This window comes from Eupeodes corollae, chromosome 1, assembly GCF_945859685.1.
Source record: "Eupeodes corollae chromosome 1, idEupCoro1.1, whole genome shotgun sequence".
Lineage (NCBI taxonomy): Eukaryota > Metazoa > Arthropoda > Insecta > Diptera > Syrphidae > Eupeodes > Eupeodes corollae.
In genome coordinates, this window is record NC_079147.1 from 179180597 (window position 1) to 179252685 (window position 72089).

The 72089-nt window shown below is 33.1% G+C and overlaps 1 protein-coding gene across 5 annotated transcripts; it reads left to right on the plus strand.

Moving 5' to 3' along the window:
• Positions 1–11305: 11305 nt before the first annotated feature.
• Positions 11306–52304, plus strand: LOC129942595 (ELAV-like protein 4). 5 transcript variants are annotated; one of them, XM_056051606.1, is made up of 9 exons: positions 11306–12823; positions 35698–35914; positions 35989–36522; positions 41655–41758; positions 41828–41981; positions 42292–42312; positions 42983–43250; positions 43311–43488; positions 49595–52304. In XM_056051606.1, exons 3-9 carry the CDS (start codon positions 36327–36329, stop codon positions 49754–49756), a joined length of 1083 nt encoding a protein of 360 aa, XP_055907581.1. In that variant the 5' UTR covers positions 11306–12823; positions 35698–35914; positions 35989–36326; the 3' UTR covers positions 49757–52304. The 5 variants fall into 5 exon arrangements, with proteins under 5 accessions (XP_055907581.1, XP_055907583.1, XP_055907582.1 ...); XM_056051608.1 differs by lacking the exon at positions 11306–12823 and adding an exon at positions 24690–25298 and having other exon boundaries at positions 49613–52304; XM_056051607.1 differs by lacking the exon at positions 11306–12823 and adding an exon at positions 24690–25298 and having other exon boundaries at positions 42995–43250.
• The last annotated feature ends 19785 nt before the right edge of the window (positions 52305–72089 follow it).

The following is a 72089-nucleotide window of genomic DNA, read 5'->3' on the forward strand; positions in this document are numbered from 1 at the left end:
AAAAAAAAAAACGAATAAAATTTGCAAAATCTCATCGATTCTTTATTTGAAACGTTAGATTGGTCCATGACATTTACTTTTTGAAGATAATTTCATTTAAATTTTGAACGCGGCTGCGTCTTAGGTGGTCCATTCGGAAAGTTCAATTTTGGGTAACTTTTTCGAGAATTTCGGCCGGAGAGGCCCGAATTTCTTCGGAAATGTTGTCTTCCAAAGCTGGAATAGTTGCTGGCTTATTTGTGTAGACTTTAGACTTGACGTAGCCCCACAAAAAATAGTCTAAAGGCGTCAAATCGCATGATCTTGGTGGCCAACTTACCGGTCCATTCCTTGAGATGAATTGTTTTCCGAAGTTTTCCCTCAAAATGGCCATAGAATCGCGAGCTGTGTGGCATGTAGCGCCATCTTGTTGAAACCACATGTCAACCAAGTTCAGTTCTTCCATTTTTGGCAACAAAAAGTTTGTTAGCATTGAACGATAGCGATCGCCATTCACCGTAACGTTGCGTCCAACAGCATCTTTGAAAAAATACGGTCCAATGATTCCACCAGCGTACAAACCACACCAAACAGTGCATTTTTCGGGATGCATGGCCAGTTCTTGAACGGCTTCTGGTTGCTCTTCACTCCAAATGCGGCAATTTTGCTTATTTACGTAGCCATTCAACCAGAAATGAGCCTCATCGCTGAACAAAATTTGTCGATAAAAAAGCGGATTTTCTGCCAACTTTTCTAGGGCCCATTCACTGAAAATTCGACTATGTGGCAGATCGTTCGGCTTCAGTTCTTGCACGAGCTGTATTTTATACGGTTTTACACCAAGATCTTTGCGTAAAATCTTCCATGTGGTCGAATAACACAAACCCAATTGCTGCGAACGGCGACGAATCGACATTTCACGGTCTTCAGCAACACTCTCAGAAACAGACGCAATATTCTCTTCTGTACGCACTGTACGCATTCGTGTGGTTGGTTTAATGTCCAATAAAGTAAACTAAGTGCGAAACTTGGTCACAATCGCATTAATTGTTTGCTCACTTGGTCGATTATGTAGACCATAAATCGGACGTAAAGCGCGAAACACATTTCGAACCGAACACTGATTTTGGTAATAAAATTTAATGATTTGCAAGCGTTGCTCGTTAGTAAGTCTATTCATGATGAAATGTCAAAGCATAATGAGCATCTTTCTCTTTGACACCATGTCTGAAATCCCGCGTGATCTGTCAAATACTAATGCATGAAAATCCTAACCTCAAAAAAATCACCCTTTATATATAAATTATATACCCACAAAACCTTTACGTTCTGGAAAAGGAAGAAAAAAAAAAACGTCGTATATAAAAGTGTATTGCAGTAACATATCTTCTTCTTAAAATGTATTAACCTAACCTATGACAATCACTCACAGCTCAGGTTTTGTTATACTATTATTTAAAAAAAATACTATCTAAATATATAAGAATGTTTAAAACAATGGACGTTTTATATTTAAAAATATGTATTTCATTATTTAATTTAAGAGATTTGCGGCTTGTTCGCGTTTTTTCAAAAGTTTGTCTCAATTTCGACGCCCGAAACTTTAAGTTAGTTAATGTTCGGATACCAAACCTTCTGTGTTGACATATATTTCAAGACATTACCTGGACATAATTGATAACATACACATTGGTTTAATATAATCGTATTTGTCAGTTATGCCATCATTTTTAGGAGTGAAACCTTTTTTAACTTACAATCATAAAAAAAAATTAGATATTTACAATAAAATTGATAAAATACTTTTAAGCATTCTCAATTTTTATCGGTATTTGGTTAAAGCTCATACTAGTTGAACTTTCATTTTTTGGGATTACAGATCTTTAAATGAATGTAAAATAGGTTGTCGTTAAAAATCATATCAAAACTAATAAGACTCGTAAATTTAATCGCGTTCAACAGTTAAGCACCACTTTAACTTCTAATTCAGAATTGGTTTCCTTCAAAATCCAATTAAAAATTAAATTAAAAAATTCACGATTTTTATCACACTGCCCAGTTGTTCAGTGGGCAAAACACTTTTTTTTAATTAATGTCATCTGACGATTCGTTTAAAAAAAACGTGATTTTATTCTCGTCTCTAGGAAGAATACATGACATATTTGAAGTCAGAAATTCGAGGGCTTAGGGATGCGACCAATCTTAGGTGGTTTCCAAGAAAATGCGGCCACCTAGAAGTCTGCTATGTACATATTTGCCATCTAGGAGTCGAAAGGCTTCCAGGTAAGTGGTTTCCCAAAAGTCTAGGTTAGGTTAGGTTAAAGTGGCTGTTGGTTGGGAAGTCCAACACACTTAGACCAAAGTATGGACCGTTGTGATACTACATGGATCAGTTGATTAGCTTAACTCGTCGAACCAATTGGAGCTCCGAATGAAGCGTAGGAGACAAATAATGTCCGAATTTTTTAGATCGCTGGTATCGTTGAAGTAGTAGTCTCCAAGGTGGATTCTACGTCTTTGTGATAAGGCAGGGCATGTGCACAGAAGATGAGGGATTGTCTCCTTCTCCCCCTCGTCCATGCAACTCCTACAAAAATCATTAGCAGGGGCTCCTAGTCGAATAGCATGCCTTCCTATTAAGCTGTGCCCATTTAGGACACCTATAACGTAGCTAATGTGCAATCTACTCCGAGAGATTAATTGTTTTGAGCGCCTGGCGCTAAGATTAGGCCGAATTAGTTTTGTCGCTAAACAGGTGGTGGTGTTATTCCACCTGAAGTTTGTTTTCTCAAAGGTATCTTGCTTTATCATGAGTTCATATGTATCTAAGGGGATACCTATGCTAGCATTGTGAGCCAGCAGAGGTAAAGTTGTTCAAATTTTTGCAAGTTTGTCTTTGCAATTTCCTGGAATATCTCTATGAACCGGCACCTAGAAAAGGTGAATGTTGAACTGTGTAGTCATCTCCGTAAGAGATAATCGACAATTTATGATCAGTGGAGACAGAGACTAGGTATTTTAACGCAGCTTGGCTATCCGAGAAGATGTGTATATCATTTGTTGATATAACGTTTTCTCTAAGCCAGGATAGGACTTCTTTTATAGCAATGATCGGGTAGACAAAAGGAGAGACTTAAGTTTAGTCTATCTGAGTATACGCCTCCACCAACCCTATCCTCCGTTTTTGATCCGTCTGTATAAAAGTTTATAGGATCATCGTTCAAAACTTATGTATTCTCATAAGAAGACCTGGGAGGTATAGTCACTTTGAAGCTGTAGTTATTAAACTGAGGATGGGGTATGGTGTAGTCAATATTACTGTTTATAGTTCTGAACGAGTTCAAAATAGTGTTGTGGCAAATTCCATTATTGATTCACAGAGAGGAGGCTTGAAGCCGTATGGCTGTATTAGCGGCCGTTTGCTTGCTGAAAATGTCCAGCGGTATTAAATGGAACAGAACATCAAGTGAGGCGGAGGGGGTAGAGCGAAGTGCTCCTCCCATACACAGGCAGCCTGTTCGTTGTAATTTGCTGAGTTTATCGCGATTTGTCGCTATATCTAGCGCCGTCCACCATACCGCTACTCCATAAGTAAGAATCAACCTTATGACCGAGATATATAGCGAGTGTGTAATGCGGGGCTGTAGTCCCCCCATTTATTACCAATGGCCTTTTTAGAGGAGAACAGGGCTACTGTGGCCTTGTTTATTCTCTCTTGAATATTAGGTCTCCAACTTCTTATCCAAAAGGAGACCCAAGTATTTTGCTTGTTCAGAGAATTTAAGTGGTACACCATTTATGAGGGTAGGGTCAATGAGGGGGACTTTGTATTTCCTTGTGAAGAGGACAAGGTTGGTTTTTTGTGGGTTAACGCCTAGTCCACACCGATTTGCCCATCTGGTGAGCTTATTTAAAGCGTTTTGTAAGAGTTCTTTTAGTATATTGGGATGTTAACCCGTTACTGCAATAGCAACAGCAGCGTCCGCATAAGCAAACACTCTGTATCCCTCTTCTTCTAGAGTAATTAGTAATTCATTTATTTCTAAGTTCCAGAGGAGAGGGGATAGGACACCACCTTGTGGCGTACCTCTGCTGACACCCCTTTGTGCAGTAAAATCACTTTTGAATGCTTATCAGCATCTGATTAATCAATTCGCTGATCGACTTATCTAGCTTTAGCGATGTCAATACACGTGCAATTGCAGATGTGTCGACATTGTTAAATGCACCTTCTATATCTAAGAAGGCAACTAAGGTGTACTCTTTATGATGGAGGGAATATTCGATTGTACGTACTATACTGTGTAGAGCCGTTTCAACTGATTTCCCTTTGTTGTAGGCGTGTTGAGCCTTTGAAAGGAGGGACTTATCAATACTTACCCTTAAGTGGATATCGATCAAACGTTTAAAAGTATTGAGAAGGAATGATGATAAGCCTTTAACTTATCTCCAAGACCTCGTGATGTATGCCAATTTGAGGCATCCCTTGAAGATTTTTTCTAGAATACTGCAGTTCAGCTGAAATAATCCATCCGGACCTGCTGTTAATAGCCTATTTGAGTTTTTCCCTAGTGACTAGACCTTGTGGGGGATATAATATTAGAGCTACCAGGAAAGTGGACGTATAGTAGCAAGTTAAGCGATTCTTCGCTTGAATTGGTCCAGAGGCCAGGGGCGTTTTTCAAGCAGCTTGGCATGATTGGATTTTTGGAGACGATTTTGCGCAACCTGGATGCTTCAGAGCAATCTTCCACGTTGCTACAGAAGTTTCTCCAGGACGATCAATGGTTTTCCTCAGTTCTTTTTTTTATATATCTTCAGTGATTCTTTATTTGAATCCCAGTCAGACATGTCTCTAGAAGCTTTCGCTTTTTTTGCATTCTGCATTGGTTTCCCCCCTATATTCCATTTTTCTGGAAATGTCACGACTTGCGACGTGCTGAATGACGAACTTTTCTGTTATCACCATTACTAAAACTAAATGCAACTTTAGTATCAACTAGTTGAGGAAATTATGCTTGAAGGTTATTTGAATGAATGAATTAGGTGGCGCAACAGTCTGTATAGAACCAGGGCCTAGTGACTTACAACTCTCAACCATTCCTGTGTGCGAATGATGTTGTCAGAGATAGAAGGGACCTACAGTTTATATGCCGAATCCGAACGGCTAAAGTACTTTTCATGACAAGAATTACTCTTGGAGGATTTGTCAATTCTTTAAGTTAGATGGCACATGCAGTGATTAAACCCACCATAAAAAGCGGTTCTAATGTGACATCTCTATATCTTCTTCTGAGAAGCTGGCGTTGGTCTCTCCTCTTTTGCTCGTAGAGCACGCGAGCATCTCTGATCCTTTTGTGCATCGCCGTTTTGTATGCCTGTTGTTTAGTTGCGTGCGGGATCAACCTGAATCGGTTATCGGGGATGGTGTCTTTCAGGCTATATCTCCCGATTGTGCCACCAAAGATGAATTGTCTCTCTAGCTTAGCGTTAAAATCTACTAAGACAGTTTTAATGTCATACCCATGTATTAAGACAAGTGCGCATATGAGACTTATATTTGCAAATTTAGACTTGATGCTCATTGTCGCGATGCGCTCGCTCACACTGTTAAAACTCAAGACTCTTTGTCTAAGTCTAGTTTCAACAACACCCAAATGCGCTATGTTATGTTAACAGTAACTTTCTGCAAAATAACACACAAATTACTAAAGTTGGTAAGGAGTTGGCACAATATTTTGTACGAAACTGAAAACATGCATTTACAAAAAATTAATTGAAAAACAAAATTTTGGGAAAATATCAAAGTTCATCTTGAGATTTAAAATTATAGATTTTAGATTTTTGATTTTAGATTAACAAATGTTTTATTTTTCTTTAAGTCTTATGCAGATTATATATATATATAATAATAAACTAACATTTTTAGAGCATGGCCTAAGCCGTCTGCCAGTTGACAATATAAACTTTAAAGTAGATTTTAAGTAATTTTTTTTTGTATTTAAAAAAGTTCATCTGTAATTTTTTTTCTGTATGAAAGAGCAAGCTTGACAAATTGAAACAGGACTTTCCAATCAGCTCCATTGAGAATGGTTATCATTTCATCTTCACTCAGTAAACTCTTCCCAAAAACACTCCTCCGAGATTCCATTAAGATCGGGCATCTGCAAATTAAGTGGTAGATGTTTTCCCTTTCTCCTTGGTTGCACAAATTGCAGATTTCCGAGCGTTCTTCTCTATGCGGCATAAAGTTGAGTGGCAGCAACTCTCCTCTTGTTTTTAAAACCAGTGACATGAGGTCTAATGAGTACTCTTCCTTGAAATAACTTCTGGTTGCAAGATTGTAATCGAGCATTGCGTAAATACGTCTGCTTGTCGACTCTCTAGCTTTTGTAATGAATTCCTCTCTTTTCTTCACATCAACTGCACTAATGAGATCATAAAGTTCAGCTTTTCATTGATCTGGCCTATTTTCGTTTAGAGTTAGCTGACGGTCACAAAGAGTAGCTAAGCTACTCCAGCTCTCGAACCAAGATGACTTCCTTCTTAAAATGACCATAGTTATTTTTTTGGGCAGCCTGTTCTCGTTCATGGTTAACGTCTTTATTATGTAGTCTACTTGCATTTTAAGTGTCGAAATGAATAGAGGAGGAAGACCCGTCTCGAGCATGAGAATGTGATTTGGAGTACTGTTTGGAAGCCTCAAAGTTCTCTTTAGAAAATATCTCAAAAGATATTCCACCTCACTGAATTCTTTGTGACCCCATACTTGTGCGGCGTAGCACATAACTGCCTTCGCCGTTGTTTCAAAAACTCGGAACTTTGAATTGAAATGAACGTCTTTGTTGTGCATAATGGACTTCCACGTTGCATTTAGTGCATTTTTTGATTTGGCTAGTTTCTCTACAATGTGGTTTCTCAGATTCAGATTTCTTGATATCTTTACTCCTAGGTAGTTGTAGTCACTTACTACTTCGATTTCCTTGCTATCAAATCTCCACTTTTCGTTGCGACAGTTTGGGCCTCCACCGTTACGAAAGATCATAACCTTGGATTTGCTAAGGTTTACCTGAAGCCTCCATTTGTAGCAGTATGCAGCTATTCTGTTTATCATCAACTGGAGACTTTCAGGCGTTTCAGCAAATATAACAATGTCATCGGCGAATTTTAAGGATTTCACTAGAAGATTTGATGTAACTTTTGCTCCACCCTGTAGATCGTCCTCCATGTCGTCTATGAAGAGTGCAAACAAAAGAGGGCTTAAGTTGCAACCTTGTCTTACTCCTACTTCCACTTCGTATGATTCCGCTATATCGTTGTTGAAAGAGATTGCAGATGTTGTAGATTCATAAAATTTTTCCAAAATGCGTCCAAACTTTGTTGAAACACCTTTGTTGTAAAGTTTAAGCATTAGAGCTTTTCTGTCGATGGTGTCGAAGGCAGCTTTAAAATCTATAAAGAAGGCATACAGCTTCTTTTTATCTTTAATGAAGATGTCCGCAATGGATGTGAGTGAGTAGATTTGGTCTATCGTTGAGTAGTTCTTGCGGAACCCGGCTTGAGACTCACCAAGGAGATGATTTGCTTGAACCCAACCGTAGAGTCTTTTGTATAGAAGCCTTGTCAGAATTTTCATTGAAGTGTTCAGCAAGGATATTCCTCTATAGTTTGCAGGATCAGTGCGGTCACCTTTCTTGAATATGGGAGTGACGATAGAATCCTTAAAATAAGTAGGTATGCATCCGTCTTCGTAAGCCTGGTTAAGCGCTAGAGTAAAGTGTTCGATGAATGAGGGTGTGCTGAATTTGTAAAATTCCGGCGGTATACTGTTGGATCCTGGAGCTTTGTTACATTTCAGTTCATCCAAAACTGCCTTTACCTCTAAGATACAGAAGGGGGCGTCCAAGGCGTCATCCGCCTGAAAAGGGATAGCAAATTGGAAGCTCGTAGTAAACTTGTCCTTTGTGAGGTTTTTGAAATGTTCGCATAAATCCTTCAGCTCGATCGGTAGGCAAGGTCGCGGTAATTGACTGTCGTTGTTTATAAGGCGTACTTTGCTCCAAAACTGTGACGCGTTCCTGCAACTTGAAAGATCGTGTGCAATGTTCTCAAAGTATGCTTGACGCTTAGACTTAAGCAAGGCTTTTAAAGTTTTGTTAGCGGACAAATATTCACGCTTTAGAAAGGGGTTTTGAGGGTACTTCCTTACAAGCTTTAACCAAGCAAATGATTTTTTCCTTGCTTGTGAGCAGTCTCTGTCAAACCATTTGTCACGAGGAGTAGAAACCCTGTTATTGTTCATCCTACAAGATGTTGGTATCGATATTGCTATCGTATTTTCGGAAAGATTGAGGTTTGTATTGAATGGAGGTGCAAGCTTTAAGGCGATGTTGGTGTCTAACGCTTCAGCATACGTATTCGCCATCGATTGTTTCCATTTGTATTTTGTAGCTTTTGTTGTGCAAACCTCTACACGTTGTAGACTCATTGGTAGCTGAACTGAAACTTGGATAGGAAGATGGTCCGAGTGAATCTGTGATACAACTTCGAAGTCATTCATTAGGTTACACCAATCCCCATTCACCATAGCATAATCAATAACTGAGTTGCCCTGAGGACCGATAAAAGTGTAGGCACCATCAGCGTCTCCCTGTGTACTTCCATTGCAGATACCAAGACCAAACGAATTACAAAGATCAATAATTTTCTTTCCTTCTCGGTTTACAACAACATCTTTCGAATGACGGTGGTTCAAGTTCAAAGGTTTGAGTTCGCTTTCCAATGATCCTGTTCTAGCGTTGAAGTCCCCAATGAGCATGACGTTTTTAAGAGCTGCAATGTACAAATTGTCTTCAAGTAAGTTAAATTGCCTATCCCAGCTAGTGCAGTTTAGATATACAGGAACCAAGGATAAAGTATGGTGGTTGGATTTGATTTCAATATACAGAAAGTCTTCGAGGTTCTTAAAAATGAATTCAACACCTGTTGTATTTAATTTGCAGCCCATCAGTATGCCTCCGCTAGCCCTTCCTTTTCTATTAATTTTAATTGCTGGTTGCCACTTAGTTGTATGGTTCGGGAAATATGGTTCAAATTTAATGTTATGTTCTTCAGTTACATGAGTTTCAATTAATATAAAAATTTCAAATTCATTAATAAAGTTTAAAAAATCTAAAGTTTGAATCTTATTATTTAAACCTGCTATATTATAACTTAATATTCTAACGTTAACGTTAACTATATTTGAATTCTGGCAGACGGCATCTACCTAGTTCATTATATTATTTTTTAAGTTGGAATGTGCTGAAGTGTTAACCCCTGAGTCCCAACTGCTGATTTGCATTGTGTTTCCAGCCGAAGATGTGCTTTGGCCAACTGACGTTTCTTGATGAATGACGTTTAGTCTGACATCTCTTCGTGAATTTTGTTGAATTTGTAAACAGATTTGATGAAAAAAGTTTTTTTCCAGGTTGTTATCTTCAATTAATTTTTTAAAACCATCTACTTGATTAGTAACAAAGCCTTGATTATCAATCCATTCTACAATTATATTATTAATGCTGAGTCTATCATCGCGCAGTGAAACTTTCATCCGAGGTTGAGTGGTCCGAATATGTTTTCTCAATTGTAAGAGCTTGCTACGCTTCTGTCGGATGGCTGGTGGGTAATCCCGACTTACGGATGCTCCGGTTCCTTTCAGCCTTTTTGCATTCCTCAGAACCTTAAATGCATTGTTTTTGTTTTTAAATTCTGCCAAAGTTGTAACTGTGCCATTCGCTGAGCTTATCTCCCGTATATCTTGGATAGTAATTATATCCTGCGACTCCGATAAAGTTTTGCAGATGTTTTCGGTTTCTATGAGTGGATCGTTTGAGCTTTTTTTCAGTCGAAAAACTAAGTTGGCCGCATTTGCTGAGGTTTTATATATATTATATATTTTAGATATTTGGATTATACCCTACGACTACGAATGCATCCATTAAACTTCAAGGATGTATTAAGTAGGTACTAACAACGTCTATAATTAAAAACTCGAAAATTGATTTCGATACTCAGCAGTGGCTCGTTTAAACCATTCTCACCGTTTCTGAAAAAATTAGGATGCATTGGTAGTAAACTTTGCTTTAGGTGTTTTAGTTTTATTTCTGAAAATAAAGTTCTTTATTCATAGCAAAACTCTAGCTAATTTTAATATGTTATCTCTTTTATACAATTAATGAAAATGTCTTCACATAGTAAGTTAAGAAACACAATAAAATTCATAGGTACTTCAAGTCGTACTAAAATAATACCAATATTGAATTCCTATACTTTTAGCCTGGCAATATTTTCGACACCATCCTAATTTGTTAACCTGCTCTTCAAATAAGAAAATGTTTCTTCTTTTCACACATAATATATAAAATAATACCTGCCTACGACCAGTAACAGAAACAGCAACAGAAACAGTATCAAAACAAAAACAACAACAAGTGCATATGCAACACCCTTACGCATAATTAAATATTTCTCACAAAAACGTCCTGTTCCTTGTTTTTATATATGAAGGTAGGTGTTATCCTTATCCTTATTTTTTTTTGTTTGTTGTTGTGATGTGTGGCTCAGTTCTGCCACCCATTAATGCAAAACAAGCAAAAAACACAGTTTTCTTTTGCCAATGCTGCTGTTGATGTCTTTAACTTTACAACCACCCCCACTGACCTGCATCGCAAAGACATACAATGTAGGTACTGTACTCTGGTACATTCTCCTTTCCAAAACCCACTTTTGGCGTCAAGTTTCAAAACAAACCAACATACACACGAACACACATACATACATATTTCCACACATATACACTGTTATAAATAAAACAGCGTGAAGTATAAAATAAAAAAAAAAGGATTCAAAACCTAACAAATCCAATGCAACATCAAACCAGGAACCTCGTCGGTTGTCTATATAAAAGTTGTCCCAATGGACTTTTTAAAATAAATACATATACATATTTATGTACATACATATATAAGCTCCCCGAAGGAATATAAACGACAACGAACGCAACGGTTTGTCGTGGGTGGTGCTCGCGCTCGTGCTCTTGTTCGTGTTCGACATGTTCACTGTTCAGTTCATGTCCTGTGTTCTGAACCAAACCAAACCAAATCACAGACCAGAACGAACAAGGATCCTCTGACTTTTGTCGGTTTCCAACAACCCCCCATTTAGTTCTTGCACTCTCTGAACGCAAGTTGTGTTTTATCATTTTCCAAAAACAAAAAAAAGTATAATTCAAGTATAAATACATACATACATATATATGATAAATTTATATCCTTATTGAATTTTCTTTCATACACACTCTCATACACAAATTAAATACATACAATTATACCTACTTTGAAAGGATATGGATAATTTTTCTATATAAATACGAATTAAATTAATTAATTTCGATTAAGACAAAAAAGAGAGGAGAATTAATTAATCAGCTTGATTTTTTTCTGCATCTTCTCAAAACATACACACTTGTACGTACTCTTCGTCCTTCGAATCCACCCTTTATAAGACCCCACCTAATCTTTAAACAAAATATATCTACTCTCGAAAAATATTCTTAAAAAGAAAATAGAACTGAACTATCGCGCGGATAGAAAGTCGTTCCTTTTGTTTTTTATAGTCCAGTGGTAAAAACAGGATAAAATAAATTGTGAATAATTGTTTCTCTTTTGTGTACATGAAATCAAAGTTAATCTTAAAAAAAAACAAACGCTTTTAAAAGCCGCATAATAATACAATTATTGCCGCACCTTAAAATAGTGTATATACACCCAAAGAAGAAAACTACTCTATCTACACATCGCGTTTGCTTTTGCTTGCTTCCTTGCTTGCTTGCTTGGTGCACACACAGGATAGGATAGGACATCATCATATGTAGGAAAGCACCAGAAATATACCTACAACTACAACAACAACAACAAAACAGAATCAGAAACAACTGAAACAACTACAACTACACAACGAGCGACGTCGACGTGGACACGACACGAGTAGAGCAGCAAAACGGCGAATACAGGAATTGCAGTAGCAGTAACAGCAGCAGCAATTGCAATAAATTTTGCAGCAGGACGAACGACAATGAAGAAAACGCACCAACACAAAGCACAAAAGAATTAAAAATCAATCTATTTGAAATTTAAGGATACTATAGACAAAAAAAAAGGACTTCAGAAAACTTAAAAAAATACGCCCTAAATTTGTCTAAGAATAGAAAAACAATCGCGTGATTTTTTAAGATAAATCGGAATAAAAGGATATTTATATACATATATATACATATGTACCTATATTCTACTACAACAACTGTACTCCTCCTACTCAAAAGGATTCCTTTTCTATATTTTTACTACTCATAGGAGTCACGCCATCGTCATACATAAAGTTTATTGAAGTCGTCGTCTTCGTCGTCGAAGTTTATACTTAAAGTCGAGGAGAATTCGCGGCGGGGTTGTGTGTGTGTTTTTTTTTCTAATTTGTTTGTTAACAAAAAGAAAGAAAAAAATTATAATTTTCAAAAATTCTAGTGCAATAAAAACTACCTACACTTTTAATCAAATCAAAAAGAAGGATATTTTGTTATATTAATTTATCTCGATGTGTATGTGATGTGTTGTGACAAAAAGGATATAAAACTGTGAAATATTATTATTTCCTCTCTACAAGGATTCTGATGCATTTAAACCACAAAAAACAAGCTTTCTCCTATTTTGCCACAGTAGTTCTTCCAGAGGCTAGCTAATAATATAAAGAAAGGAAGAAAATTTTTTAAATAAAAAAGCAAAACGAAAAATCAGGACAACAAGGAGTGGTTTGTATATACTATAATATGATAATTCAATCAAATTCTAGGCGCATACAGTGTACCTACCTACCAACCTACAACAACTTTAAAAAAAATCCATCCCACACACATTTATTTTTGTTGCAACAACCCCCATCTTCACCCTTACTCATCATCTTCCCTTCACAATATCGAATCACCCACATCCTGGAATATTTCCGTTGCATCCAGAATCCAGGAGCTCTAGGAGACAGGAGGAGGATTTTTACGTTTTCATAGTAAAATTTTCATTTATATCCTGCTGCCTGGATGCTTTTCGTATCCTGATTTCTTTCCTACCCCCCTTTATTTCATTTTTGTACCCACTACCTAGTATCTCTTCTCTTCTCCTCTACCTATAGGATATGCGATTTGCAATTATTATGAAGAATAAGGGAATGGATGGAGAGGGATGGTAGAAGAAAGAAGTGGAATTAATCGATTTAGTTCCATGGAAGAGATGTATGCAATTTTTGTGATGTTGCGCCTTCTTTTTTGCCATTTGATTGTTGTTGTTATTGCATCTGTGTCAATTGTTTTGTCTCTTTCTATATTCTTTCGGATGGTGCGGCACAACACAGAACAGTGTGAGATAAATTCATATGTATGTGTGTGTGTATATATTTTCTTTCTAAAAAAGCTTAAAAATGCAATAGAAAAGCTTTTTTCCTAAACCATTTTCGAAAACAACACCGACAACGAAACCGACAGCGACAGCGTAGCGGCACCGCCACTGACACCGGCTAAGACTGAGATGTTGCATCAGGTTTGGTTTGATTTCAGGGGGTGGTTAGGTTGTCGTGTTGTGTCTTGTGTGTCATCACTTCATCAGCCCTTATCTCTCTCTCTCTCGTTCTCTTTTTATCAATTTGTCTCTCTTCTTGTGTAGGTTTGGTTCGAAACGAATGTCCTGCTGCTCCTGGTCCTGGGTTTGTTTGTTTTGTGTCCTTTTGTGTTTCTATTATTTTTTGCTTTTGTTGTTGTAGGTTTTAGTTGTAGAGCGATGATACTATTCTTCGGTTCCGGCACATACCTACAGCTTTTACTATTGAGGGTGGTTAAGGGAGGGGTTTTTATTTATTTTTTGTATTTTTTGTATTTTTTGTATTTTTGCATTTTTATTTTCTTTCTCATCAGAAATTATTGTGTTTGTAGCTCGTGGCTAAGGGGTTGTGTTGGTTAGGAACATAATATCCTATGGTTGGAATGTTTAATAAGAACTTTCATTCAGTAACAAAAAAAGAGAATGCAAAGAGAGAAACCTAGGCTAGGAATGATGGCGATGAGTACAAATACAATTTTGTTTTATTTATTCGAATTGAAGAGAGTTTTGTGTAGGTAGTTTTCTGGTTAGCTTAGAGTGTATCCTTCTTTCTTTTTGGTTTCTCGTAAAAATTATACGTCAATAGGTTTAGGCACATATCCATACATATATTTTTGTTCAGATAGTTTTGTTTACACATTAAGCTTATAATTTAAGTTTGTATCAATGACTCGTAGTTTTTTTTTATGAGTACGTTTATTCATAATAGGGATGGGACAGTTTTTAAAGAACCATATGTTTCAAAATGTTTCTATATCGATAGGAAGATAACGATTGCACTTATACAAACTAAATTATTAGATACACTTAGCAATGGCTTTCATAAGTTTATTAGGTCTTACAAATTAGAAAAAAGAGACTGGGATAACTTCTCATCCGTACCTGTCTGTCGTTTTGATAAAAACTTTAATGACAGTATTTTGTGTGAGATACAAAATTTAAAGTGTTTTGTAAAAAAAAGTTTTCAATTGAATATTACTAAACAAAATCAAAATTGACTAAATTATGAAAATACCTGTTAAATTTTTGTAAGAGCAAATTTGGAACAGAATAAAACATTTTTGAAGCCAATATCTTTATCTATTCTCGAATTATTCAAATCGAAAATTACTGACTTACTTACTTAAGGTGGTTCTACAGTCCGGGCGGACCTTTGCCTCAACCAAAATGCGACTCCAGCCAGCTCGGTCCCTAGCTAGCTGTCTCCAGTTTCGCACGACAAGTTGGTTTAGGTCCTCTCCCACCTGGGTGCGCCACCTGAGTCGCGGTCTTCCTCTACTGCGCCATCCCTCGGGATTGGATTCGAAGACCTTCCGGACTGGAGCGTTGATGTCCATCCGCTCTACATGACCTAGCCATCTAAGCCGTTGGACTTTAATTCTGCTAACTAGGTCAGTGTCGCTGTACAGCCCGTACAGTTCGTCGTTATATTTTCTCTCCATCTATGCGTACGGGACCAAAAATGACAGGTCCAGGCCTCAGCGCCATAAATGAGAACTGGGATGATGAGTGTCTTATAGATGATGATTTTAGATGCTCGAGAGAGGACTCTACTTCTCAATTGCCTTCTAAGTCCAAAGAAGCAGCGATTTGCAAGAGTTATTCTTCTTTTGATTTCAGCGCTGGGGTCGTTGTCTGCATTAATAGCGGTGCCTAGGTAGACAAAGTCCTTAACTAACTCAAAGTTATAGCTGTCCATGGTGACGTTTTGTCCAAGACGTCGTCGTTCAGTGTCCTTTTATGATGACAGCATATACATAGCAATGCTCAAAAACGCTCCACTGACATCACGCTTTGATCTCAATAAAGTCCTAGTGTTTTTTTATTTAAGTTTCTTCGAATTTTTTTTTTTGGTTTAGAGTTGTAAGTCACAAGGCCCTAGTTCTCAATGGACTGTTGCGTTACCTTATTTATCGATGTTGATATTTGAAAAAAAAATATTTTTTTAAAGTCGATATTTTTACTTTTTCTTAGGATATAGCATCCCCAACGTACAGATGTACGGACATAGGGGAGTACTGACGCACCAATGCAAACACAGACGTTTCTTTTAATATACATACAGTTTTGTGCAACTAGAACCTCCAACATTTTTCATTGAATGTTTTCAATGTTCAATTGTTTAGAAAATCAAACAGCAAAATTCTTTCTTTAGTTTTTTAAACTTTTTTGATATAACGTTATAATTATTGAAAAAAAATATGAACATTCTTCACTTAAACAAAAAATAAATAACTAAATGCTATAGTTGATAAAATTGCTGTGCATGACATTTGCAACTTAGATCTAACCACTAAATTTAAAACTATTTTCTTACTTCAAGGCAATTAAATAGTAATATTTATAACGGCTGCATATGTTCTGGGCATCGAAGCTATAAGGTTATTAATAACCATTTTTGGAATGTCATTCCAGCGAATAGGTCACTTTTGTGCTTAGAAATGTTGCTCCCAATTGTTCTCTTGACAATTTTTTTGTAATCCACTTTTGGGCAACTTAGACTTATGTTTGAGATTATTGCCGTGTTGGAACGTCCATTTCCCAATGGGCATAAGGCAGCGCGGTGTTACAAAGAATGGCTACATAGTCTTCAGACTTCATTAAGCCCTCCAGTTGATGGATCAATGAGTAACCTAAGTTCAATTTTTGCATCCCTGCATGATGCCTTGGGGTTTCTTCAAAAGAAGTTTTTTTATTTTTTAACCATCTTCCTCTTCTTTAATGGCATAACACTTTTCCACTTTTGATAATTCTACAAATAGTTAATTTGTGAAGGGAATATTTCTTTGAAATTTACTTTTGGAATACTCCTTTTTTGAAATCACTCAAAATTCTGGATCAAAAATAAATCAGATTAACCGTTATTAAAATGAGACGAAAAGAGAAATGGTCACTAGTTGCAAATGTTTTGCAAAGCTGAAATCATTATTGTTTTTGTAAAAGCAGTGCATTTGGAGAATTTGCTTGTCGATCAGTGCTTTAAGATTATGAGCAGTAAGGGGACACATATAAAAGTCTAAGGCAATACAAATAATTTAATTTAAACAATTTTTGTACGAATGTTTATACAAAAGTTGTTTCAAGTTTTTTATATGCGTTGATAGTTGCAAAAGTGTCGCACAGTACTGTATGTATTTGATTTAGATTCTAGGAACCTTGAAACGTCGATTGTCAATTTTTTCATTTTGACAAATTGAAACGATTGCAATACCTTTCAATAGGAAGTTAGTATGCATTTTTTAGATACCAGTAATAAATGAGAATTGCAATTGGTACAAGATTGTTGAGAAAGGAAACAAATTTAGGTAAAAATATATTAGTAATTTATGTACATATATTTATGTACATATTAAGTTGAACTTATTGTTCCATCTTCCATTATAATCCTTTTAAGGTTTAATTTTGAAGAAAACTTGTATTTTCTCAATGCTTGTTTCATATGATTCCATACATTTTATGGATGCCTTAAAGCATTACAAAGAGCAACCCCTCACGAGTTTTGACGACAGTTTGCTTAGGATTATTGTATTCTTGAAAGACAAGATCAAGCAAAATGTCAATGTACATTTTGGTCGTCCGATAGTATTTGCCACTTCTTCGGCCAAGTTTGGAACACTTGTTTTTGGTGTTTTGCACTTCACTCAGAATGTAGCTAATGCTAATGCTTGAAACGTTGATTATTAATTCAAAGCACTTCAAATCATTAAAGTTGATCTTCTGAAATCTTACGGTACTTTAAAAATAATAAAATTTAAAAGATCAATAGGTGTTGCCAACAGTTTTTCTTTCTGCATTTTAGTGTTTCTTAGTAGTCAAACTTTTCGAGCTCATCGGCATAGACCAACGACATCACATATTCCTACAGAAAATAGTTAAGTAACCTCAATTGTGACACGAACTGTGTACCATTTTGTTCCACGGCCGTTTTGTTGAAACCATGGCTTTACAGCAAGTGAAATTCACTGTAACGTTCTTACCTTCATCGTTTCAAAAGAAGTACGTACCAATTATTTAACCAACACATATAAAACCACAAACAGTAAGTTTTTTGTTTAATTTGGAATATAGTCATGATTTTCAAAATAAATTCGCATAATTTGAAAGCGTTGTACAGACGTGAGTCCATTCATTTACACTTCAGAATTACACTTCAGAATTTCAGAAAGTAGTAAGCTTATATAGCAAGTGTCAAACTACGATCAGAGGCTCATCATAAGTGCATGTGTAAGTGCTCATTCGATCTAAAGCTTCATTCTTTCCATAGTTAGTTCTATGGAAGTCCATATGTGTATAAAATCAAAGGCCAAGATGACCAGATTGAGCAATAAAAAGTTCAGAATGACAATTTCTAAATTTTACCCCGTAGGATCTGTTTTCAAGGTATGACTTAATACAAGCTAAGAAAAATGGTGGAAAACCAAGAGCCTTAAGTTTAAATAAAATAATTCCGTGGCTAAGTTGGTCAAAACTTTACAAAAGTCAGTGTATACAATAAACAATCAACTTCATAACCTCGTTCTAAAGCGTTTGAACATATGTTTGAGAATGTGAGGATATTAGTAACTGTTGATCTTTTTTTCACAAAACCATGTTGCTGTTCGCAAATGAGATTTTTACTAAAAACTGCTACACTTTCACAAACAACTTGTTCAAATACTTAAGAAATGCAAGAAAGCTTTGTAATGGGCCTTTAGTTGCTTATATCCGACTTGTTACCTCTCTATAAAATTGGTGTTAGAAATGACTTCTTCCATATTCTTGGAAATTTGCCTGTTTTTAGAGAAAGTTTGAATAAAAACGTAAGGGGTTGAACTCAAGCATTACTACAATTTCTTAGTACTATCAGGGGAATACCATCAGGACCGGGTGAGCAGTCATCATTCAACCCAGATAAAAGATCAAGGACCGTACTCTGTGGCACAGGTATGTGACTACAGCTAGTTTGCGAAAAAGTGTGAAGATAATGAAAATATACTTCATCAACTACTTGAGGGCTATTTACAAATGACTCGGAAATTCGTTGCGAAAGCGTTACAGATATCAACATTTTTATCTAACGAAAGGTTCTTGTAAGTGAAGTTAACTGGAAAGCCATCTGATTTTTTCCTTGAGTTAACAAAAATCCAAACATTTTTAGGATTCTCTTTCAAAGAGGTGCCCATATCAGTAACATAACAAGCGTGTATAAAATTAGAAAGAGACTTAAATTCATTAAATAATTCAACATAAACAGAGAAGTTGTTTGGAGACAGAGTTATGAGATAAGTTTTTCATGCCTTTTTTTTTTGTTACGAAGTAAACGCAATTCTTTCGGGTACCAAGGATTGCTAAAGTTTGTATTTCTTGATTTCTTTTTCGGTACATTTTTTTCAAAACCTTAATTAAGGATCCTATAAAAAGTTGAAACTGCCTTGTCAATGTTAGAAAATGCTAACATCAGCAATTCCAGAAATGGTTAAATCTTCAGACAACTGCTGGAAATTTGCTCTTCTGAAATCAAAATTATATAAGCAATCAAAAGAATTACTGTGATTAGTAAGGTGATTACTTAAGTCAACAAAAATGTCCAAAAGGGGGTGATATTAGTCAATATTAGCAATTCCTGATTTAGATTCTGTATTACCCGTAGCATGATGGTTAGTGCGTTGGACTGTCATGCAAGGGGTCTTGGGTTCAATCCCTGCCTGTGCCACCTTAATTTAAAAAAATAAATTTCGCGGGTACTGCCTCTTGCGAGGAATTGACAAATCCTTCAAGAGTAATTCTTGTCATGAAAAAGTGCTTTCTCAAAACTAGCCGTTCGGATTCGGCCTAAAATTGTAGGTCCCTTCCATTCCTGACAACAGTACTCGCACACAGGAATGGTTGAGAGTTGTAAGTCACTAGGCCCTGGTTCACAACGGACTGTTGCGCCACACCATTTGATTTGATTTTTGATTTAGATTCTAGAACAAGAGTACTAATAGCGTCAGAAGAAAAGACTAAATCGAGAATTCGATTTTTTGAGTTTTTAATACAGCTTGTTTGCTGTAAGTCAGTAAGAAGGACTTTATCGAGAAGAGATAGTTCCATTTGTGAAGAAGAAGGAGAGCCTTCAAGGCAGGATTCGTCTTCGGATGGAATCCAGTCAATGTGTGGTAAATTAAAATCACCTAGAAGTAAGATATTGGTGTCAGAGCTGGACAAATTTATAAGATAGTCTAATGCCAAGTAGAGATCGTTATAAACAGACTCCAAACTTTTTGGAGGAATGTAAACGTTTAAAATGAAAAAAGTCTTAGTCTTTACCATTATCATTACACATACCAGTTCAATTGATAACACAAATGGAAAAAATACAGAAGAAGAGAAATATTGTATTTTTTACCGCTATGAGAACACCTCCACATAAATCCTTTGCATTACCAGCATGACGATCGTTTCTGTAAACTTCGAACTCTTGACTTAAAAGTTCTGTGTCGGAAAAGCTTGAATTAAGCCACGTTTCTGTCAAAACGAATACGTCGTGTGGAAATGATTGGGAGTTAAGAAAAATGTCAGTAGTCTTGCTACGAAGTCCCCTTACGTTTTGGTAGAAGAGCGCAAGCCTGTTAAGTTTTTTGATTTGTTTTTCAAAGAAACACCCTGTTTTTGACTTTGAGTAAATTCTTTGACTTAAGTCTCTGCGGGCCACATATTAGGGTTGCAAATAGAATCAAAGTAAGTGGGATTCGTTATTAAATTAAAAGAGGAAACAAAGCTTTTTGGTTTATTGATCTTATAGTACACTTGATAGATGAGCTGGAAGGTATGCTCTTGGTAGATACTAAGTGGAAAGTTATATCTTCTGGCGTAGTAACTGGGTCCAGACGAGATATAAACATTATTTTTGGTTTCGAGACAGCTTTGATAGGAATGACGTTGTTTATTACAGTTCCTGTAAAGGCGTCACTATTGGAAGCTAAATCTGAGACAACAATTTGAGGTATATTGGGAGTTCCGGTGGGATCTGTAGGTATTGGGGTGATGTTGTCATTTGTTCTTTTTGATGGTGGTGTAGAATATCTACCAAGTTCAGAGTTTTCTAGGCTTCTTTTATTAGACTTTTTCTTTTGTTTTCTAGGTACACTTTCTGCGTTATTAATACCAGAACCTGTATAATTTATTTCTAGCAATTTACTAAAGCTTAAAAGATTATTTAGTTAATTTTTAACGATTTGGCTTCTTTAACTTTAAACCCATATGGAATCTGTCACTATTTTACAAAAAAACTTCTTGCCAATTTTACTTGAAACGGTTATTTTGTGTGTATTATTTTTTATAATTTGTGATCCACAATTGTTTTGTTTGTAAACTTCCCAATTGAACGGAGGTTTTAACTTTATGTACAATTAATCTTTTAAGAGCAGTGGGTGGCAAATCTATCAAAAAGAAAGAAAGGAGTGGCTAATAAATTGTAAAACATTAATAATATAGTTAAAATATGGTTAAAGCTCTAGAGAAATAGCTGGTTGCATTCCTCCCCTTAAACAGTTCAACTGTAATTCTCGCGCTTCTAGGAATGCTATTCAATATACCCTTGAACCCAACTTCGGTCGTATTGTCAGGTACTACAGAGATTCGTTCTTTAGCTTCGCGAATGTGGAATGTCCTTCCCAGCCATTGCAATATTCAGGAATTTAAAACCAATGTGCACCGACACCTCCTTTAAATCCCTCTCTCCATTTCCTAGTGCTCACACTGTGTCTATTATCCCCTTGAGTGTGCGCTTGATAACCTTAATAATAATTTGTTTAATATTTTTCGGCCGAGACTATTCAACGATTAAAAGCTGAATTTAACGCTTTTCTTCCTTGCAGAGTTTAGAATCTCATAAATCGATTACATTTGAAAAGGTGCAACAGTTTGCTGTTAACCAACCAACCAAGTTAACCAACTAACCTCTCCATTTATCTAGGTCCTTAGTCTAGTCTGCCTTTACTGCGCTATTCTACAGACTAAATTCGAAGACAATGTAAGCTGAAGTTTTGGTTTCCTTCTGGCTAAGTCAACGTCATTGTACAGTCATTCCATCCTTACTTTTCTATTTTTGTATAATTATCTTACATTCTATTAAAAGGGTCGTAGCACACCTCCAATGGTGTGAAAGTTATATGATTTGTTTCTCCAGTAAGAATATGAAATAAACATAAATTTAAATAAATATAAATAAAAAGCAGTTTTACAATTCACAATAAAATAGAAAAGCTGATTTTTAACAGGTTTCTTTTTAACAATTTCTTCATTTTAAAATAAAAATTATTATGGTTTACCACTTTTCAACAATGCCTTGTAGAATTTACAACAAGTTCAACTTCGTTACTCCGTTCCTAGATATTGAAGGAGCTTTCAACAACGTCAGTTACCAGGCGATCACAACAGCAATGGATAAGGTCAAAAGCAGGACAATAATTTCTAACATGAGAAGTTTTACTACCACCAGATCGGTGAATCGAGACACTCCCCGAGGTGGAGTCCTTTCGTCTCTTTTATGGAACATGGTAGTAAACGACCTACTTACAGCATTGGAAGCAGAGGGTTTCAAGGTGATTGCCTATGCTGACGACGTTGCGATATCCGTATCTGGGAAGCACCCCCAAGTTCTCTCGGAACTCCTACAAAATGCCCTAAACAGGCTAACTAAATGGGCTAAGCAATGTAGATTGGATGTCAACCCACACAAAACAGAATTAATACTCTTTTCGAGAAGATATAAAATTTCTCAGATTAGCCCACCCAAAATTAGAGAAATACCATTAATCTTTTCCGACCAAGCTAAATATTTGGGCCTCGTTTTAGACAACAAACTAAATTGGAAGGCAAATATTGATGAAAGAGTAAAAAAGGCTTCTGTAGCGCTTTTTACTTGTAAAAAGGCCATAGGATCAAAATGGGGCTTCTCCCCAAAAATAGCCCACTGGCTATACACTTCGGTAATCAGACCAATACCCATTTATGGAGCTGGCGTATGGTGGACCGCACTGGACAAGATGGTAAATCTAAATAAGCTCATCAAAGTCCAGCGGTCAGCAGGTATGTGCATCACAGGAGCACTTCGCACAACACCAACCGCAACACTGGAAGTGCTTTTAAACCTAACACCACTTGACATCTTCTCTAAAAAGGTGGCTGCCAACTCATGTGTAAGGCTTAGAGCCACCTCTCAATGGACCAGTAACAATACTGGACATATTACTATTCTTGACTGTTTCAGATCTATCCCAGATCGCTTAGACTATACCACCCCAAAAATGGTATTCGGTAAAAGCTTCCATGTGTCCATCCCTTCAAGATCCTCCTGGGAAGAAGAGAGACCCCTGGAAGAAGATGCGGTACACTTCTATACTGACGGTTCAAAGACCGATCACGGAGTTGGAAGTGGTATCTTTTCAGAACAACTGAATCTCAGTCTATCCTATAGACTTCCCAATCAATGTAGTGTATTCCTGGCTCAAATAAAACGTTATATCTTGTAGGGATATACGAATCTTCTCAGACAGCCAAGCCGCTCTTAAATCTCTCGCGTCTGTCTCCACAAACTCTCAAACAGTCCACGATTGTCGATCATCTCCGAATGAGATGACAGAACAGTTTAACATTCACCTCATTTGGGTGCCGGTCCACAGAGTCATTCCGGGAAATTGCAAAGCCGATGAGCTCGCCAAAAACGGAACACTTCGGCCTCATGTTAGACAAAAACATAACATAGGAACACCACTTGCTACATGCAAATATCTTCTCAAACAATATGCTCTAGAAACAACAAATGCTAGATGGTCACAGAGTACCACCTGTCTAGCAACCAAGCAAATATGGCCAAGTATTGACTTAAAACGGTCAAAAGGCTTGATATCACTGAGCAGACAAAGTATAAGCTCTACAATTGGAGTAATAACGGGACACTGCCTCATAGGAAGACATGCTCTGGGGCTAGTGGTCTACACAAATGACTTCTGTACAGCTGTATGGACGAGGAGGAAGAGGAAACGGTCCAACACCTTCTATGTACATGTTCAGCACTCTCCATTAGAAGGAATAACTTTCTCTGTAATCCCTTCTTCGATAACACCAGTGAACTGGAAACGATTGACACAAAACGTCTCTCTAACTTTATTAAAAGTACAAAATGGTTTGTTTAAATTCATTACTCTCCCATGAGTTACTCATTAGTGGTATCACAATGGACCCTTGAGGTCTACGTGCGTCAATGACATCTTTACAGCCACTCCAACCTTACCTAACCTAACTTCGTTACTGTTACGAGATTCGTTCTTTAACTGTACTAAGCGAATGTGGAACTCTTTCAGGATTACAAAATTGCTTCCTTTCCCAGTAATTGTACTAAGAGAGTATTAAGAAGTGTTGCTTACACAAAGATCACCCCCCTGCTTGATAAATTATTCCATAAAAAGAAAATAGCGAAGCATGCTTTGTATACACGGGTGGCTAATCTGAAATAAAAGCTTACCCTACCTTATTCATCTATACCTTCAACTATCAAGTGTCATGTATCGCAAAATACCATATTTAAATTAACGACACCACGTGCGTCATTTCCAACCCTCATATTCTTTATTATAACCCAAATAATATCCACTGGTATCAAAGATAACGAGTACGAGCTCAAGTCCTAGCAACAAACTTAACCCCTACGCACATTGAAGCTTCAAATCATCAAAATAAATTTATTCCGATAAGAAACACCCTCTCTTTGACTTCACCCTTTAAAAAAAGCTATTTTTTTTATTTTTATATTTTATCCGTATCAAACATTCACACCTGCTACATTCCCTACCAAAACCATCAGACCAACAATCTGATCTAAAGAGAATTTAAAAAAGACCAAAGTAAAATCAACCCTTGTAGAAGAAGAAGAAGAAGCACAAATCTAAGAGAATTGAAAATTCTCACAAAAGTTTTTCTTTGAGCAGAAAAAGCAGCAAAGAAAAATACCAAAATTTCCAATTTCCAACTCGACTTGCAACATTTTCTTTTTTCAGTTTATTTCGGTTCTGTTCTGTTGAAGGAGCGTGATTTTGTTCTTCTTCTCTTTCAGTTGATTTAATTTATTTTTCTCCTAATTTTATTTATTTTATATTAATTTTATAAGTTTATTTTAAAAAAGTTAAAAAAAAATAATAAAATCAATTTCATTTTTTCTTTTTTGACTTTGATTTAAATTTTGGTTAAATTTACGTTACACGTTACGCATTACGTTCGGTTCGTTCGTTTTTATACCGTTTTGTTGGGTTTTTTACAAATTTTTGTTTGTAAATTTTTTTAATTATACAACCGCAAGGCTTAATTAAAAATAAAAAGTTAAAAAGTGCATTTTCTAATTTTTAATTATATAAACAACAAACAAAATATTATTTTTGTAAAATTTGTGTGAGTGACAGTTAATAACGTTTCTGTAAAGTTCAATAACGTTTAACGTTTCGTAATCATTTGACAACAAAAAAATCTATTTATACGTTAGTCATACGTATTTCTGAGTGCATCTCTGGCAGAATTCAAATCAACATTTCTCTTTGACGACTTTTTCGACGAAAGTCCAAAAAAAAAAAAAAAAACGCTAGACGGAAGAAGCACCTGCGTGCTCGGCTTATTTACTGATTAAAGGTAAATTATTGAAATTTTTCACAGAATTTAAATTCCTCTCTTCATAAAAAATTTGCCTATGATTTATCAGAGAGAAAATGAACATTGACAAGACAGGAACCAACAAATAAAAATACAAAATTTCCGATGATGTTGTATTCGTAGTCGAAAGAAAAGTTATTTTTGAAACATCTAAAAATATTTTTCAAAACACAAAATTTTCTATTCGAAAACGAACAAGGAAAACCGAAAAACTCGTGTATACAAAGTACATTTTTATCTCCTCGTCTTTTACACTTTACGAGTGTTTCGAATGAAATTATGTTTGCATCTCTTTCTATCTATTCTAATATTATTAGGTATAGTTTGCGTTTTTCTGTTTCTGTTTTTGACTTTTTTTCTAATGGCCGTTTTTGTATTGAACTTTTTGACCTACAATATTTAATTATTATGAGCTCTTAAACAATTTATTTGTTTTTGTTTTTGTTCTTTTTTTTCATGTGTAGCAAAGTATTTTCAATAATTATTTTAATATTGTTATATTATTAGAAAATTGGATTTGCGCTCTTTGGGGATAGAAGATGGTTTAGAATTTAGATAATAAAAAGTGCGCTCATGAAGAAGATGATTCCGAGCTAATTTTGGGTATTTTTGTGTTTTTGAATCATGTTTTGTTTTTTGTTTTATATAATTTTTGAGATGATAATTTGCACGAGTAGTGGTGTTTTTTTTTTGAGATTCTTGAGATATTTTATTGCAATTTGTTGCAATTTTTATGCACACTCGAGATATTTTAGATGTATAATTTTACATTTGTTGGGAAATATTTGTAGTAAGGCCAATGGTACCCAACCTGCCTTCTATGTACCTACGTATACGTATTTTGCTTTTCTTGAGAACATTGAGGATTGGACGGACATGGACATTTATTGTACATAAATAATGAAAGTAATTTGATTTATAGAACATGAATTAAATTTTGCGGATTTGTTTTGATTGCGATGTGTGTCGTGAATTATGAAAAATGCGTTTTAAATTAAGATTGTGTGGGATGGGGTAAGGTACTTGTAAACTATTTTGAGAAAACAGGTGCGCATTGGTTTTTTTTAATTCATATTATATATTAATTTTGTTTTTTTTACGTTTTATATTGTGATGTTAAATGGTTGTTCTTTAAGTTCCTATAGACGTTATAGTAATCGGTCCAACTTGTCAAATTGAAAATGTTGACATTTCTGGACGTTGATGTCGGTGCGTGCATGTTTACGTAAATTGTACGTTCAATAGTCTGTACGTTTGGGATCACTGTTGGAAATTGATTTTTTAGATTATACGGAGGGATAAAGAAAAATAACACTGAAAAAGAACAAATAGTATCTACTGCGATCTTAATTCAGAAATAAAATGTATTTATTGAGGGAAGAGTGTTCTAAAGAAATATTTTTCGTTTTCGACGAATTATTTTAAAATTTTATATCGATCTGTACAATATTGAGTGAAACACAGTAATTTATTTTTATTTATTTATTTATCAAGCGTAATATTCAGTTCCAATGATAATTAGGTATAACTGGTACCTTTGCTAATAGTTGGGTAACTAATAGTTGAAGTTTTACTCTAAAGTTTTTGTTTTTGGAGAGGATTGTTTATTAAGTTTCTTTTTACAAAACTTATTTTAATTTAAAATAATTATTTTCTACCAGAAAAGAATTTAGAACTTTCATATAATTGTTTTTCAAATTCATTTTGTTATTATGTTTTGACATTGTATCAACATTTCGTGAAGGTTGTGAAAAACAAAAAGAAATCAAAACAATTCGATGAGTGTTTTAAGAGGCTGATTTTCAATTTTTTTTTGTTGAGGTTTATTGCAAAAAAAAACTTTGATGTTAAGCTTTCTTCAAATTAGCCCTTAACTGTCATAGCTATATCTGTCTTGCTAGGCCAGGTACTACGCCCGATACGTAGTACTAAAAACAAACTAGTACAGCTTTATTTCGCATCATTATAGTACCCGATCTAACTTATGAAACTTAACTTGTCTATTTTTGATTTTAACTTGAGTTTGCATTTCAAAAAACTTAATGGCTGAAACACAAACACGGTTTAGCTTCGGCTTCGCCTGTCGTTTACGAGTTCAGCCATAGGAATTCAATGCATGCTATCACAATGAAGCTTCGACCTCACGTTTCGTTTGACAATCGTAAGGAAAAGAACGTAATGTAACGTAATGTGCCTCTAAACTGAAGCTCTAGTTCAATTATCTGAACATTTGCTTTGTCTGACAGCTCATCAGCTGTAACAAAATGTCAACAAACAAAATATTTGCTCATTGGAGGGATGAAATAATAGAAATGTCATTCAAAGCAACCTCTAAGCAGGCCTAACGTAACGCAGACGAAGCCGAAGCTGAAGCGTGTATGTGTTTCAGCCATAACTAATTTTAACCCATAATAAATTTCTAGCAGAGCACATAAAATTATAGTCAAAAAGGCATGAAATATAATTTAAATAAAAAATTAGATGCACTTATCATACTGTACATATTTCTGAAATGCATTGCTCTGATTTTAGTATTAAAGACCTATACTTTTTTGTGTAAAAAATAAGGCGACTAATACTCGAAATAGTAACAAGATTCTAGCTTGTTTTTGTAGTTGGTTAGGAACCAAACCTAGCTAATACTATGTTCCAATTTCATAACATAAGAGCCTATTACTAGTATGAAGAAATAAGTTGATACAGATTTGAGTACTTATTGTAACACTTGTACCGGTCCTAACGTTAAGACTCTATGAAGAAATAAGCTGAGTACAAATTGAACGATAGCGTTAACTTGAATTTTTAATTCGGCGCTTTCTGAAAAATTTTGAAGTGCGTACACAAAAAAAAGCAATTGAAATCCAATATTCTTCTAATAGCTTGCAGGAATGTTATGTAAGAAATTTTAGCATGATTTTCGAAGCTTTGTATTTTTTTTTCAATATATTTCTTCGAAGTATGTACAACTCCTCGTTCAATCTTGCAATATACATAAATTGATTTTTTAAAAATTAAATTTGGTGAATTGGCTTTTTCAGAAATATTATTAATATATAAAAAAAAATGTATATAAACCTACTCTTAAAGTTTTGGATTGCATTTTCAAGTTTAATTATTTTTTAAACAGCCGATAAAAAAGTAAAAAAAACTTCACAGTGCATATAGTCAAAGTTTTTGACATTTTTAACTTCCCAAAGGAAGTTATTGTAATGGGCCCGATTTGTCATTTGACATTTCTCGACGTTTCAATATCCCTAGAGTCGAAATAAAAGATTTTTAGAAAGATGTATGTGCGTGCGTGTGTACGTATGTCCGAATGCATAAAGATGCAGAAAGGGCTCTCAAGAAAATTGCGTGGGTGGTTTTTTTTTTCCATACCATTTTAGAAAAAAGGTGCATTTTTTTAAATAATAAACGGGCAATCAAGGGGTTATTAGTACCCTTAACATATTTAAAGTTTAAACAAAGTGCGAGCTTAAGGAAAATAGGGAAGGATTCAAGAGGAGATACCGATGCACATTGGTCTTAAAGTTTTGAATATGAAAATGATAGGGAAAAACAGAGCTGAGTAAAGCATTCCACATTCTCGATGTGCGAAATTAAGCTCAAGGTTAAACTGATGTGCATTCCTAGAAGTACGAGTATTACGGCTGAATTGTATGAGGGGGGGAATGCAACTAGCTTCGGTAAACCCTAAATACCTCATGAAGAGACGTCAATCAAATTGTATGTAATATATTGTAACGTGATACCAAAAAAATCCAACTAACGGTTTTTTTTATAAATGAAAACAACTGAAAAAAATTTGTCACCTCTAAAATTTTACGAAAAAAAAAATGACTACAACAATTTTGTGCAACGAAAAATAACGTTTTTAACATTTGGTAAAATTTTTGAGAAAAAATGGAATGGACAGTTTTTTTTACAAAAAAATACAAACCTGAAAAAAAAATTAATAAACCTTAGTACGAATTGCTTTTCGACTCAAATAACTTTTCAAAACATTAGCTATTAGCTTATTTTATTAAAAAAAAAAATATTGTTGTCAAAATGAGTACCATTTTGAGAAAAATCGAACTGACTGTTTTTTTGTTAATAAAAACCTCCAAAATTTATAAAAGTTAGTAAAAATTGATTTTCGACGCAAATAAGTTTTCTTAAAACTTATTCAAAACAATACTAAATTTTGGTAAACATTTACTTTCTACTCTAAAAAAATCCAGCTGTCCGTTTTTTTCATAAAAACATTTGGTAAAAATTGATGTTCGGTTCTTGATATCTCTCAAATTAATTTCTTACATCCAATTTGTACAAATTTAAGAAATGCTACTAAAATTGGTAAAAATTTGTTTTCGACTAAAAATCTGTTTAACAAAACTAGGTTTTCAAACCAAACTAGATACTTCTTTATATAAAATATATTGTTGGTAATTTTAAAATTTCGGCCGGTATCTCACGAATAAATGTTCTATGTTGTCTTCCAATGCTTCAATTAAAGTGGGCTTGTCTGCATAGACATGAGCTTTAACATAGTCCCACAAAAAAATAGTCTACAGGCGTTAAATCGCGCAATCTAGGCGGCCAATTGACCGGTCCCGAACGTGAAATAAAATGTTCACCGAACTTGCCTCTCAATAAGTCCATTGTTGCGAGTAGTGTGTGGCATATGGCACCGTCTTGTTGAAACCACATGGCATGCAACCTAAGCTCTTGCATTTTGGGCAAAAAAAAATGTAATATCATCTCACGGTAGCGCTCACCATTCCCAGTTACGTTACGATTCGCATCATCTTTGAAGAATTACGGTCAAATGATGCCACCAGCCCATAAACCCACCAAACTGTGACAGTTTTTGGATGCATTGGTAGGTCTTGCAATGCTTCTGGCTGATAATAACTCCAAAATCGACAATTCTAATTATTTACGTACCCATTGAGACAAAAATGAGCTTCGTCGCTAAACACAATTTTTCGGTAAAAAGAGCACGTTGTTTGTTTGTAAGATGTTAGATGGTTAAATTATAGACCAAACTGAATATGTTTGACAGTCAAACAAAACACGAAACGTTCGTCAGCTGTTTAAACCAATGTTGACAAAAAGATATTAGCTAACAAATCACCCTTTACATACATTTTGTACAAATGATTAACAATTGTACTGAACATGACAACGATGTACTTTCTTATTTGGAACATTAAATTGTACGAATTTAATACTATAATAAGCCTTTTCCCAACAGTGTTCGGGATACCCTTTTTTCGTCGGGCATATGCTAACAAAAATGTTGTTTTCCAGATAACCTACATCTTGTATACTGAATCCGAACGGCTTATTCGAAAAAGCACTTTTCATGACAAGAATAACTCTTGGAGGATTTGTCAATTCCCCAGTACCCGTGAAAAAGATCGAAGTTGGCACTGGCAGGGATTGAATTTAAGACAGTTCTGGGCACTAACCATTCCGCCAGGGCTACTGTATTTCAGATAATAACATTAAATGATTCAAAAATAATTTTTTAAACATATTTAATGCGTGGTTTTGTACCAGAACAATTACAAAAAATTAAAACTTTGGTTGGTCCCCAAATATGTCACATATTATATTGCACATTATCCGTGTTTTGTTGAAAAATTTATCAATAGTATGTCAGGATTTTACACGAATAACAAAAACAATATCCGTAGTATAAATACTACCGATAAAGGTTAAAATAGAATTTTACTACAAATGGGTTTTTGACATTTATACGAGTCTCGAATGGATCTTATGTGATTTCTTTCTCAAATGTTGGAACGATTGATATTGCATTTGTATCTCGATGGCTGTGTTGGTTGAGTAGGTGTGCATTTTAAAACATGTGTTTTCCATTGGGGAAAAAATCAATCTGTTACTGTTGGCAATATTTAGTTTTGTCAATGAAAATTGACTAATTGGGCTTTGCAAGAGATAATTAAGTTTTTTATTTCCACCAAAGGTTTATCTCAATTTAGATTAAATAAATCTTTTTGGTGTTTGACAGCACTTTTTAGAATGGAAATGGTGTTTCGATGTTTCTTATTAAGTGCAAGTGAGATAGTTTGATTCGTATTATACAATGAAGAACTGAATAGTTCAGCAGCATATAAGAATATGCTACCTACTCCATGTGCAATTTAAAAAAAAAGAATTACGGTCGAAAATGGTAAGTAAAAGTAAAGGCTCTTAAAATTGTGGTTACCGTTAATAGCTAATAGAACATTTTTAAAATTTGTAGAAGTTACTTGTTCATAAACTTTTACATGATGAAAATGTTGAGTTTCATTAATACAATGACAGTTCGATCCCAAATTTGATTCAAAAAAGTTTTTGTTCAAAAAATTCCTATTAGAGAATCTAATATTCATATAATGATGATTCTGAACCTTCTGAACATCTTGAGTTCAGTGCTCGAGGTCGGAAACTTGGATTATTAATAAGGCAAACATCGTAAACAATATAACCAAAGCATCAGAAATACCGGATTTCACTCATGGTCCGATGTATATAGTTACTGGACTAATATACAAATTAAAAATGGAGTGTTATATTTTTAGATTTTAGAATAGAGTTATACATCAGAAGTATTTCTTCTGCTATATCTTTTTTTTTGAAAGTTCGCAAAAGCAGTTTATCAAAATATGGCGCTGTTTTTCGATTTATTCTGCTTTCAATCTTGGCATTATATTTTTTAAGAGAATTTTAAGACCTTCACGATTTTGTCCATTGTTTTTCCAACTGTTCTTAGTTTTTTTTTTATCAATTAAGTCAGTAATATCTAATATATAAAAAAATTCCTGTCACAGTGTTAGTTGCCATACACCTACAAGACGGCTTAACCAAATTCAATGAAATTTTGCATATATATTCTGTAGGTCTGAGAATAGGTTTTTATCTATTTTTTATATTCCTAAGTGCTATGGTTTAATTGCATCAACATCGTACACGGTGCAACGATCTTACGATAGTATTCAGCTTTTTGGATGGAGGCAGAACAGCTCATTCAGTACTTAAACTCCCTATAAATATTTAAAACAACCCAGACGTGGTGTGCAATATAAAAAGCAGTCATCAATGGCCAAAGTGATGAATGCACTATAGCACACAAGCATTCGCTTGAGGACCGTTATTCGGCGTTCCACGTACGCTGATAAGATCAACGCGTGCTTAAAATCATCGCCACTGTGGCGTTATGTTGAAAAAGTACTACTGAATGTAAGTATGAGTGTTCCAGTGCTTCAAGATCCATCCGCTGAAACATTCTCAAAACAACTGTTTGAAATAGGAGTAGGAAAAGTTACTACAGATGAAACTGGATACATAAAACTATCTGTCGATTTTCGCACGGTTATTGATTCACAAGATGCCCTTATTGACCAGATATTTTCCGATGTACACAGACTTTATACAAATCGTGAGTGGCTGGCAGAAAGAGCAATTTTGGCAGCAAAAATGTAGATGTCACGGAATTAAATCCCAAGATATCCCAAGATACAACATTTGTAACCAGGAAACTTGGTGTCATTCAAATATATTGATACAGTTTGTAAAGCTGTAAATTATGCAACTGAGTTTCTGAACTTATTGGATTTACCAGGCAAGCCACCACATAATATATAACTGAAGGTTAGTTCTCCGGTAATTTTGCTTCGTAATTTGAACTCACCACGGTTGTGCAACGGCACGTAATTAGTTATTAAAAAATTAATGAAAAATGTTATCGAAGCCATAATTCTAAATGGCAAATTCCGAGGTGAAAATATATTATTACCGCGAATCCTTTTTATACCCACAGATGTGCCAATTCAATTCAAAAGCCTTCAATTTCCAATTAGAATGGCATTTGCAATGACTATCAAGTCCAAACGATGTCTGTCGGCGGCTTAAATTTGAGCCCTTCATGTTTTTCACACGGACAATTAAACGTAGAGTGGTATCAAGTGGGCAAACCATCCAGTTAGTTTGTATTAACGAAAGATGGGATCATAAAAACTATTGTTCACTCTGTTGCATTGAAGGGTTGATATTATATATGATATTTAGCGATATGTATATAATTTTAAGGAATTAATTTTAATAATTAAATAAAAATAGTTTGGTGATTTGTTATTTTAATATTTTGTTACCGTTTACAGTGTTCTATATCCCTCCCACTTACATACCACATCCTTACATACTTAAAATAAGTTGTTTATTGCTAGCAAAATATTCTTTAGAAATTTTGTATAAGACAAAGCAACGTTTGTCGGGTCAGCTATTATTTTTATAAAATGTTTTAATTTTATTTTTTTTTTTAATGAAATGAATTTCAGAATCACAAAAAAATATTTTTTAAATTATTGGTTCTCTGAACATAGAGACTTAACTTTATTTTAAATAAAGGTATTAGCTTAGTTAAACTGTTAATCGAAAAAATACAAAATGCAGTTTTTAATCGTTGAATGAAATGAAAGTCTCAAAGTCGTATTATTTTGTCCATCACTGTAACTCGAACATCAGTTTTGTATCAAAAAAAGTAAAAAACATCAAAATAAGGAACAGAATACAGTTGTAACAGGTCTCGACCTACCTCATATAAAGGAGACAAAAGCAACAATCCTTTTGTTTTTTAAAAGGTCACTAATGATGGCATTATATAGTGACACTTTGGTTGCTTCAGAGAGGGCTTTACTACTTAATTTCTTTCTTAGCTTAAAGACACAACGGTTAGCCAGAATAAAGCTTCGTTTGATCTCAGGGCTAGCGTTGTTTCCTGCATTCAAAGCAAAGCTTAGGTAGACAAAGTCTATAACGTGACGTTTTGAGCGAGACGTCGTCGTCGGTGTTGTAGAGCCTTTCTTGATGACAACACTTTTTTTTGCCCTCATTAACAGCTTGATTCATTTTTTGTACTTCTGTTTCAATACCACAAAAGTCTCATTGACATTACAGACACAGATGCCAAAAAATAGACATGGCTTGTCTCTGTAGATGCCGTCATATGCGGCCTTGAAATCGATGGAGAAATGGTGGGTGTTATATTGATATTCTTATGTTTTTTTTAAGGAGCTGCCGTAATGTGAATATTGGATCGACTGTGGATTTTTTTGGTCTAAAGATATACTAATAAGGACCTATCAGGTTGTTGTCGATGGGCGATTTTGTAACGATTTTAAGGATACTCATTCTTCTATAGTTAAGAGGGTCTCCTTTTTTTCAGTATCGGACAAACTATACTGAGATTCCATTCATCATGCTTTCTTCCGAATTATCTCTATCTTCTTTACAAATTTCGGTGCTTAAGGCATCTGCTCTAGCGGCTTTGTTACACTCCAGCAGGGACTGTTGGCTTTCATCGTCTATATTGAATGAATCAATCTGCCTGAAAGCGGAATTCGGTTTGTAGTCGCGGTTATACCGCCTATAAAAGAGGTCCTTATATATCATCATTGACTGCGGTTCTGCTATAATGTTTCATGTTTCCACTTTCGTCTTTGCATGTTCGTTTTACCCGCACATGAAGCTTTCAAACTTTATTTCTGTTTTTTTCTAAACCTTTTCAACATCTTCGACTTCTGTTAAAATAAGTGAAAGATTTCTAATGTTCGTATTATAAAATTCCCGTAAATGCCCTTAAAATTATTTTTCTCTTTTGAGAAGATGTTTATTAACCACATGATGTTCATTAAAATAAGCACATTTTATACATATTTGAATTTAAGTTTTCAAGATTATGGTTTCCTAAGATTTCCTGGTAACTACATTTTTAGATTGCTTTGGCAGCTTATTGTACCTCTGAAATTTCATTTATTGGAAAACTGTCCATTTTAATATTATTGTTGATTAAAATGTTGTTTAACTTTTTAGGTAGACAGTTAAGAAGTTTATTGTTATTACTCGGGATGAGTTAGTACAACCATTTTGTGCAATTTTGAGTCTGCCGATTGAATCTTTAATTATTGCTAAACTCGCGTAAAGTTTTGTTGACAGATTTTTGAAATTTTCGTTTTTGCGGGAAGTTTTCTAAAAATTTAAGAAGTTAATATTTCCATCAACCCCGCGTATGGGTTTCTTTTCTGACAAAAAAGAAACTTGTTAACAATGTACTTAATTAAAGAATTGTCCTTGATAAGTTATTCATAAAATGCGTAACTTTATTCAATTAAAAAATTAGTTCACTATTTTTAAGGTTTCCCAAAGTGTTTCTTTCAAATAATGCAGCAACTGTTTTCGTTCATTGTTCTCAATTTAAACCTATGTACATATAACCACTGTACTCTATATGCATTCCAATTATATGCTTAGCCTAGTAAATCAATATTAGTTTCCTTAATCCCAAAAAAATACAAAGTCTAATTTCCTTATTTTTATTTTCTCTTTGCAGTTTTATTTATATATCGTTCTTTGTGTTAAATATATAAGAGAGTATAAGAAGAAGCTTTTTTATACACATATTGTGATCGATTTTACAACAAAACAAAAACAAAAATAAGAAAGAATTAAAATAAAAAATAAACAAAAAACACAAGCTTAATAAAAACAACGTTCTACACACTAATTAATTCGCTAACCTCAGCATCTCAACAGTTTAAGCAAAAAAGGTACGTTTAATAAATAATTAATCCATCCACATGACTGAATAATAATTTTTTTTTGTTTCTAATTTTCATTACAGCGTTCGTTTATGTGTTAAATTTACAAAAAAGAAAAAAAAAAACATAATTAATTATTAATTAAAAATTGTATCAGTATTATTAGCTATAGAACATTTCTCTTACTATCAACAAACATTTATAAACAAAAACAATTACTTCTAATTAGTAAAAATTTTATCAAACGTACATTTTCTTTGTTAACACATTAAGAAAAGAAAAGTTTATCAACAACTTATTAAAAATTTGAAAAAAATCCTTAATCGAAAGGATCTCATACAACACCTACACCCCTTTCCTACCTACTACCCTGAACATTTTATTGTTACCACTAAAACACATATTTTAATCAAATCTCTAAATGATGACCAGCGGAATGGTTGAAGGTCAACAGCAACAACAGCAGAATGGCGGAAGTGGCAGTTCATCGGAAGATCCAAAAACCAATTTGATTGTAAATTATCTGCCACAGACAATGTCACAGGAGGACATTCGGTCTTTGTTTGTCAGTGTTGGTGAAGTTGAAAGTTGCAAGCTGATCCGTGATAAAGTTACAGGTGGGTTTTGATAATTTTAAAAAATGATTGATTTCATTCCACTCAATGGTAAAGTCATATTTATGTCTTATCGTATTTTATTAGAGTTTCTATTCCAATCTGTATATTTTCGTGTATCAAAAACATCCTAAAAAAACATGTTTCTTGGTTCTGGGTAGGTACTCAGAACCAATTTTAGTCCTTTAACTCATGAAGAATGAAAAAGCAATAAGTAATTCAACTGGAATCTTATGATTCATCTCACCAAACAATAGAGCAAATCCTTGCATTGTTTTCAAGAAAGTGAGATTATTGCGCTTGATATTTCAAAAGAACTTGATAAGATCAGAACCTCTTTGGATAAATTCAAGTCTGAAAACAACAAAATAAATGGGGTGCTCCATAAAGCTCTGTTTTGTTTCCACCACTCTTTTTTATTAATAATCTCTTTTCGTAACATGTAATCCAATTAATTTTTTCGCTGACGATTGTATTTTTAGCTTTTCATATTCGTTTTCAGGCTCTCATCACTTTTCTTCGGATGTGGAACTGAAACGACAAAATATGATAAGATCATAAAATTCTTCATTCCCATTATCCATGGATGGCATTTGCATTAATGAGACTGAAAATCTCGATATTCTCGGTATGTGCATCACCAATCACCTTTTTTGGAACGATCACATCACCTGTGCCACCTTATGTTTTTATTTACGGGCAGTGCCTCTTGCGAGGAATTGACAAATTCTCCAAGAGTAATTCTTGTCATGAAAAAGTTCTTTCTCAACTTAGCCGTTCGGATTCGGCATATAAACTGTAGGTCCCCTCCATCCCTGCAATTACCCGTACACGAGAGTGGTTGAGAGTTGAAAGTCACTAGGCCCTAGTTCTCTACGGACTGTTGCGCAACCTAATTTATTTATTAATTTACATCGCGACGTCGAAAGATATTTGGGTTTCCAAAGATATATGGGAGTAAAAAGCTTAAGTATAACTCCCATTTCTGAGCTGGTTCTCCTGCAACTTACTTAAGCATCTTGGACCGCACCATGATGCTACTGCCTCCGTATTTCTCAAGTTTGTAGATTTGAGTATCTATCGGGTATTATTTTTAATTACATTACTAAGGTACAATTGCACGATCAGCAAACAAATTTGAAATTGAAAGAAGAGCAAAAAAACAAAATAATTGTATATGACGTGATTTTAATTCTGGATAATAGGAATTTTGTTTTGTTTTTAATGTTTTCTTTTGCATTTTTGCGATTCTGGCACTGCTCCACCAGTCGCTCTTTCTCGTGATTTTGATAATTACTTTTATCAAATAATTTGAAAATAAATCAAATTTACCTGTTTTTTTAAATTAAATTATTAAAAAATCTGTCATTTCACTTTCCAAATTGTACGTTGCAATAGACTAACATTAAAAATAAACGTTGACTCGTTATTAAATTTCGTCGTTGGCTCGACTGACCGTCCCAAATTTTATTGACTCACACATTACACGATCACAAAAAATTTTTAATTCGTTGATTCAAAAATATGCGTCAATGGACTCGTCAATGAGTTTACAGCGACGCGTGACAGACAGATCCTGATGTCATTGGGTACGTTCAGACAACATAAGGGATTTTATAAGTAGCCTACTAATGCATTCTTTGTACCTAAAATAAGACCAAGGCAGCAAGGTAATTTTTCAGATGTCATTAATTTCAAACTTGGAACTATACTTGAGTATTTTTTACTTTACCAATAACATTATCATCTAAAAAAGTAAACTCATTCGACTGGTTACAAGTCCATCATAAGTTGTGTTTTGTATTGTTTAGACAAAGTCTTTTTTTTTTCAATACGATAAGGCACAGTATTATACAAAACATTAAATGGAATTGTGCAGAAGATAAATAAATCATACAGTAATACAGTTCAGCTTTCAGTTACATGGAAAAAAACATAATTAATTGTCATTTTGACAAACATAAGTAAGTTAGGGAGATTTTTTTTGACTAACTTGCTAGTCAACTTTCCAATAAAAATGCCTTAATTCGCAATGGGCCAATCAGATACTAGACACCTGACTTGTTTGAAGAATATTTTTAGTGAAACTTCTACCCTAAAAAATTAAATATTCGAAAAAGTGGCTGTGGGGAGTACAGCTTCTTTTAGCTGATGCTCATTGAAATTAAGTAGATGCCAAATGCTACTCAAATTTTTCATCCGTATTAAAGGAATAATGCATAAGCCTTTCAGGCTTATATTGAAAGTGTATGTCAAAGAGCCCTATGAATATGTGAAATATAACATAGTTTCAATGGCTGCAGTGGTTCGCTGGGTGGTGCGCATTCGATAGGTCCAGTTTTAGATGATATTGGCGAATAAATCCAGCTGAATTTAAGCCTGTTTCAAATCAGATGATTTTGATGGCAAATTCTCGTCGCTTTCGAGCGTGATAACCATTAACCATGTACCATGAAACCTCTCGCGCAGAATTTCGATGGTGTCTTGCGCTGTGTGGCAGCTAGATCCATCTTGTTGAAACCATATGTCTTCAGTGTTGATATCATCTAATTCAAGCCTCGGGATGTTTTTGGCCTGGCCAGCATCTTTTTTTTTAAAGTACGAATATTATTTTATAAATAAAAGAAAATTAACAACAATAAAAACTGTGCAGTTTGATACACCTGACGTGACATAAGAAGAACGCACTTAAGCGAGTTGTTGGCCCATTGTGATACAACATGAATCTCCAGGCTTTTTCTGAGCTCAATACAATTATTTTTAGTGCCTTACCAAGTGAAAAACTAATGTAATTGAGATCGTTATATAGAAAAATTCTTCTAGTTAAGTCTTGCATGTTTGAGCTAGAGCTATTACCTCCTCTTCCTCGTCCATACAGCTTCTTCAAAAGTCATTTGAGAATATACCTAGCCACGTGGCGTGGTTTCCTATTGACGGCTATGATACAAATTGTTGAGCTTATATAAATGTACGACTTATTTAGAGATAGCAAGCGCCTTGAGCTCTTTAAATATAGTCTAGACCAGATGTTTTTAATGACCTGACAAGTGGTGATGTTACTTTACCTTATGTTTGCCTCCTTGCCTCTTGAGCGTCTTGCATTAACATTGGTTTGCCAGCATTAGCCAAATGTGGTAGAATATGGTTTACTGTACAATTTTCGGTGAGTGAGAGATTTAACATTATTAACAACAATCTCAACTACGTTTCCTAAAAATATCTAAAATTGCTTAACACTTTTCAAATGCTTTAGCATAAAAATAGTTGTTATGGCTTAAATCACTAAAACAACGCTAAAACAAAAAACAACAACGCTAAAACAAAACCTCCAAAAATTTCCTAAAACACAAAAAAATAAACTTTGATGTGGCCACGTGGATTTTTTGAACTTTTTTTTTAAAGTTCCCTATGGAATATATGAGCTAGGTCTTTTCTGTTTGAGAGTGTGTTTCAACCTAACTCTGAAAAAATGAGAAGGTGTGGGGGAGTATATAATTCTGTTCGAGACGATGAAAAATTTGTAGTAGTTTCTTTTTGTTGGTCAGAGAGTCTACGCGATGACTCCTTTCGTTTCGTCTAATAGTCCATATAATTTAATGTTTGAAGATTATTTAATGCAAATGTTGACCTTCACTGTGCCTCAAACGGTCTATCAGCTTATTCCAATTTTGGCATACTCTTTCCAACATTTCTCCGGTATCTCACGAATAAATGCTTCAATGTTGTCTTCCAATGCGTCAATTGAAGCGGGTTTGTCTGTAAAGACTTGAGCTTTAACATAGTCTCACAAAAAATAGTCTTAAGGCGTTAAATCGCACGATCTAGGCGGCCAATTGACCGGACCCGAACGTGCAATAAAATCTTCACCGAACTCGCTTCTCAAAAAGTCCATTGTTGCACATGCTGTGTGGCATGTGGCACCGTCTTGTTGAAACCACATGTCATGCAAGCCAAGCTCTTGCATTTTGGTCAAAACAAAATGTAATATCCTCTCACTGTTGCGCTCACCATTCAAAGTTACATTACGATTCGCATCATCTTTGAAGATGTGCGGTCCAATGATGCCACCAGTCCATAAACCGCACCAAACTGCGATGCATTGGTAGCTCTTTCAATGCTTCTGGCTGATATTCACTCCAAAATCGACAATTCTGCTTATTTACATACCCATTGAGCCAAAAATGAACTATGTCGCTCGCTGGGAGAAGAGAGCGATGAACTTTCTTAACAGAGTAAAATTCAATAATTTGCAAACGATTATAGACCAAACTGAAGATGTTTTACAGTGAAAAAAAAACACGAAACGTGCGTTAGCTGTTTAAACCAGCGTTGCGAAAAAGATAATAGCTAAAAAATCTCCCTTCAGTGTTCTGTTTCTTCAAAAACTTATAAACTTTTTTCAAATAATTTCGAGTTTTAAGTTTTTTTCAGGAATTTGATATAAATGTCGACTTTGTATATATAAAAGCTATGGCTAAGGCGTCATATAGCTGAAGCAGTGTTTTTACTTCACCTTTTGTACATAAAACTTTCAAGGTCATGATAATACTATAGATTTTATGTTCATACAATACATATGTACATATATTACTATAAAGTTTTTTTTTAAAACAACTTTTGATGACTTCAAGAATTTTAGTAATTTTTTGTTTAATTAAGAGCCCTCTTACACATATAAATAAAAGAAGTACCTGTTCAAAGTCAAAACTCTATTTGTTATAAAAATAAGGTTTGGCTGTGTCATAATTCCGAAAGAGTTTTAAAGAAGCTGCTCATCTGGTCTAAGAACCTGCTCCATTAACTCCTTCACTGAGTTGAAACACTTTACTCGTCTTAAATATCATTCTCAATGACATTTTTACAAAGTTTTTTTTTAATACTTTAATAACAGCTACCAACGTACCTAAACATAAAATACATTTCCATGTAAAAGGTTAAGATATACAACATTTTTGATAAACAATTAAACATGTGTTTTCTTTATATCTTGTTTTCTTTAACTATGGCTATCATCGGAATGCCAATATATTCTATTTTTTAATTAAAACAATAAATTCTTATTAATCTAACAAAAATATTTACAATTAAAACTTAATATTTAATAATTTATTTCATTTAAATTGAAAAAATAAAAGGCCAAAGTCTCGGCTATGGTTTTGTTAACTATGTTAAACAAGAAGATGCCGAAAAAGCAATAAACTCCTTAAATGGTCTTCGTTTACAAAATAAAACCATTAAAGTAAGTTTTGTTTGTATATTTAACATTTTTTAGATACAAATATATTAATATGTTTTATTTTTCCTATAGGTGTCAATCGCCCGTCCTAGCTCAGAATCAATTAAGGGAGCAAATCTATATGTATCTGGTCTTCCAAAGAATATGACCCAACCAGATCTAGAAGTACTATTCAGTCCATTTGGAAAAATAATTACCTCAAGAATTTTATGCGACAATATCACAGGTAAAAATAAAAACCAAAATACTAAAATATAAATAAAAATGTAGAATTTCAAAAAAAATCTAAACAAAATATTTTTGTTTTTTTGGAGAAATAAAAAAAAACTAACCTTAAGTAAAAAATGAAAAAAAAATTAAAACAAAAAAAGTTCTGGATTTTTATAGAAATAAAACAAAAGTTTAAGAAAAACAAAAATTTACAAAATTTGATTTTAATTTTTAATTTAATACAAAATAACAAAAAAAAAAAACAAAATTAAAAAGACAAAATTTAATACATTACGTTTTAACAAAAAAATATTTTGTACCTTCAGGTGGAGCTAGTAGTGATTCCGGTAGGTAACCAAAATAATTTTTTCCGTATAAAATTTTGTGTTTATAATAACACGAAATTATTGTGGTTTTATTGTTTTAATTTGTTGTTCGTTATTATTTATTATTAATTATTTTTCTTTGTTTTTCGTTTTTGTTTAATTCTAATTTTTCATTTGTATATTCGAATTCGATGTGTCTCATTCACTTATATTTTGAATTAATTTGTTTTTGTTTATGATTTTGAATTTAAACTAATTCGCCATAAAGTTTTTTGTTTTTGATTTACTGTTGTACGCCATAATGCAAAAGATAACTTTAAAAACAAATAAAAAATAAAAATCCAGACATTAATAATTTTCATAGAAACGAAAGCTTTTTCCTTCTTCCTTCTTCTATCTCTCTTTCTCTATCTCTATCTATATAACTCTATCTCTGTCTTCTACATTTTTGTTTTTAAAAATCATGAACTGCATTTGCCTTTAGTCTTTTCAAACCCTGCCCGCTGTCCTTATTAAATTTTTGTTTGCTAAATCTTAAAGTACTTAATGAATAAAAAGAAAAATAAGTAAGCTGGAAATAAGGTTTCTATCTCATTTAGTCAGAATCTCAAAGAATCGTTATAGTCCGCCTTTAGCCTAAAAAAAAAAACTAAAACCATTGTACACTATCCATAAATGTATCTAACTACAGGTCTTTCAAAAGGTGTCGGCTTCATTCGGTTTGATCAACGCCATGAGGCAGATCGTGCCATCAAGGAACTGAACGGAACTGTACCGAAAAACGCCACCGATCCAATTACAGTGAAATTCGCCAACAACCCGAGCAGCAGCAAAGCTTTGGCACCTCTCGCCGCTGCCTATATTGCGCCCCAAAATCCACGAGCGAGATTTGCAGGTGGAGCTGCTGCCGCTGCAGCTGCTGCTGCCATACATCATCCTACCGCTGCTGGACGTTATAGGTCTGATTTTAAAATTAAATAATTTGTTGTATGTGAATTTAATTCTATTTTGGATTTTAGTTCGGTTATTCCCAGATATTCCCCACTGACTGGTGATCTCTTAGCCAACACAATGATTCCGGGGAATACCATCAATGGATCTGGTTGGTGTATTTTTGTTTATAATTTGGCCCCAGAGACTGAAGAGAATGTGTTGTGGCAATTGTTTGGACCGTTTGGGGCCGTGCAATCAGTTAAGGTGAGCATTAGAAATTAAGTTTGTAATTTTTTGTATACAGTTGGTATTTTAATATCTTGCACTTTCCATTGATATCATTGTATTTGTATATTTATACTAAATTCCTTGATTTGTCCCTACAAGACTTAGTTTTTTTTTTGGATGGGATAGATTTTCCCATCCCATTTCATTTTTTTTTGGTGTTAGAATATAATATAAATTCTTAACTTTAAGTTCATATTTAAGAAAAATCCATTTGACAACTTTGAAAAACCTAACAAATGGTTCTTAACTCAAATATTTTGAGAACAAAAAAAGAAATTCACTTCGAAAATTTGTTTATCATCCACAAAATGTTGTACTTCATTATTTTTGTTTATCATCCACAAAATGTTGTTCTTCATTATTTTTTTTAACTTTAAGAAATATCGAAAGACGATCACGGATAGGAAGTTATCAGTTTGGGTCACATCACAGATTCTTTTAACTTCCTGTTGGCGTTCTTTTATTATATGTGTTCAAGTAAAGTCGAAGTGCTTCTTTTTTTATTAATTAGAAGAAAGATCAAGATCAGACGCTAGAATAAGTCAGCAGGAGTGAGCTTGAGTTCATTCTACATTTTACAGTTAAAGACTTTCTTTTCAAATTTAATACCATAATCGGCTAGTTTAACAATGGAACTATGATATAATTAAAATTAAGTTGAATTATTTTGAGTATTGAAACGTTTTGTTCTTTCTCTTCTGCAGATGAGAATATTCTTGTGCAATCTGGTTTGAGTGTAAACGCAAAAAGTGTAACTAGCAAACCAAAGAAAAAGCTTTAGAAAAGACGCACAAAAACTGAATTCTTGCTATAAATTCTATCCCCCACCCCCCTTTAAAACGAACAAAATGTCAATATCACCGCAATAAATACTGAACCCACACGAACCCCTCTTATACCTCCAATATTGAACTCAAACTCAACTTCCAAAAGCGCCTCCGTTAATGGGACAGTATTAAACAATTCCATCTCTATTAAAGCTGTCTTGATGCTCGAAACATACATTCATTTTTATACAATTTGGGGCCTGACATTTGTAGGCCGAATCTGAACGATTAATTTCAAAAAGCACTTTTCATGACAACAATTACTCTTGGTAGATTTGTTTTAAATATAGACCAGGGTGGGCCATACATATACATTTTATAATTTTTTAAAATCATGGTATCACACATTTTAAGAAAATATTAATTACAATTTAATTAAAAAAAGACGTTACCAATTAAAAAAAAAAAAATAAATAAATTAGTACAAACTTCACGAAGAAAAAAAATGCAACAAATTAGGCAAAGTAGAAAATCAAAGGTCAAAAAATTGCACGTACAGTGATAAAAAACTTAATTATGTAAATATATATATGTAAGTTTTAGTAGCGAGTGTGATAACCTTTCGCTTTTATAACATTCTGAAGGCGATTCTTCATAGAAAGAACTAGTTTTGAAGTGACTTCCGGCTAAATTTTGTTCCATTCTTCCAGTATAACGGCTTTAAGCTGGTTTTTATTACTTATTTTTGATTCTCGGATCTTTCTTCCTAAATAATCCCAAAGATACTCAATGGCATTTAGGGGATTGGGGAGGATAAGGCAATTGCGATTTAACATTATAGAGAAGCCACTCCTTTACTATCCTTGATAAATGTTTAGGGTCGTTGTCTTACACAAGTAAAAAGACGTCTTTAAAGCCAATTTTTAAAGTGCTGGCTTTCAAATTTTCTTTTAAAATTTGTAAATATTTGTTTTTATCCATTATTGTTTCTATAAAAACTAAATTTCCCACACCATTGGACCCCATAGCTCCCCAGACCATAACATTTCCGCCTCCATGTTTCACCGTTAATTGCAATTTCTTCACATCTAATACTGTGTTTGGTTTCCTCCACACAAATTTGCGACCGTCCGACCCAAAGACATTAAACTCGTCAAGGAATAACAGATTCTTCCAAAAATCATCTGGTTTCGAAACGTATGCATTCACATAGTTCAAGCGTTTTGAAACGTTTGCTTTTGGAATATAGGTTTTTTTTACTGTGCGACCATTATATCCCTTTGAATGCAGAAAGTTCCGAACAGTTTGAGGGTTAAGCGATATTCTATCATTTTGCTATTTTAGGAACACTTAACTTGGGATCAGCCTTTACCATTCTTTCATTTTTTTGTTCCATATGAGCGTCTTGTATTTTTTTCGACCTCTTCCTGGGGCCACTTCAAAACTTTTATTTTTCAAACAATTTTTAATATGTATATATTGAACTGTAGGCCGTGGTCTACCAATAGTTGACAATATCTCAGCATAACTTTTTCCGTCGTTTTAAAAAAACTTCGCAAAATAAAAAAAAATAAAATGCACGACTGGGTCGCACGAACTTGCTCCTGTATGCAAAGAGTCTGTTTAAAAAAGTACTTATATGAGATTTAAAAATATACCTGCAAAATAAGTTTGGCTTCAAAGATATAAATGCCATTTGAATTGTCAAAAAAACCGCACGATCTTTGTATATGAAAACCATAGTACTCTCATGAGCAGAAACTTTTAGGGCAACCAGATGCCGAGTCGTTGGTGTGGCGTTAGTTTTGAAAGTGGAGAAGTTCAGAGGGAGCGAGAGAAAAATATTAATCCCATTCCCATAAGTAGCCAGCAGTATAAGGGAGATAATTAATTTTCGACCCAAAAAGTCAACACAATTTCCTTCATTTTATTTGAGTCTATCCTCGTATATGTTTTCACATAAAGAGCTACCATATGAAGGTTTATGAATTTGTTTTTGTTTTATTTATATCAACGCACTTTATATAACAAACAAAATGGCTTAATATTGTATCTAATAAGGAGATGAAACAAACTTTTGTATGCATAAGTCAGCTGTTTAGGATCTTTTACCGATATTTGTTTTTATTTACATTCATAAGTCTTGTTTTACTTGTGTACCATCTTTGTATATGAAAAATGGTTTCTATTACCTATAAAGCTACAATGCGATTCATATAGATTCAACTTGTTCCTTAAAAGCTTTTTTCCTTTAGATAGCTTTATTGTAATTTCATATTAGAAGAACCAGGATGGAAAATAAATAAGATAAGAAAGAGGCAGACCATGAATGTTTAAATTGTAAGGCGATCGCCTATTGGTTGTGTAGTTAGGTAGCAGGTAGATGTCTAAAACGACCATAGAATAGTTCACTTGGCGTGCTTAGCTTTATGCAGATAGATAGATAAGGACATGTTTATGATGATAATGAAGGAATGTTATTGGTGGCTAGAAGTTACATACTACATTCCTTCTTAAGTTTTCAGCGCAAACATGGAGTTATTACGTTCAGTCTATTTTTTTCACTAAAGTTTTAAAAAACAAGCATGCGAACAAGTACAAGAAATTGCTGTTCATGCGTTGTTTACAGTCAGACTCTTGTGCGTTTTGGATTTTAGTTAAGAAGTGACACGTAAGCAGTAGTTGTAGAAGTTGTATACGTAATACCTTTATAAATAGGTACAATGTGTATGCGTTGAAAAAGTGATTCTAATAGAAAATACATATATCTACTCTTTCTGGCAAGTTTCTTTAACTTGTAGGTACTAAGTATTTATTTTTTTATATAGGCGAAGGCCAGTAAATCATGTGTGAAACAACCTTATTCGTAAAGAATAATATTTTAAAATCACATATTCAAAGTTACCAAGATAATATTTCTTGATAGACTCTTTAAAATAGATTGTTGACTAAATATATCATATAAATGTGTACCAAATGCATTAATTTGGATGAAAGATAGGAATGTAATTACAATTTTGTCAAAACAATGCGCTCTTTCGGGCTCATGCACAGTTAAAATAATTTAAAAAATAATATTTTAAGATTCAAAATTTTACCTGAAAAATAAGTTTGTCTTCAAAAATTTAAATGCCATTTTATAAATAAAAAAACCGTTGATTTTTCAAATGTTTATTTTGAAAATCGTTAGAGCCGTTTTTTTTTAAATTAATTTTTTATATATAAAATTTTCCAATTATGTTCTAAAAATATTTTTGGAATGCAGTTGTTTAGCGATTGTAAATATACGTCTTACGTTTGAATTTAGTAAAAAATTGTTGACCTGTTTTTGAGATATAGAGTTTTGAAAAATAAAAATTCAATATTTTTTAAAAAATCCAAACAATTAAAACTTGCATTTTTGTTAATCAAATATTGTTAAGGCAATATAGGAGCTTATTCAGAAAAAAAATTATTAAAATCAGTTCATAAGTTGTTGAGAAAATTAAAAAACAAAATAACGGTTCTATGAGCGGTACCTTTCCTGAGCAATACAAAAATATGGTTTTCTTATAAAAAGAAGCCAAGTCAAAAAATAAAATTGTAGAGAAAATTTAAAAAAAATCTATCGGTTTGTTTTTGAGAAAATTCGAATTTTCGGTTTTTGACCAAAAAAATTGTATGGGGGCCACTGTTAGTTTTGATCTTAAAAAAAAAATGAAAAAAACGCCTAACGCGAATCTGCTCAAAACCTTAACTTCCAAGTTTGAACTCAATCGACCCAATGGTTTAGGCTGTAGGAGCGTGGACAGACAGACAAAACCGACCGGACGGAATCGCGGGACCCACTTTTTTCGACTTCTCTACCATCGTTATATCATGTTTGATTAAAATCTCGAGTTCGAAATTTTGCACGAATGCAAAACTTGCCATATAGTTCCTATATGTCGCAAGTAAAAAGTTGAAAAGATCAACACACCACGCCATGCTGAGCCTAGATCTCTCAATATCATTACAGTACACAATTTACATTTCAAAAAGAACCGTTATTTCCATTTTGTTAGAGAAAAGAGCAATGTACGAACATTTTTGTTGATGTACGAGCAATTTTTTGACATTCCTGGCAAAATTCTACTAACGGTAAACAAAAAACCATTACACAAAGTTCGAACATTTTGTTGCAATTTTGTTGCGTTTCAGATTTGTGGTTATATCATGTTTGATTAAAATCTCGAGTTCGAAATTTTGCACGAATGCAAAACTTGCCATATAGTTCCTATATGTCGCAAGTAAAAAGTTGAAAAGATCAACACACCACGCCATGCTGAGCCTAGATCTCTCAATATCATTACAGTACACAATTTACATTTCAAAAAGAACCGTTATTTCCATTTTGTTAGAGAAAAGAGCAATGTACGAACATTTTTGTTGATGTACGAACAATTTTTTGACATTCCTGGCAAAATTCTACTAACGGTAAACAAAAAACCATTACACAAAGCTCGAACATTTTGTTGCAATTTTGTTGCGTTTCAGATTTGTGGTAGGAAGTTCATAGTGTAAGGGAAACCCATTTATTTTCAATTGCTGTAGTACGTGCAATTTTTTGATGTAGAGTAGTTAGCTTCAGATTTGTCTTGCCTTTTATAAAGTTGAGTAAGGCAGTGCCGCTTTTAATTTTTGGTTAAAAATAAATCTTTAATATAAACACGAGTTTTGCCGTTTGGTTCTTAAAATGTCATAAAGCCCAAATTTGGTCACAGAGTCTAAAAAGATTAAATAGTCCAGTCAATGAACAAACAAAATTGCCTTCACCAAAAAAAAATCCAACCGTTTTGAAACTTGGCACACTTACTAAGGAATGTCTGGTTAGGACCCAAAAAAAGTCCCCAAGAAACCGACGTGAGCTCTAGCGGCAGTTAAGAGAAACATGGTGTTTGTTTCAATTTTTCACTTTCATCCCGAAAGCCATTTTTCGTATAAAAAAAAATTAAATTAAAGCTCATTTAATTTTTTAAATAAAGCTTCCATGATGATTTTCGTATCTGTTATAGTTTATAAAATAACTCTAGCGGCAGTGAAGAGAAACATAGGTTTTTTTGGGTTTAAAACCTCTCTGTCGTATTAATAATAATAATCTTATACAAAATTATATCTTATTAAATTTTTGGGTGATATGGTTTTGGGCTAAAAGACCTAGCGTCCATAAAGTTAAGTCAAATATAAGCATTTATTAATAAATTTCACACCATTAGACAATTTTCAATATTTGTCACTGTAGTCATTATATAATATAAAAATGTCAAAATAAGAAATAAAGTCCACATCTATTCCAGGTAATTCGTGATCTCCAGACAAACAAATGCAAAGGATTCGGCTTCGTTACAATGACCAATTACGAAGAAGCTGTTGTTGCTATACAATCATTAAATGGTTATACATTGGGCAATCGGGTCTTACAAGTCAGCTTCAAAACAAACAAACAAAAGCAAACGTAATTTTTACAAATACTAAATCGAAATCAATTGTTTGCGTTTTTAAATTTACTTTTACATTAATTTTTTATTTGTATTTCAAAAAGTCCGCATTATTATTTATTTATTTTCGTTTTAAGTGTGAAGTTTTATTTTTTCTTAATATTGTTAAGTTTTATTTTTTTTTGTTTACGCGGTCTTTTGTTTTTCTTTTTCTTGTAAATCATGTTAATTTAAACAAGAACAAAAAAAAAAACAAAACTTCATGTTAATAATAATTAATGCAAAACATACACAAAAAGTTTTAAGGCTACTAAACTAAAGAACAGAAAATTGTTACAAAAAACCTAAAACTAAGAGAAATTCACAACTTGTACTGAATTCCATGATTATTGTAGAAACAAAAACTAAACACTAATTTTTATAATATTTCTTACTTCGAGATAATACCAAACGAAATTATGTTAATATCCACACTTTATTTTCCTACAATCGAAAAATGTGCTCGATTTTCAATTCATTCATTTTTTTTTTCTATTATCTAAGAATTTAATTTCTTTTGGTTAATTTTTTTTTCTGTTTACAAAAATAATTTATTGCACGTAGGAAAAAATGCAAATTTAAGCAAAAATATAAAACCAAGAGAAAAAATAATGCAGAGAAATGAGATAATGAGATAAAAACACCATTTTTAAGAAAATAAAACAAAACAAAGAATATTAATAAAAAATATTATACACCTTACTATATTATTATTAATATTATTATATATACATTTATATAAAATATTATATTATATATATTTAATCTACAATTGAGACAAAAAAAAAACTAAAAATAAAACAAAACAAAAATCAATAAAAAAAATCATGATTTTCACAAATACATAAATTTACACATTTTGATTCCAAAACTAAAATAATAAGAAGAAATATTAATAACGAAAACGTATGTGAGAGGAACGTATACAATTAATATAACAATAAAAACAAATATTTATATGTATAATATATAAAAATTTTGTAGATACAAAATAATAATAAAAGAAAAAAATCATCTAACAAAAACAAAAAAAAACAAGAACTCATAAGAGAAAATAAATTTTTATTATTATTAACTATTATTATCAATTCGACACAACACAAAGAAAAGAAATGAAAACAAAATTTAAAATTATTGTAGCAAAATTTAATCGTTATCGTAGAATAAATTTCGTTAGTATTTATTCCTTTTGATTTTACTTCTTTGTTGTTTTTTTTCTATTTTTTAAAAATTGTAAAAGAAGGAATTTTCGAAATTATCTCTTTTGGTTCTTAATAAAACCACAAAACCAAAAATAATAACAAAACAAAAAAAAACAACTATCAAATTCTTTATCCCTCCTAATATATTTATATAAAAAATTACCTACACAAATATATATTACAAACAAACAAAATATAATAATTAATTTAAACAAAGTTTATAATTAATTAAAGAAAAATATTTGTAGTAGTTAATTATAGAAGTTTTAGAAATTTTTATAAAAAAATCTTCTTTTCCTTAAACAAAAAACGAGCAGCATATAGAAAATAACTGTGTTAGAAAAGTCAAGAAGAGGGGTTTTATAAAAAAACGTTCATTTTAAGTCTATACATTTCTAAATTAACTTTTATTATCCTCGTCAGGGTCGGAGCTTTCTATTTTTTTCCATTCCACACCATTAAAATTCTAAAACTCTTTTCCGGAGTGACACTGGTAAAGCTTTTGATATTTTGAAAATTTATTCTTTTAAATGGGCTCCTTTTATAAAAGACACCTCAAATCAATAAAGGCTTTCGCATTTTCTATGCTTAATTAAGATTTGATTTTATCATTTTATTAATACATAATTGACATACCTTAATTTATGAGGGTATTTTGTAGCTTAGTTTTGATTCCGCAGTTTTTTTAACACTGTTCCCTAAAAAAGGACAAAAACCCCTCCTAGTTTAGTTTCGATTCCAAAGCTTTTTAATAAATTCTATCCGCTTTTGATTATTGTTCCTTAAAGAGGACACATTTTTTTAACCCTAAAGGTTTGTTATAAAAAAAACATCAAACAACTTTTCTTTATCTTTGAAATAATTTCAAAGCTGAAAAAACCTCACTTCTTGACTATTCTATCCGCCTTTTTTTATATGACAACTTGATTTAATTCTCAATTAATATAAATTTAATTAAACCAAAAATTATATTAAAACAAATGCTTAAAATTAAAATTAGTAAAAAAAGATCGCATAAGTAGAAAAATTAAAATTTAAAGTTTCAATCACAAAAAAGAAGAAGAAATAAATTTAAAATACAACAAAAACAAAAACTAATAGAAAACAAAACTACACCAACGTTAAACAACGAAAAAATAGAAATTTATTTTACTATCTGTGGTTTCAACAAGTAAACAACAACAACAAATAAAAACAGTTTTCTTTGCTTCTTTACAATTTTATTTGGTTTTCCAGCACAAAAAAATTAAAATATTTGTTTCAACGAAGGAAAAATAAAACAATGAAACCAAATTTTTCTGTCACATTTTAATGTCTTTTAACAAAATCAAGTAAAAAAAAGAAAAACAATATTCTTAATTTTTGGTATGTTGCGCATGAATTAATATTTTGTGTTTTATGTTTATTTATATGTTTTTGTCTATTAATTTAATTTATGTCTCAAAAATATAATTTTTGTTGTACTATATAGTTTATTGTTCTTTAAAACAAAAAGAAAAAAAATTATTGAAAAAACTAGTCCATTGTGTTTGTCTGATGTATTTTGTATATGTTATGTTTTCTTTTTGTTCGTTTTGTTTTAAATTAATATTTTAATATTGTTTAAGTAAGACATACATAATATTTATATCTCTTTGTTGTTTTTTCTGTCTCTACTTATACTTTGTTCATTTTGTTAATGTATTGAATTTATTATGTAGCTACATATGATTTTATTTATTTAAATAAAACAAAACAATATATATATTTTCAAATGAAATGATTTATTCTTATTTTCTTTAAAATTGTTTTTTTTTTTCGATTTTGTTGTTGATTTATTTTTGTTTTATTAAGTTATGCGGTAGGTATTGTTTATATTTTCAGGAATGTTTTAAATTTTATTCACCTAATGAAACACACACATACTTTTAAATAACACAAAAATTATTAAAATGAAAAAAAAAAACAAATGGTGCTGAAAAATATTTTCCTTGATGGTATTTAAAATACAAAAAAAAAAAAAATAAAGAAGATATAGAAATTATATTAAAATGAGATAAAAAGTAGAAATTATTTATGAAGAAAATTTAAAAAAGAAAAAACAAAATACAAACAAGGTTGAAAATTCGTAGTGACTGAAGAGTTTATTATTTAACAATTTAATTTTTTGAGTTGGTCAAAATGTTTCTATGAAGTGATTTGCTTTTTTAAGTCCCTATTTTCCGTTTTTGATTTATACATATGTACAACAATGATTGAAGAAATTCCTCCAACATGTTTAAATAACCGTTTCCGGTAAATGAAGGCCAGCGGGTTTCCTAGATTTCAACACCAATATAGTCAGAGCTCAAACGTTTTTTGTTAGTTTTGGATTCAACCTGTCAATTGTCTAATAGGTATCACATGGAACTGTTGTCAATTTGAGATCCTTGGATATATAATAAGAAAAGATAGTTTGTCTTCGTTGGTCTAATATTCATGCAATTTCTATTTTCAAGTATTTACAGCACACACGACGGCAGATTCTTATGGTCGGATTTTCATACAAAATCGAATCCTTCGTTGGGTTAGTAAGTTTCAGAGTACTAGACTTTAATTGGCAGGTACCATTTTCCAGCCCAGAAATGATAAGCTATTTTGACTCCTTAACTTTAACTCAATATGATTCACTTTTCTGTTGGAATGAGAAGAGTTAGAATTTTGATTATTTCTGAAGTTAGGAGGAAGGAACCTTTAGTGATGCAGATTTTCAGGACGCCGCCGCCGCCTTGTGGAATGTGACCATCACGATTTTCTCATTTGGGCTAGAAGTATTGCTTTTCTCTTCTTCTTTAAAGAAGTTCGACGTTGACAATCTTGGAAACGTGTCTAGTGGCCAAGCATACATTATGTAACAATACAATGTTTTAAAACATTTCTCCTAAAATTAAAAATGGAAGATGTAGATTTGAGGAGAAAGTATATGTTTCTTAAAATAATGCTTTGATTTAATGGTATAATTGCGGGTTATTAAGACTACTTGGGTTTATTAACGATGCTCAAAAATTGTCTTTTATAGGGAGTATAAGTTTGATAATAATGCTGTATTGCTATTGCTATAAAAGATTTGCTGTTGTTGGGGCGGACGATTCTGGAGACGCTATCTATCTCGAGGCTGATAGGTTAGGTTAGGTTGGAGTGGGTGTCCCGATGTCATTGACGCACGTATACCTCAAGGGTCCATTGTGATACCACTAACGAGGTTACTCATGGGAGAGCAATGAACTTAAACAAACCATTTCGTACTTTTCATAAAGTTAGAGAGACGTTTTGTGTCAATCGTTGCCAGTTCACTGGTGTTATCAAGGAAGGGATTACCGAGAAAGTTATTCCTTATAATGGAGAGTTCTGGACATGTACATAGAAGGTGTTGGACCGTTTCCTCTTCCTCCTCGTCCATGCAGCTGTACAGAAGTCATTTGTGTAGACCACTAGCCCCAGAGCATGTCTTCCTATGAGGCAGTGTCCCGTTATTACTCCAATTGTAGAGCTTATACTTTGTCTGCTCAGTGATATCAAGCCTTTTGACCGTTTTAAGTCAATACTTGGCCATATTTGCTTGGTTGCTGGGCAGGTGGTACTTTGTGACCATCTAGAATTTGTTGTTTCTAGAGCATATTGCTTGAGAAGATATTTGCATGTAGCAAGTGGTGTTCCTTTGTTATGTTTTTGTCTAACATGAGGCAGAAGTGTTCCGTTTTTGGCGAGCTCATCGGCTTTACAATTTCCCGGAATGTCTCTGTGGCCCGGCACCCAAATGAGGTGAATGTTAAACTGTTCCGTCATCTCATTCAGAGATGATCGACAATCGTGGACTGTTTGAGAGTTTGTGGAGACAGACAGGTTTAAGAGCGGATTGGCTGTCTGAGAAGATTCGTATATCCTTACAAAATATAACGTTTTCTTTGAGCCAGGATAGTGCTTCTTTAATCGCCATTACTTCGGCCTGGAATACACTACATTGATTGGGAAGTCTATAGAATAGACTGAGATTCAGTTGTTCCGAAAAGATACCACTTCCAACTCCGTGATCGGAACCGTCGCATCGTCTTCCAGGGGTCTCTCTTCTTCCCAGTAGGATCTTGAAGGGATGGACACATGGAAGCTTTTACCGAATACCATTTTTGGGGTGGTATAGTCTAAGCGATCTGGGATAGATCTGAAACAGTCTAGAATAGTAGTATGTCCAGTATTGTTACTGGTCCATTGAGAGGTGGCTCTAAGCTTTACACATGAGTTGGCAACCACCTTTTTGGAGAAGATGTCAAGTGGTGCTAGGTTTAAAAGCACTTCCAGTGCTGCGGTTGGTGTTGAGCTAAGTGCTCCTGTGATGCACATACCTGCTGACCGCTGGACTTTGATGAGCTTATTTAGATTTACCGTCTTGTCCAGTGCGGTCCACCTATGGCTTTTTTTTTAGTAAAAAGCGCTACAGTAGCCTTTTTTACTCTTTCATCAATATTTGCCTTCCAATTTAGTTTTTGTCTAAAATGAGGCCCAAATATTTAGCTTGGTCGGAAAAGCCTAATGGTATTCCTCTAATCTTGGGTGGGCTAATCTGAGGAATTTTATATCTTCTCGAAAAGAGTATTAATTCTGTTTTGTGTGGGTTGACGTCCAATCCACATTAATTAGCCCATTTAGTAAGCCTGTTTAGGGCATTTTGTAGGAGTTCCGAGAGAACTTGGGGGTGCTTCCCAGATACGGATATTGCAACGTCGTCAGCATAGGCAATCACCTTGAAACCCTCTGCTTCCAATGATGTCAGCAGGTCGTTTACTACCATGTTCCATAAAAGAGGCGAAAGGACTCCACCTTGGGGAGTGCCTCGATTCACCGATCTGGTGGTAGTAAGACTTCTCACGTTAGAAATTATTGTCCTGCTTTTGAGCATGAGACTTATAAGATCTATGAGTGATTTCTCTAATTTCAGCTTATCCATTGCTGTTGTGATCGCCTGGTAACTGACGTTGTTGAAAGCTTCTATAATATCTAGGAACGCTACTAAGTTATATTCTTTGGAATGTTCAATAATAGGTACCAGCGAGTGAAGTGCTGATTCTACTGATTTTCCCTTAGAGTAAGCATGTTGAGCTGTGGAAATGAGACATGGTTTTAAATTATGTCTGATGTAAATTTCAATCAATCTTTCCAAGGTTTTAAGAAGGAAGGATGATAGGCTGATTGGTCGTAGATCTTTAGGGTTAACGTGTGAGGGTTTCCCTGCTTTAGGAATGAAGACTACTTTTGTCATTCTCCAGGCTTTGGGAATATATCTCAACCTTACACAGCTTGTCAGAATGATTTCCAATGGTGGAATGATCATGTCTGAGCATTTTTGTAGTTCGGCCGGAATGATTCCGTCTGGTCCTGGAGATTTATATGGATCAAAGCTGTCTATGGCCCATTGCAGTTTTTCCCGCGTTATTAGATCAACTAAATCGCTTGTAGAAGCTAGAGACTCTGATGTTAAATCGTTGAGTATGTTAGGGCTACCAGGAAAGTGGGTGTCTAATAACAGATTAAGAGATTCTTCATATGTGATAGTCCACGTGCCTGCTTCTGTCTTTAAAACACTGGGTATTGTTGGACTTTTTGAGAGAATTTTCCTGAGTCTTGAGGCTTCTGATGTATTTTCTATTTTACCACAAAAGTTTCTTCTGAAACTGATATTGTGACAAAAATTAAGTTCGGTAGAATCCGGTTAGGTGGATATCAAGCTCGTATGAGCTAAGAGAAACTAGCACGGAAAATCATTGGTTGTACTATTTATGGTAAGCGACTGCTTTGGTGTGCGCAACTGGATGGCATCGTTGGCTCCCGCTTGGGATTAATGGAAATACTTGTTGTATGAGTTCAGGATGCGATAATTTGGTTAAACGTTAAGATATGAAATAGAAATCAGTATAAGAATTCACTGAGGACATTCTCCAATAAAGAACCTTATCTAGCCATCAATTTTGACGCCTTTCTAAAATCAATTGCACGCGTGGAATGAGTTTAATGATGACACATTACTTTGGGAACATATCCTTGCATCGAAACGATCGCCTGGCGTGTCATTTAACTGTCGCCTGAGAAAGATTCAAGACAAATATTGACGGATTATTATCGAGACAGGCAAGGTTTCCCACAAAATGCTTGAAAAAGGTCCATTTATGTGTCTTTAAAATCATTATGATGATAATGTACAGATATCAATTGTTGAAATCTTATAAGATAGAACAAACTCGTAGCTTGTGAAGTGCCGCTGAAAAGAAAAGAAAAAAAGGCCTACAAAAAAACAATTATTTGTTCTTTGGCAAGTTCAGCAGGGTTGGCCATACCTTAAATAGTAATGGGGAACATTTGCGTATTTACCTCTAGGCTCGCATTATGAGGAGCTAATAGAACATTCCATTTAAAGCTTACGAATTTAAAAATATTAAGTCTAATATCTAAATATCTAAATCCATAGGTTGAAAACTATGAAATTAGAGCCGCTTAATGAGTGATATTAAAAAACGTTCGATTAGGGATGAACGTTTGAATCTATTCATAATGAGGGCCTATGAATCTTATTATTAGCACGTTTATGTCATAGTTTTATAAAAATATCTGGAGCGTTCTTGGGTTAAAAGCCACCACGCTCCGATACGGTTCCCTTAAAACTGCTGAGGAGAGGAACAAATTATAAAACATGCAATAAGCCCAAATATTTTAGTTCTGGAACAATTCTAATTTATTCTCAAGATGAAAGCCTAGTAATATGCATTCATTTTCTTACTATTACAAAGGTATTTTTAAGTGAATAAGGAGGAGAAAAAAAAACCTCAAGGACTCATTGAAATCTAAGCATTTTATAAGCTACATTCAAACTTGAAGGTTATACAGGAGGAATGGGATAATAGATTAATATTAACTGTCAATTTTTGAATTTGGCTGTCGGTTTTGTTCCTGTTTCTAATTGGTCGTCTAGAAGAATTCTGTAACTCTTTTTATTATATGTAAGGGAACACTCCAGGGTCTTAAATTCCTTTATGAAGCCAGCGATACAAGTGGGAACATTGGGAAAAGAGAGGGATTTGTTAAAAAAAAAGAGATGTCGGTATATCTACATTGGTTTTAAATTCTTGAAAATTGCAATGGCAATGAAAGAGTGTGGAAAGAATGTAATCTTTTTTGAATGCACTCAACAATGACTTCAATAATTAAATTACATTCATTGACTTCATTTTGTTACTCAGACAAATTATGGAATCTCTACTCATTTGTAGCAAAAATATTGCAATCATTTTTTTCTCATATTCATTTTACAGCAATCAAATGAATGCAATCTTTGAGAATTCGTGCATTCTTTGCATTCTTTTACATTATTTTTGCATTATTTCAATTTTTTGCATTCCGACTTGACCGCATTAAGTGTTGCTTAAATGTTGCCATAAGACTGGGGTAAAAGTTCAATGGGGCCAAAGAACAAAGTTTTTATGGAGAGAAATGGCAAAGCAAAGAATGCAAAATTTACAAAAGAATGAAAAAGAATGTAGAGAATGTATGAATTCTCAAAGAATGCATTCAATTGATTGCTATAAAATGAATGGGAAGAAAAGGTGACTGCAATCTTTTTGCTTCAAGTGAATGGAGTTTGTATAATTTGAATTTTGAAGTCCTAAAGTGAAATGAATGAATGCAATCTCCTTATTGAATTCAATAAATTATTTTTTAAGACTACGTTCTTTTACATACTTGGTACGGATAAAGAACGAATATTTGTGCTTCACAGTTAGACCGCAGATGGACTTAAGGTAAACTGATAGGCATTCTTAGAAGTGCGAATATCACGATTGAGCTGTTAAAGGGGAGGAATGCAACCGGCTTTTTACTAGAGGACAGAGGCTTTTAAAAAAATTACTGTTAAAAAGCATGAGGCAAAAAACATTGCTACGGTGTTCGACTACCAGTTTAAGTAGACAAATGATTTTCGAAAGGAAATTTTGTTGGTTTTTTTAACTTTTACCTTAGTAGAAGGACCAGGACAGTTTTCAATGAAGAACAAACCCTTAAATCAACCGACTTTCTGTATTTTAATACATGTTTCATAACAGGAGGTTTTTCATTTACATGAATATTTCAATCAAACATAAATGATTTTCTAACTTTAGAAAAACAATAATTTCTAATTGCTAAATTTATTATGATTTTCAGCTAGAAAAAAAAAACAATCTTCAAAGTCACTGCGCAACGCGTCCTAGAAAGCCAAAGCGTAGTGTTACAAAATTTCGCTACAAAAACAAAACAAAAAAATGTGTTCAAAATGCATGAGAAAGTAACATTTTAAAATAAAAATACAAAACTGATAGCAAAAAAAACTAGTTTGAAATTATAAATTAAATTAAAAACAAAAAATTATACCTACTTATCATCTAGTACATTTATATAGAACTATTTAAAAAGAAAGAAAGAGAAAAAAAGGAAAATTTAAAACAAAAGTCGACAAAAATCTATTTGTATCTAATGCATATTATGTACGAGTATATATTATTATTAATTAATTAAATATTATTCTTATCATAAAACACAAAAATCAAAGTCAGAATTTATTTCAAAGCTCACGATACATTTTTTTTTCTTAAACAACCAAAAAAAAATGTAAAAAACTTTATATACTACAAAAAAATATAAAGTGAGAAGTATTCTGTGTATAGCTTGTGTCTGGAGGATGATCTTAACCATGGATCAAGTCGATAGAGGCAAAACAGCTGAAAAACTTCAAATACAAGTACCAATAAAAGTGGCCATGCTATACTTGATTTTCAGTCTCCTGGCACTTGTACTCAAAATCAATGCAAGTGCCATAGTATTTTCCAAATACTTGAGTACTAAGCAGATCTTCAAGTGCTTGAGCAGTATTTAATTCTAATGGAATAAAAACAAAGCTTCTAATGATTATTTTCCAAGCATATGCTCAAATAAAAACAAACAATTTAAAAAAAAAAACAAGTATTTAATATAATCATCCACTCGAAATACAAACATGTGACAAAACAAAAACTCAAACACTCAATCTTGATGAAACAAATTGAATAAGCAATCGTATTGAATACAACAAGCAATTGATTCATACAACAATTTTATTGTTTCTATTTTACTCTAAGTATACAAAGAAAAATAAAAAATATTTAACAAAAAAAAAAACAAAAAAAAAAAAAAAATATTTAAGGGTAAATGAAAAAATAAAATCAATTGAAAAGAAAGCACAATAATATATTTATTAAAGAAAAACAAATCGAAAAAGAATTTAAAACAAAATATAATATTAAATATGTTAATAAAACAAAAATAAAAACCACACACACACAGTAAGGCTATAAATGTTAACATAGAACGCGCATATCCCAATTTAAGGAAAAAGAATTAAAAAAATAAAAAACAAAATAAATTGAATGTTCTTTTGTACTTTTACACTGAGAAAAAAAAACAAGAAATATAAAAGAAAGAAAAAATAAAACATAACTAAATGTCAGTATTATCTATAGAAAATTAAATGAAAACGAAAAAAAAAATATTTTTAAAAGTTTAAATAACTAAAAAAACAACACACACAATAAATAAAAGAAATTGAATAATATGACGTAATTTAAAAAATGATAAATTTAAACGGTTGTGCTAATTCCATCGATGTGGAGTTGTTAATAAAAACATAAAACAAACAAACAAACAAACAAGCAACAAACAATTCAGAGAAATATGTTTGCTTTTTTGTTTTTGCTTGCTCTTTTCTTCAAATAATCTTCCTTTAAATAATTATTTATCCCCCTGCTTTTTAATACACACATTTTTTTTTTAATTTAATTTAAACAAAAATTTGCAATCAAAATGAATAAGTGACATATTCAAATTGAAAGTACGGTGATGGGATTGGAGACGAGGTGTCAAAAAAAGATGTTTAGCTAAACTGCTTATGTCATGAGGTTGACAGTTTCTGACACACCTTCTTCACAAGAGGAAGATAAATGAACAGCAAAATTGACAGAAGTTGACAGTGACATCCGATATGGAAGCACATATCGAGTTTTTCAATGTTTCTAGTGTCTCACAGAGCAAAACGCCATTAGCTACAAGTATAAAATTGTGTTAGAAAGTAAAATGTGAACACCTCCTAAAGTCTCACTATTTTTGTGTCATGCCATTCGTCCAAATAGTTCATTAATTTACGTACAATGTGATGATTTTTAAATCTCTTGTTTACAATATTTCATACATCGGATTTTCTAATAAGGACCTTAACAACTGAACGCACCCTTTTATAATCATCAAACTGTCATTGTCATAAACAGACAATAACATTTAGCTTTGTGTGTTGTTTTCGTACCTTTCAACTTTGATATCAAAAGCGGCACCATTGTGTTAAGGTAGTCAATCAATTCCACTGCTCCGTTCTCAAGAATTGGGTATCACTCAGACCATTTTATGTCGTATTTTGCGTGGATCTTTGTTTACACTCAAATCAAGAAGCCGATAGAGCAGTTGAAGCGACGACGTACGATCTCTTAATGGGCAATTTGTCAAGTCCTTATTGGAAAACAATTATATTTTGCTCTGGTTAAGTTATAAAAAAGATTACAAGCTTCGAAAAGAGGAAAATGTTGCCTGAGGAATTCGTCCAGATTGTTCTTTCAAAAGGTTTATGAAGATATATGAAAATAGGAGAATTAAATCATCAGTTGTCAATTCTGTTTTTGACATTTGTGAATTTATATGTGGCATGCACAATGGGCATCTTCAGGTTACATAAGGGATTTCATTTGCAGTCGACTGTGTTCCTTAAACGCAAAACAAGACCAAGGTAGGTAGAGAAAAAGTTCTTGTTTCCAAGAAACTCTTTTTTTTTTCAACAAAACTTTTTAATGAAATTGAGCATTGAATTCATAAATCACAGAGTTATGAAGTTCAACTGGCAGTTTAATAAAAAAAACATGATCATTTGTCATTTTGACATAAGAAAACTTGTCTTTGAATATTTTTCTTGACTAATTTTGCATTTAACTTTTCAATAAAGTTGGCTTAATTGGAATGGAATTTTTTTTCAGCTAGACCACAAAACTGACATTAAAGTAATCAAGTTGCTAGTGTCTGATTGGCCAGCTGCCAAAAATTTGGAAAGTTAGCCAAGAAAAAACTATTAAGGCAATTCCACTTGAGTCAAAATAACAGGTAATCGTGATTTTTCAATTATTAACTGGAAGCTGAACTTTATCGCTCTGTTTTTTATTTATTTTCTGCATAATTTCATTAATATTTTATGCAAAAGGTTTAATTGTTAAATTGTGAAAAGGAAAAATTTACTTAAAACATAAAATACAAGTTGAGGTGGACTTGTGGCTTGTCTGAGAAGTTTGTTGTAGACAATATGTTTTTGGTAGTTTTTGCACGATCAATTAAAAGAAGAGGTTGATGACACTTGAAAAACTAACTAGTTGACTTGGTAAGTAGGTTCAAAGAATGCAGTTTACTGCAAATGAAGTCCCTTATGTAGTCTGAACGTGTCCATTGATAGGTACTGCAATTAAGAGTAAAGTAACCATCATTTATGAAACGGCAAAAACAGAATTTTTCCCTGTTGTTCAAATTTGATATTTTTTGAGGCGACTCATTTTTATCATTTAAAAAAGCTCACTACAAGAATTTATTCTATCGGATGGTTCCAATAAAAAGGGAACTGTCACAGTAGTATGAATACGTTCTTAGGGGCTGACTGCACTGAATATTATTGGATAATAGTTCAGAGTTACAAACATAACAAAGACACTAAGAGCTCAGCGTCTGATCAAAGCACTTGAAAACGTTTTTGTAGTTTTTAGCTGAATGTTACAAAATAGCTTTTTGACAAGAAACGTCAAAACTTATGACCACATTAACAATCCCAAAATCTACTACAAAAGTCAACAGAAAAAAAAATGAGAAAAAGAACAATTATTCGTTTTAAAAGCTAAACATCATTACTTACATTTATAATTACAAAACAAAAACTCAAAATACAAACAAACTATTATTGCAAATTATTATAAATTTATATAAATGCAAAACATAAGACAAGAAGAAAATAAATTATCTCTATGTAATGTGAATTTTTAACAACAAAAACAGAAAAGAAAATTAAAAAGAATTATATGAAACGAACAATTTATGTATTTAAATTTAAACTATAAATTATAATACGTATATTTGGTAACATTAACAAAAAAAAATATCTTTATAATTATTACAAATAAAAAACAGAAAAAAAACATTGAAAACTTATATATATATAATTATAAAATGAATAAACTTATTAAATATTGTGTCTGTGGATGTCTATTGATTATTAGGAAAATAAAACCAAAAAAATCACAATTTATATTAATTCAAAGTAAATAAAAACAAAAAACAATTACAAAAAAACTATTCTCCTTCAGCAATGAAACAAAAACAAAAAATCTTTATATAAACTTTTAATTAATTAGTTAATGTCTCTATCAATCTCATATGCATCAATGAAACAAAAAATCAAGTTTAAGCAAACCAAAAACTAAAAAACAAAGAAAACAAAAAAGCAAAAAAAAATATATTTATTATTATTATTATTATTAATTATCATGATTATCGATTACAATTATTAAAAATTTGAATTTCATCAAATGAAAATAAAACAAAACAAAATAAAACCAAAAAAAACATTTTATTGCAAACAAAAACTAACAACAACAACAAAAACATAAACAACAACCCGAGAGATTCATTTGAATTAACAAAAACAAAATAAAACATTTAAAAAATTTATTGAAAAGTGCGTTTTAATTAAATTTTACATTTCATTTAACATTGACATTTGTAACGTTAAGTCTTTCCTTTATATAAGCATTGTATTTGATATTTTCTTAAAAGTCTGAAAACTTTAAATTGGTAACACTTTATTAACTGGCTGTCACTTTGTCAGCTGTCAAGTGATTTATTTTTAGTTCGGTTTGATATTTTGAATATAAAATTTAAATGGTGTAAGTAATGGTTCTGTTGATGTCTATTATATCTATTGTCATTGTATCTTCTCCTCTAACAATCAACTACCACCTCTGCAAATGGACCAACCGAATAATTTTTATCTTGAAGCATCCTAAAACGTTCTCATCTAACCTTGACAGGGTCCAAGCCTCAGCGCCCTATTAAGAGCACGGATGAAAGTGTCTTATAGAAGTTAATTGCAGTTGCTCGAGAGAGGACTTCATTACTTTTATGTAATTTTTTTTTACACTTCAGAATTTTAGAAAGTAGTAAACCACGATAAGAAGCTCGGCATCAATTTCACCGTTAATGAGTTGATGAAAAAATACTAAGTCATTATTAACACGCCTTTGATGGAGAGATTGCATTTGAAGAAGTAGAGGAGGCAAATCATAGGGATCTTCCCAAGGAAGACCTTTTAGGGCAAAGCGAATGAAATTATGTTGAATTGATTCAATACGTTTTCTATGAATTTCGTAATAAGGAGTCCATACCTGCGAAGCATATTCAAGATGAGAACGAACATGACAATTATGCAAAGAAAGAGTAAAATAGGGATCATTGAACTCAATGAACTTAATGTGATGGGTGAATTCTAAGTTGGAACAGAAATTAACCCTAATCTTCATGTCATCACGATACGTCGTTAATAGACAATATGAACAGAAAAGGGCCAAGATGGCAACCAAAGGTTCTGAAAGACAATTTCTAAATTTTACCTCATAGGATCTGTTTTCAAGGTATGATTTGATACAATCTAAGAAAAATGGTGGAAAAAGGGAAAAACCAAGAGCTTTGAGTTTAAATAAAATAATTCCGTGGCTAAGTTGCTTAAAAGCTTTACAAAAGTCAGTGTATACACAGTCAACTTCATAACCTTGTTCTTAAGCGTTTGAACATATGTTTGAGAATGTGAGCAGATTAGAAACGGTTGACCTTTTTTATCACAAAACCATGTTGCTGTTCGCAAATGAGAATTTTACTAACAAATGCTACACTTTCACAAAGCACTTGTTCAAACAATTTAGGAATGCAAGAAAGCTTTGCAATGGGCCTGTAGTTTTTTATATTCACCTTGTTACCTGATTTTACTCAAGTTTTTGGTAAGACTTGGGACTTGAAACTTGAGTATAAACTGCATAGCGAGCTCTCCAGACACTACTACCAAATACTGAAATCAAATGTTACGAACCGCCTATTTAGAGTACGGTAATTGAAGCCTGTGTACCTGTACTCGAGAGAGCTTCGTAGGACCAAACTTGTACCTTTTGTATACTAACGATATTCTAGTACCTGTAGCATGATGGTAAGTGCTTTGGACTGTAATGGGAGAGGTCTTGGGTTTAAACCCTACCTGTGCCATCTAAAGTCTTTTTCAAGGGTACTGCCCCCTGCGAGGAATTGATAAATTCTCTCAGAGTAATTCTTGTCATAAAAAGTCCTTTCTCAAATTAGCGGTTCGGATTTGGCTTTAAACAGTAGGTCCCCCCTCTATCCCTGACAACATTACTCGCACATAGGAATGTTGAAGAGTTACATATAAATCATTACGCTCTTTTTCAACATCTTTAAACTAAGCCAAAAAACTCAGCAGACTTACCCTCTTCTACCAAAACGTAGAAGAGGGTCTTCGTAGTGAAAAAGCTGACATTTTTCTTAACTCCCAATCATTTCCACATGACGTAAGTGTTTTGATAGAAACTTGGCTTAATTCAAGCTTTTTCGACACATAACTTTTCAGCCAAGAGTTCGAAGTTTACAGAAATGATCGTCATGTTGGCAATGCAAAGGATTTAGGTGGAGGTGTTCTCATAGCGGTAAAAATACATATTTCTCTTCTTCTGTATATTTTCCATTTGAATTATCAATTGAACTGGGATGTGTAAAGAAAATGGTACAGACCAAGACTATTTTCATTTTAAACGTTTATATTCCTCCAAAATGTTTAGAGTCTGTTTATAGCGAAGTCTCCTTAGCATTAGAATTTGTTATCAGTTTTTCCTGCGCTGACACCAATATTTTACTTCTGTTGAATGGATGCACCAAGAGTGACCTAGATGGTCAATATACGTTTATTGGAGGATCAGGCAAATCAGTGATTGATTACTGTATGGTGAACATTGATTGGATTAAACTCATAAATTAGTTTGAGGTTCCATGCAGGCATTTCTCTACTCATATGCCAATCACCGTAGAATGGAAAACAGATCCCGGCTCATATCAAACAAATCTAAAGCTATTACCCCGACTTAAACGGAGAAAAGACGAATCGGGAACTATTCGACACAAACTGGACATCTGTCTCTCAAGAACCCCAACTGACATCGAGTCTTCAGATACTCTATCAATTGAACTTATAAATTGCATAAGAAATGCCGGGAGCAAATCAAGCGACAATGTAAGGAAAGCGTTCAAACAAAAATGGTTTGATAACGAGTGTATGAGAGCAAAACAAAAATCATTTGCTTTTTTAAAAGCATTTATGAGATTCGACAATGAAGAATTACGTAAATGGTACATGCAGTCAAATTCTCAGTATGAACGTCTATGCTATGAAAAGAAACTTGAAAGCACAATCACTTGGCAAAACAAAGAATGCAAATGAATTTTGGAAACTTGCAAAAAATATTAATGGTACTCAATATATAATTGGCACAGGTGTATCCGCCACTAATCTTTCTTCTCATTTCTCGAACCTTCTTTAAACAAACTCTAACTTAGTGTTTACTTATGCTGAACCTCTTATCACCGATGATATATTAGACACCGATATATCTTTGATTGAAATAGAAACAGTTTTACGAAAAGCTAAAAATAATAGAGCACCAGGTGAAGATGGTGTAACGTACGATTTTTTTAAGAATTCATCGCAAAGTTTTAAGCTGCAACTTGTTGTGCTTTTTAACAAAATTATAACCAAAGCGGAAGTTCGTTCCTCGTACAAAAAATCGGTTATCTTTCCAATACATAAAAAAGGTTCCTTAAATGACGTCTCAAACTACAGAGGTTTATCTTTAATGAATATTATAGCTAAGGTTTTTTGCGGAGTTCTTGTCGATCGTTTGGAAAAGTGGGTAGAAGAGAAAAAGATATTAACAGACTTCCAGGCTGGATTTAGGACTGAGGCAAGAAATAAAAAGGTTTACTCGATGTTTGTTGACTTCAAACTTTGGCAGATGGGTGTTTCAACCAAATTTGTAAATGTCATCAAGAATATGTATGCAAACACAGAAGCTAACGTCTGGGATGGAGCCCATTTTTCTGGATGGTTTAGTACTGATTCTGGTGTCAAACAAGGATGTCTGCTTAGTGCACTTTTATTTTAACTATTCATTAATGACATAGTTAACGACTTACCTGGAGGAATTAGAATGGTCGGAATCCGGATAAATGCTTTACTTTATGCTGACAACATGATCATACTATCGGAATCGAAAGAAAATCTTCAATTGATGATAATCCGACTGTCTGCATACTGCGATAAATGGGGATTAGAAATCAATACATAAAAATCAAAAATAATGATCTTTTCGCGATCTAATCGGACTGAAGTTGGAAGTAATTGGAAGTACAACGGAAGAAGTTTGGAGGTGACAAACGAATATAGATATCTTGGAGTGAACCTCAGCCCACGACTGAATTTTAGTAAGCACCTTGACATTAAAGCCAAAACATCACAAAGTCTAATAAACTTAACATGGAGAAAGATTTTCTCGAACAACCTTTTATATTTGTCTAAAAAATACCAAATTTTTAATTCAGTTGTGAAGTCTACTCTATGTTATGCAGCTCAGGTTTGGGGAATGGAAGAGTATGAGGAAATTGAGAAATTTCAGAGGAGTTTCTTCAAAAAAATTTTCAACCTACCAATCAACACGCCGAACTATGTGATCTACTTGGAAACTGGCTTACCAAAAATATTTACAAGCACATTGAAACTACAAGCGGATTATATTATTGAAGTCTTAGGTTTTCCAGATGAGCGACTCAGCAAAATAATGCTGCTTTACGAAATAAGGAACAAAGACTGGTGGTATGACAAATGGCAACGAATTGCCACTTCATTTGGTCAAGATATGCAAATTAATACAAGTAACATTCTTGATGTTAAGGAAAAAATGTATAAAATTATACAGCTTAATGAAGACTCGGTTCGGAATCAATTTATAAAACAGCTATTGAATCAGAAAGTCGAATATTATATATCCAGTTACAATTTAATCTTAATAACAATAACTATTTCAATGAATCTTTAAGCTACAAAGATATCTCTTTGATTTTCAAAGCTAGATGCGAAGTCTTATGTCTCAACGGTAGATCTACCTAATGATAGTTTCAACCAGTTCTGTACACTCTGCAATCATAAATCCAAAGAAGACTGTTTCCATTTTATTTTTTTTTATGTCCAATTTTCAGATACGAGAGATTCTCATATTTTAAAAAAATTCTCTCTCACTCTACAAGAGACAGTTCTAATATTGACTGGTCCAGATTGGAAAAATCTTGTCAACTATCTGAAGGAAATTTGCAAATTTATAAAATTGATTATGAGTGAATATGATTAAACTAGTAGATGTATATATGAATGTAAAAATCAATATATAATTAAAACTGAAATTTAAAACAAAGTTTACCAATGTTATAAAAATTGAAGTTGCTAGTCGAGCTGACGGCAAAGCCAAAGCTTTTAAATTCAAAAACAAATGTTTATGTATTTATTTTAAAAACTGTTAATAAATTAATTACTTACTTACTTTACTAACTTACTTCTAGGTGATTTTAATTTACAACACATTGACTGGATTTAATCGGAAGACAAATTTTGCCTTGAAGCCTCTCTCTCTTTTTCACAATTGGAACTATCTTTTCTCGATAAAACCCTTCTTACTGACTTACAGCAAAAAAGCTGTATTAAAAACTTAAAAAATCGAATTCTCGATTTAGTATTTTCTTTTAACGCTATTAGTCCTTTTGTTTTAGAATCTAGATCAGGAATTACTAATATTGATAAATATAATAACCCCTTGGACATTCTTCTTGACTTAAGTAATCACCTTACTGAACACAGTAATTCCTTTAATTGCTTATATAATTATATAATTTAGATTCAGAAGAGCAGTTTCAATTTTTTATAAGATCTTTAATAATTGTTTAGAAAAAATTTTCCTTTTAAGAAATCAAGATATATACTAACTTTAACCACCCTTGGCACACGAAAGAATTGCGTTTACTTCGTAACAAAAGAAAAAAGACATGGAAAACTTATCTCAGATTTCTGTCTCCAAACAACTTCTCTGTTTATGTTGAATCTATATATATAAAAATCAATGCCACTTTTCGTTGTAATGTTATAACTCAACAATTCCTTTACCGATTTGGCTAATTTTGGTCTTGAATTATTCGTGGAACTCCAGAGAAGGTTTGTAAGTAAAGAAAATTTTAAAAAAATCTTGAAAAGGTGTAAAGTCAACATACAAACAATTTGTACTAATACTTAAGGAAATCCCGATTTGTTGATTACCTTGGAAATGTACAAAGAACCTGTAATAGTAATTGAAGGTATGTGCCTAACGATTGTAAATAAAGCATTAGCACAATTGTGTATGAACGCACCAAATCGTGAGATACATGATATTTTTGATCGTGAATTGCAACGTAAGCGGGAGTTAAATTCTAATGATTTACATACGTTTATTTGTACAATCGTATATAATGATAACTTTCGTTGTATCATTGATTTTAGCGACTATTCGATCGAAACAGAAAATTGCATTGACACTTGCATCTTCGGGAATTGCTGCTACATTATTAGAATGTGGTCGGACCGCACACTCTGCAATAAAATTGCCATTGAATGTACGGGTGATTGAAACTCCAACTTGCAATATTTCGAGAAATTCTGGCATAGCAAAAGTTCTGCGATTAATTATTTTATGGGATGAGTGCACAATGGCGAATAAAAAATCAATAGAAGCATTTAATCGAACAATACAAGATTTACGCGGTTTGACTTTCGTCAAACATTGCCTGTCATTCCTCGATCTACTCCTACTGATGAAATAAACGCCTGTTTGAAGTCATCAGTTCTTTGAAGATATGTACGAAAATTGACAATGAACATTAATATGCGTATTCACCTACATAATGATGCAACTGCCCATGAGTTATTAAAACAATTGTTAGAAATTGGTGATGGCAAAATACCAATCGACAGTACCAACGGATTGATCACTTTACCGAACAATTTTTGTACAGTTGCGTAATCTATAGATGAGTTTATTGAATGTGTTTTTCCGAATATTCTTGGATAAGAGAACGCACCATTTTAGCACCGAAAAAAACAATTATATCAATGCCATTTCAAATTCAAGCGAAACTGCCACGTGTAGTCATTACATACATATAATTCAATTGACAGTGTTATGAATCAAGATGAGGCAATGAATTATCCAATTGAATTTTTAAATTCACTGGAACCGGCTGGTATAGCACCGCATTGCTTGAATCTGAAAATTGGTTCTTTGATTATATTATAACGAAACATTAATCCACCAAAACTGTGTAATGGCACCAGATTGGCAGTGTAAAAGTAATCGCCAAATTTGATTGAAGCGACAATCTTAACTGGTAAATCAAAAGGATAAGTGTGTTTGATACCGTGTATCCCTATAATTCTAACAAATATGCCATTTGAATTCCAAAGATTACAATATCCTGTGCGTTTATCATTTGCGATGTCCATAAATAAGGCCCTAGGGAAAACACTTCACGTTTGTGGTGTCAATTTGGAGGAATCATGTTTTTCACATGGCCATGGACTTTTAAATAGCTAGAAATTTAAAATGTTTTTTTTGTTTGAATAAATGAACTTAATAATCATTTTTTTCATAACTATGCGTTATACGTAGCGAAGCACGTACCGAGCCGCTAGTTATTTAATGAATTTAAGTCCCTTTCTAATTTTGTATGCGCTTGTTATGTTACTGATATGGGCACCTCTTTGAAAGAGAATCCTAAAAAAATTTGGAAACTTGTAACCTTAAAGAAAAAATCAGATGGCTTTCCAGTAAACTTTACTTACAAGAACCTTTCATTAGATAAAACTGTTGATATCTGTAACGCTTTCGCAACAAATTTAGGTGTGTCATTTGTTAATAGCCCTGAAGAAGTTGATGAAGAATATTTTCATAATCTTCATTCCTTTTAGCAAACTAGCTGTTGTCACATCCCTGTGCTACAGAGTATTTTGGTTTTGAAAAAAAATAAGGTCAACCGTTTCTAATCTGCTCACATTCTCAAACATATGTTCAAACGCTTTAGAACAAGGTTATGCAGTTGACTGTGTATACACTGACTTTTGTAAAGCTTTTGAGCAACTTAGCCACGGAATTATTTTATTTAAACTCAAAGCTCTTGGTTTTTCCCTTTTTCCACCATTTTTCTAGATCGGATCAAATCATACCTTGAGAACAGATCCTATGAGGTAAAATTTAGAAATTGTCTTTCAGAACCTTTTGTTGCTCAGTCTGGTGTTCCCCAGGGAAGCCATCTTGGCCCTTTTCTGTTCATATTGTCTATTAACGACGTATCTTCATGTCTACGCTTAAGAGAAGTTCTTATTTTTGCTGATGACATGAAGATTAGGGTTAATTTCTGTTCCAACTTAGAATTCACACATCACATTAATTTTATTGTCAATAAGGCAAGTTCTATGCTTGGTTTTATAAAACGCTGGGCAAAGGAGTTCAATGATCCCTATGTTACTCTTTCTTTGTATAATTGGCATTTTCGTCCTCATCTTGAATATGCTTCGCAGGTATGGACTCCTTATTACGAAATTCATAGAAAACGAATTGATAGATTCATTTCAACATAATCTCATTCGATTTGCCCTAAAGGGTCTTGCTTGGGAAGATCCTTATGATCTGCCTCCCTATGAACATCGTATTCAGCTTCTTCAATTGCAATCTCTTCTTCAAAGGCGTGTTAATAATGATTTAATATTTCTTCATCAACTCATTAACGGTGAAATTGATGCACCTTATTTGCTATCTTGTGTACATTTGAATTACCGAAGC

Excerpts from the sequence above, each read along its gene's own strand:
- LOC129942595 (XM_056051606.1), top strand. The coding sequence starts at position 36,327 with ATGATGACCAGCGGAATGGTTGAAGGTCAACAGCAACAACAGCAGAAT. Across the intron at positions 41,759-41,827 it reads TACAAAATAAAACCATTAAA|GTGTCAATCGCCCGTCCTAG; the intron begins GTAAGTTTTGTT and ends TTTTTCCTATAG. Across the intron at positions 41,982-42,291 it reads TTTATGCGACAATATCACAG|GTGGAGCTAGTAGTGATTCC; the intron begins GTAAAAATAAAA and ends TTGTACCTTCAG.